This window comes from Gorilla gorilla, chromosome 14 (assembly GCF_029281585.2).
Source record: "Gorilla gorilla gorilla isolate KB3781 chromosome 14, NHGRI_mGorGor1-v2.1_pri, whole genome shotgun sequence".
Lineage (NCBI taxonomy): Eukaryota > Metazoa > Chordata > Mammalia > Primates > Hominidae > Gorilla > Gorilla gorilla.
In genome coordinates this window covers 74037407-74109495 of record NC_073238.2, presented here as the reverse complement: position 1 = coordinate 74109495, position 72089 = coordinate 74037407, and the positions used below count along the sequence as shown (strand labels likewise).

At 40.0% G+C, this 72089-nt stretch overlaps 1 long non-coding RNA gene across 1 annotated transcript; it reads right to left on the bottom strand.

The window, feature by feature from the left end:
- Positions 1-12051: 12051 nt before the first annotated feature.
- LOC129526206 (uncharacterized) lies at positions 12052-71762 on the bottom strand. Its single transcript, XR_008670824.2, has 3 exons — positions 71645-71762; positions 42742-42808; positions 12052-12136 (listed from the first exon to the last, which is right to left on the bottom strand). It is a non-coding gene; the product is annotated as an uncharacterized lncRNA (long non-coding RNA).
- Positions 71763-72089: the final 327 nt, after the last annotated feature.

Below are 72089 nucleotides of genomic sequence, written 5' to 3'. Positions count from 1 at the left end.
AAGAATCACTTGTGCCTGGGAGGCGGAGGTTGCAGTGAGCCGAGATCACACCGCTGCACTCCAGCCTGGGTGACAGAGCAAAACCCTGTCTCAAAAAAACAAAAAAACAAAAACAAAAAAACAGAAAATTAGATTATCAACTGAGTTATTTAACCAGGAAAAGAAAAATGGACACATACAATTACCTGATATTTTTTGGAAATTTTCAAAACCAGTTGTATACATCCTCAAAAAAGAGAAAAGAAATAAGAATTTGCATTGAAGTAGCAGTATTTTATTTAGTATAAAGAAGAGTTTGGAGTCTCTAAAGTCTGAGAATAGTGTATGGGGGAAGGTTACAGACATAACATGTCTAGAAATTTTTATAAAACGAAGCACCTTCTTTGAAGGACTTTAATCAGTCAAGATTTGAGTTACTATTATGTTCAAGGCACTGGGCTGGGTACTGGGGCTGCTGCAGTGACAAGATATGGTAGCTACACATAAGACAGGAAACAGATGTACAAATAGATAACATAATACAATGGAATGAGGACAAGAGTGGAATTGTGATCTCAATGTGGGAGATCAGAGGAATTCACTTTGTCCTGGGCAGTTAGGGGAATCTTCAGAGAAGACTTAATATGAGCATCGAAGGATAAGTAAGAGATGGCCTGAAGAAGTTTGCTAACATTCACTTTAGCGAGTGTTATTTATCGTTACATGATAAGGGTAATGAAAGAACATGCCCTGTGGAATCTAACACTCCTGAGTTCCGTTCCTTGCTCCACCACTTTCTTCTTCTTTTTTTTTTTTTCCCTTGAGAGACGGTCGCCCAGGCTGGAGTGCAGTGGCATGATCTCGGCTCACTGAAACCACCACCTCCAGCGTTCAAGCGATTCTCATGCCTCAGCCTGCAGAGTAGCTGGGATTACAGGCGCGCACCACCATGTCTGGCTAATTTTTGTATTTTTTTGGTAGAGACGGGGTTTCACCAAGTTGGCCAGGCTGGTCTCAAACTCCTGAGCTCATGTGATCCACCTGCCTCAGCTTCCCAGAGTGCTGGGATTACAGGCGTGAGACACCGTGCTCGGCCGACTTTCTGATGGCATAGTTTGGGCATACTATTGAATCCCTCTCTGAGCCTATATTTTCTCTTTTGAATAACAACATGGTATGCTCCATGAGAAAATAAATGAGATAAATGAGAAAACAGTAAACACATGCCTTTGAGTCTTATAGATATTTCTGTACATAATGTCAACAAATTTAGGGTCTAACTGATATCATAACTACACTCCTGAGCACATTATTTGGAACAAAGCCGCTCCTTTTATAAGCGCCCACATTCTTTGCTTGATCCCACTGTTCAATGATTTTTGTTCATTTTCTGTTCTAGATTTTCCCTTTTAACACTTGTACTGGATTGAATTCTGTCCCCTACAAAATTCATGTCCATACAGAACCTCAGAATATGACTTACTTTAGAAATAGCGTCTTTGCAGATATAATTAATTATATTAAGATGAGGTCATGCAGAATTAGTGTGGGCTCTAAATCTAGTATGACTTGTGCCCTTATAAGAGACGGGAAGACACACAGGGTCACAGGGAAGAAGGCCATTTAAAGAGAGTAGCAGAGAAAGGACCCAGGCTGCCACAAGTCACAGAATGCCAAAGATTGCTGACAACCACCAGAAACTTCAAGAGGCAAGGAAGGACTCTTCCCTAGGCTCTGAAGGGCCTTTGGAGGTAGCATGCCCTTGCTGATGCTTTGATTTTGGATTTCTAGCCTCTAATACTATAAGAGAATAAATTTCTTTTTTAGGCTACCCAGTTTTTGTTACTTTGTTATAGCAGCCCTTGGAAACTAATACAACATCTGTACGCCATCTACCTTCCATTTAAAGTCATGACTTAATTCTGAAGGCATGTGGTGGCTTTGTAACATGTTGAACTGACAGGGCTGTGCTGCATTTCCTAGAACCCCCTTCTCTGTCTGTTTCTAATTAAGCTGTGCCACAAGATACATTTTTGTGCAAGCTTTGGGGGCACAAACTCTAACAGCAGCCATATTTTTTTTATGCTTAGAATATTGAGGTAGGGCCACCGGGTGCTTTTGTGGTTCAAATACCTTGCTCCTCATCTGCCTGCTCACCTCATTGGTGTTTAAGGCAGCAGCCTCACCTGCAATTGCTGTGCCTTCCCCTGCATCCTTTTTCAGCTTCTTTGACTCCTGGCCCAGGTGTGTATTTACCTCAGTGAAGAAGAGTCCATCTTCTCCTGCAGGAGACAGTGAGAAACTGACATGGTTTGAGCTTTTCCTTGTTCTCTCTACTTGATTTACATCCACCCATTCCTTCCAGACTGCCTGCCCAGACGACATCAAGCTCCAGCATCAAATGCAAAGACAATGGCCTTGCAGACACTGTTTTACCAGCTCCCTCAATTTTCTGAAGTCAAATCTCTATAATAAATTGCTTCTCTAATTAGACCCTCACAGATGTAGGCACTCAGGGCCCCATAGCTTGGTCCTAAGTTTTCAGACAAGATCATTTCTCCCTGTCTACAGATGAGACAGCTATAATTTAAAAATCCTTGCACCCAAAGTTCTCAAACATACCAGGTGAAATGCCAAGTGGTGTTTTATGTGAACTTACTTTTGTGGTTTTCAGCCTTCAGTGAATTTAGTGGCTCAGCATTAAGATCTCTCACTTCCTCTCCCTCATGTTTGTGACACTTCTTTCCCTTGCTCTGCTGCCACAGACAAAGAAAATTACAGGCAGCTCCTACTGTTCGCTTCTTCGACTCCCACCAGGAGCAGTAGGCTCCAGGGTTCACATTCTGTTTTACAAAGGCTTTTTCAGCCATCGTTCGGGAAGACCTTGGCTCGACTGTCAGCAGGAAGCGTGGCTATCTGCAGCTGGAGCCTCAGAGGAGAGGCCCTGACTCCACAGTGGCAACCCTTCCCTTCAACCTTGTCCTAGTTCTCTTTCCCGAGAGCCAGACAATGTAATCTGAGACATCCTGGTGCTGATGGGAAGAAGATGAATCACAGTGTAATGGGCGTTGGATTTTTTTTTTTTTTAAAGCTCTCATTTCCTTTGTGCGTAAAAGCTGGACATGACATTTGCAACTGGCTCTACCAGGCAGTTCTCCTTGTGCCAGCACCGAGTATACTCTCATAATATGGCCCACAGTGAAAGCTTCATGCAATTGTAATGAAGATCCTGTAGCCAGAATGAATGACTCCATTCACTGCAAACATAGAACTTGCTATGGATGTTCAATTACATTTGATGTCTCCTGGATAGCGTAGAAGAGGAGGTGAACAGTGATGTCAGCTTGGACGAAGACAGGTTAGAATAAGCAAAAAGGGGACTTGCTGTTCTCATTTCTAGTCAGCATGCCAGTAGAATGGTGTCTGTAACCTGGCACTCTGTTCCTAATAGGTTATTGATAATGGTCTTTATTCATTTTTAGAGGACTCTTCCATAGCTCCAGTTGCCCCCCAACCCAGCCCCAACGCAATGTCTCTAAGTTGCCATATTTCTGTGACTTGATTTACCCTATTCTTTCTGCAAGGATATTTCTTGCCTTTTCTGTACTTCAATAACTCCTGCTCATGTTTTGAGAACTAGCTGAAACATTCTATCATTGACATCTTCAGAGAAACGGAATTTTTTCTACTGTGTTCCCAGCATCTTTTAAGAATCTTTATTATAATCCACAGTCCAAATCACATAATTATTTACTTACCTGTCTAGTATCTAAACTTCCTGTGGACTTGACTGATTCTTCAGAACCTAGAACAGTTCCTGGAACTAATGTGGAACTAATAGCTTTTCTTTTTTGAAGAGAATTGGATAATATTGAGAAGAGAGTGATTGGCTTGGCTGAAGAACATTAAATTAGCATTTTGAGTATCTGGATTGTAATCCCCAATTCTGTTACTATCCATATGACCTTAAAGGTTTTAAATGACTGGTCAGGGTTGAGTGACACTGACCAGTGAAGCAAGTCTCAATTTCTTTTGCCTTGATGTCTTCATTTGCTAATTGGTGGATATGATAATCACCCTTGCTAACTCATGGGTTTGTCTTAAGAATCAAATGAAACCCAAAATATAAAAATGTCCCTGTTTCCCCATCAATAGAGCATAGAGCAATGCCAGTTATTTTCGTTAACGCTTTTATAATATCTTCAGAGGTTCAGGGATGGACATGCTCCTTGTAACCTGGGGCTCTTCTCTCTGATGCTGGGCTGTTAGAACAGGCTGACCTGGACTAAGGACTTGTTTCTCTGACCTGTGATTGGTGGAAGGAGTCCCAGTGAAGGCCATTGGCTTCTGAGATTTAGGAGAATGAACTTTGTTATGTGGCTTGTTTGTTGTGGGCTTTCTGCCTGCCTCCGCAGGCTCCTAACAGGTGATATACATGGTAAAAATACTAGTGACCACTTGGAAGACACGAGTTTGAAATCACAAGTTAGTGAATCAGCTGAATTCCCTGGGAACAGTCATTCAATCAATAAATATTTCTTAGGCAGCTATGGAAAGGGCTATTGAGGGACATTATAGATTTTTCAGAGATCTTTACAAGGAAAGAGATTCTCATTGGTCTGGGATGGACCAGGGCTTCTCTTATTTGAGGCTGTTTCTACCTCCTCCTCAGGTATGAGCTGGCCTAACTCTTTTCTTTGGCAGTTAGGTTCGCTATAACCTGGGCAAAACCAAAAGCCAAGTAAAAATGGCCTCTGGTGTCTTCACATCTCCCTTATGTACTCGCTCCGACTTCCTAACCAGCTCTTTTCCTTACCTCTAAGGGTGCAGGGGCCTCATTTTGTCCCTTAGCTGTCCAAAAATCACTGCTTCCTTTTTGCCTTTCCCCAAACGTAGAAAAAGATTTAGTAGCTTATCATTCTAATTATTAAAAAAGAGGTCTTCCTTTATAGATTGATATATCTTTCTTCCCTGTGTCTTCAGATGTTTATTGGGGATAATATAGTACAATTTCAAAACAGAATATAGTGATACAAACTACAGAGGGACATTTTTCTCTGATAAACTCAGCACCTTTGCTAATTAATAGTTGTGGACATCTGCACATTTGATTATGATGTGCATTGTCAGAGTTTTAGTGATTTTCCCCATGTCTATGAAGGAAAGGTGAGTTTCAACAGCTCTCGAAATGGGGATTCTTAAAATCAGCAAACAGTTCACACTGTTTAGAGAAGTCACGATAAGACTAGATTTTGGAGGGGCAAGACAGTGGAAGTAAGAATAAAAGCAGATTTTGTTTCGCTTTTGTATTAATAACACAGATGGTCACACTACTGAAGACAATCACATCTTAATAAATTATAGTTACACCAGCAGCAGCGAAGACACCAGCAATGAATACAAAGTGAAGATACCACACTTCTTAATGAAGTTCAGTGATAAGAATTGTCATTAATGTGATGTGTGTTTACTGGTCAGGTAAAAATAAAATTTGTTAATGAGATACGATGGCCTTAAGGAACAGAGAAAGGATTTACATATTAGTATAGAAAAAAAAGAATTTCCTGGTTGTAAACATAAGATATTTGTATCTCATTAGCAAAAAATAAATCGAATAGGTGATAGCCTTGTTGTATCAGGGACATCAAGAGTGCCTTAATAGTTGTAATTCTGCAGAAGTGCCTTCTATGCATGTTAGCAACGTACACTAAAAATATCCCCTGTGAAAATGAATGATTTATTGCTGTTCCTGAGACAGGAATGGTTTCATTTAGAGCAGTAATAAATACCTGGCATTTGCTCATCTCTGTCTTCTCTTTTTGTCCAGCTTTTCTCTCCATTTCATAGACTCTTAGTTGGGAAGAAACAGGAAAGGTCACCTTGTTCATCCACTCATCTGATGCTTGGATCTTTTCCAAAGAAGAACAAACAGAAGGGCTTGAACTGCTCTAGTGAGTGACCTCCTGAGGTCACCTGTTCTGTCTTTGGATGCCCCTAACTGCTCAGAAGTCTCTCCTCTGTGCGTCTTCTTCGCACTGGCCCTGGCTCTGCTCTCTGGAACTACACAGAATAGTGCCAACTGCTCCCAAAAATGACACAGTCATAGGGTCATGCGAGGGCTTTTCTTTTTTCTCAGGTTAAACATTCCACGTCCTATCATTCCTCACATGGCGAGGTTCAAAATCCCCTTCACTCTTCTGGTCACTTTCTTCTGAGCATATTTCTCATTGTCCACATGCATCTTAAATGTGGCTTCAAAACTGAATGCAACACTCCAGGTGTGGTCTAACCAAACAGGACAGGACTATGATTGTCCTTGCTCTGTGTTAAAGTCAACATATATAAATACTGCTTGAACTCAAATTAACCCTTTCAAGTCATATAAGACTTTAATTGGAGTCAGTGATTGTTGTTTAATCATACAGTTGCTAAGTCTTATCTTCACCCCATCCTGTTTTTGTTCGGTTTATATGAATCCACATGTTGGAGCTTTCATTTATTCCTTTGTTTTAGGTTTGATTCATTATTCCCACCTATCACGATTTTTCAAATAACTTTCAGAATATGAGAGAAACTAGAGATCATCTAGTTCAATCTGAATCAAAGGCATAGAATTGTTGACCCCAGTGAGAAACTGAGTTAGATCTCCTGAGGTTTTATTGCATCTCCTTCATAGAATCTCTTGGTTCTTCTTCCCTTGCAGTAAACTCTGTGCTTTCAGCAATATTGTCTTTCCCCTTTGGGTTGTTGAATTTAAGAGCCTATTTACTTTCGTCCAGGCATGGTGGCTCATGCCTGTAATCCCAGCACTTTGGGAGGATGAGGAGGGCAGATCACTCAAGCTTAGGAATTCTAGACCTGCCCAGGCAACATGATGAAACCCCATCTCTACAAAAAAATACAAAAATTAGCTGGGCATGGTGGTACATGCCTGTAGTCCCAGCTACTTGGGAGGCTGGGGTGGGAGGATTGCTTGAGCCCAGGAGATTGAGACTACAGTGAGCCATAATGATGCCACTGCACTCCAGCCTGGGCAACAGAACCCAACCTTATCTCAGAAAAAAAGAAAAAAAAAAGCCCATTAACTTTAGCTTGGATAACTGCTATAAAGCATTTTGTGGAATATACTTTCTCTTTTCCTTTATGGAAGAAACCTTGAAGTGCTGTCCATCCGCTGTCTGAGATCTGGTCTGCCCTTGCCTCTTTTTGGGAGACAAAGTTAATCATCATGTCGATTGGTCAGCACTTACCTCAAACCACAGCAGCCTTCATAATAATAAGAATAAGAAAGATGAAGCTGCTTGCAATGTTGAGATTTGAGAAATATTAGTTCTAATTCTAGCGGCATCTTCTTGGGCAAGTGAGTTAATCTCTCTGGGCTTCAGTTGCTAAAATGAAAAGAGTGGGATTGTGCTTTGTGGGCTATTTATAGAAATGCCACAGTTCCCTTATTAGGAAAACAAGCTTAAAATTTCATCATTAGAAATTGAGGCTGGGCACAGTGACTCATACCTGTAATCTCAACATTTTAAGAGGCTGAGGGAGTTGGATCACCTGAGGTCAGGAGTTTGAGACCATCCTGGGCAACATGATGAAACCCCATCTCTACTAAAAATACAAAAATTAGCCAGGCATGGTGGCATGCATCTGTAGTCCTAGCTACTTGGGAGGCTGAAGCATGAGAATCACTTGAACCCAGGAAGCAGAGGTTGCAGTGAGCTAAGATCGTGCCATTGCACTCCAGCCTGGGTGACAGAGTGAGACTCCATCTTGAAAGAAAGAAAAAAAGAAACTGAGTCCTCTGTGCTAAGGAAAGACTTTCCCATTCAAATCCAAAAACTCCATGGGAAGGTTAATGCATTTAAATTAGTTGCTAGTACTTTAGGGCACTTCTTTCTGGAAGGTTGCCAAAGGGATGGCTCGCTGAAGCAGGCTCTGAATCTGATGAGATTCATGGTAGAAAACTGCAGGTAGGAGAGAGCTGGGAAGTCCCACCCTGGGGAACTGCCTGAAATCAGAAGGTCTAAAAATATACTTTATGGAGGTACCTTGCTGCTGGACATGGACTTAGAAGCCAAGAGCCCAAGTGTGGAAGGATGATGACAAATTATTGTAGGAACTGGAAGGGAATTAGAAAAGAGTCCAATTCAGTCCCCTCATTTTAGGGATGAGGAGATTGAGGCTTAAGTGCCTTGCCCCAGGTCACATAGCTGGTTAGTCGTGGAGTCAAAGCCCCATTTCCTGTGTGGTACTTTTCCTCTACATCATGAAGACAAATGACACAATTTTGCCTAAAATGGCACTGCTCTCTGGTTCCGGCACCATGCAAAGTGAACAAGATTGATGAAGTGCTTGAAGCAGTCTATTTGGGAGTAGATAATGCCTGTTCCTAAGGCTGCACAGCCATCCTCTCAGTAATGTTTGAGTAAATGGATCAATGTGGTCTGTCTCTGCAGAGATTGGCAGAGACCACAAAATAGAGTCCTCACATACTGTTATTCCATGGAGGCGGACTGGACTGATTAATAGGACTCAAAGTTCTGGTTGAGGACATTCGCAGAATAATCTGATGCTGAACATGTAGTCACAGGTGAAGATAAATATCACAAGTCAAACAGATCCTAAATGGATGGAGAATGTTCCTGGAATGATGTGTGAAAGATGAGTTTATGGAGGAACCCAGCCACATCATCTCTGCTCTCTCCCAGGGCACATGCTGGGTACTTTCAGTATTAACATTTTAGGATTTGTTCCTGAAGGGTTCACTGTTTGGGATTTCTCTTAAAGCATCCAGTTTGCTCATTATGGCTGAGTAACTGGTGGTCATCTTTTGGATACCAGCTTTGCTCTCATTTTCAAGGAGCGCTTGGAAGGGCAGTCCCCACACAGACTTAGCTTACTTAGCATAAGTTGGCACCAAGGGTAGCCTTCTATCTTGAGCAGGCTTGTATTTGAATACAAAGGTACATATGAATCACTTGGGTACCTTATCATGATGCAAATTCTAATTTAGTAGGTCTGGGGTAGGGCCCAAGATTCTGCCTTCCAAACAAACTCCCAGAGGAAGCCCATGCTGCTGGTCCACAGGCCACACTTGGAGTAGCAAGGCAAAGTTCCAGATTAGCCTTCAGCCTGGCATGGGGGAGGCTGGTGAGGTTCGCTTAGGCAGGGCTTTCTCCACTCCAATCCTAGAAAAGTGCTTAACCAGGACCTTCCTGGGCCCAGAGGGAAGATTATTGAGCCTATTAGGCACTAGCAATGAACATGGATCTTTGCACCTAAGTCTTCTTAATCAAATCTGCAATATTTGTGGGTGGGACTGTTTGCTTGCACAAACACCCTACACTTGCCCACAGTAATTAGGTAATTGAATTGCAAACAGTAATTAGCTGCCTAACTGCCTGCTTGTTCATGCAGGTATCCAATTTGCTTTTGAAATGCGGGCTTATACTGGTGAAAATGGAAGCTGCTGTTAAAGACTGCAGACACAATTAAGAAGGCCCATTGAAAACCTGGCCCTGAGTGAGCGGCTGGTATATACTTCTCCCTGATATATTTTCTTTCCTCCTATTTCAGCTACTCTGATTACATTTTCTCTGTGACTGGGAGAATCTCAGTTCTATTACGCTACTTAAGAGAAATGAGAGGTGGTATTGGACTTCTGCTTTCCTGTCTTTGGAATAAAATTAAAAACTAAGTGTTGTGCAATAGAGTGACAGCTGGTCTGCCGCTTCCTTAGTGAACTGACAAGCTTGTTTGCTTCCTGAGAGCTTGTCTGTCTGCGCTGCCCATCATGAAAACAGATGAGGGCTTCTGCTGCCGTCTCTCCCATTACACTGGCATGCACGCTCAAAATTGTGGCCCAACACATGCAGTTCTCTTTTAACCTGTGATCATTTTCATAACAAAGAAAAAAACAGAAATCGTGAACATCTGCTTCTCTGGTGAAGGAAATTTGTGTCCAAGCTTCCCAAGAAGCTTCAGTGAGAATATTAGATTATTTCCCTCACTCTTTAGGAAACTGTTAATTCTTTCAAAACATGTCTCACAGTTTCACAGTTTCCCTTCCTACCTATCTCAGATACGTAACATCTTGACTCTCCTGTATCCCTGGCTTTGGGTCCCAGAGCACCAGGGCACCAAGCTCTGCTGAGGTCAGTACATATATCTAATTCACATCACACCCTGGGCTCTTCTGAAGCAACTTCTAAAGGATGACCTTGAACCTGCTGACCTACAAAACAGTGCTCCACTGAGCTACCTCATCCTTTCTAACAGGTAAAAATCTTTGGAACACACAATTATCTTGAGCACGGATCAATGGAGAGTTTTTGTTAGCACAGTGCAATCTTTGTAAATTATGATGATAGCGTTCATTTGTTAATCCTGCATGCTGCATGGATCCTTTAAGTTCTTGCACATGACAATAGTTTTGACTGGATTTTAACATTAGAGCTACATTTTTAGGGAAAAAATTATCTTGCAAAATCTCCCTCCCCCCCCCCTTTTTTTTTTTTTTCATAACAGGCACAAAGACCATTGTGTAGTCTCCAACTTTAAAGGATGTCTACACAAGAGGACTTGGAAACATATAAACCCAATCATTGAAATCCATTTAGTTTTAATTTCATTATGAAATGTACTAAAGGGCTGGTGGTCAAGTCTGTTACTGGAGCTTTCAGAGGCAGAAATCTGAGTCATGATTAGGGGAAAAAAAAGAAACAAAAATTAGGGCATTTTTATGTTCAGCATATAGGAATACATTAGGATGCAGAAAACTATGGCTTTTTGAAATAATAGGGAAGCAACCTCCATGTAAAGATGAGAAATTATAATATTAAAGCCTGTTGTCCTATAAGATAAAGAAGTCAGGGGTATAATTTTAAGACCTTTTAAAAGAGCAATCTTCAACAAGCACATTTCAAGTCTCCTTAATATTGTTCCTCATATATAAGGGGCTGCAAAAATCCAGAACGGGGTTTCTCAGGGAGTTTACTCTTGCATTGTTTCCTTGAAGTGAAGGGAGTCAGTTTTCCCACTGTATAAATCTAACCACAAAATTGAACTGGGTCCTTGCTCTCCACCCCTCTCGGAGTCTGGCCTTCATTGTCTCTCTGCCAGACCATGGCAATCTCACCAAATTAGTCTCCCTCTCATCCTTTTTTTTTCTTCTTGTGCATACTGTTCATTCTGTCACCAGAATTATTTCTTTAAAACAAAATTCATCACATTATTCTCAAGGCTTCCTGATGCTCAGAAGATAAAATTCATAGCACAGCATGCAAGGCCGTTCACACTCTGCCTCCTGTCTCTTTAGGCAGATCTCTCAGCAGCCCCTGCCTGACCACGCACCCAGCACCCTTGTCACATTAAACTTCTCAATATTCCCTGAATGTCATGTCTTCTCACTACACTGTCACTTGGTCCTGTGGATGGGGAATTAGAATGGGGTAGAAACAGGGATCAGTTGGAGGATATGGTGAAACTCAGAAAGGGAAGAACAGATAATTGGGAGTGATTGTACTTTAATCCTTTCAAAGGTTTATTGAGTAGAAAGAACACTTGTCTAAATAAGCTCAGTGCATAGCAGTTATCCATATCACATTGCTTTATAACCAACATTCAAGGAATTATATTAGCCTCTGGGCTACAGAGCATATGGAAGTCCAGATGGGTGTGTAGATTTTTTTCTCTTTTCATTTTGTTCCACTTGTGCTGACAGTATCAGATTTTCCACCTCCACAGTCATAGCTTGTACTTGTAAACATAGTGGGTTCAGTGGAGGAGTGAGGGGGAAAGACAAAAATGTGTTTTATGAAGACAGAACGGAGTTCACCTTCCTTCTTAATGTCTAGCAATAGACAGATATCCTTGAAGATTAGTTCCTCTCTAGCAGGAAAAATTTCAGGTTTGGTGCTCTTTAGGAAAGAGTCAGTTTATAGCATCTTTAGCTTCATGGAGCTGAACGAATTTTTTGGTTGAGTTAAATTTTCCCTTTAGATAATCTATAATCCAAGAATGAGAACAAAACTTTTGAAAACAGCATCCAATTTTTCATTTTGCTGCTTATTCCACTCTCTCCACCCTGGTGCTCCACAGATCAGGTCAGGGACCCTTAGTCTTCTGACAAAGAGGAATGACCTTCAGTTGCAGGAAGCTGGGGAGGGAAGGAAGAGAAAGAACAATATTAGAGGATGCTGATATGGAGATTCCACTTGTAGTTGGGCGCTATCTCTAATGACTGTTACATGCTTCCTTCCTGGGAATCTTGGCAAATGAGAGGATAGAGGAATCCTTGCAGTAGGAAATTGAACCGTGCAAGTAGACAGATTTTACATTTGCATAGACCACAATAAAGATACGCCTGGACACAATCTCCTTTCAGTCACATGATGGAGATGAGCACATGTTCATTCACCATCTAGGAGGACACTTTGTGTTTGGATCACTCTATTGGGAAATGTAATACAATGAATAATGTCAGATATTTGATTAGAGGAAACAAAAATTACTCCATACTGTGTAAAAATATAAAAAGCAGCAAGATTTCGGTACATGTGCCCTTGCTGACAGATGCCATCTTGTGAAGGCTCTTCCCTGATTGGGACGCACATGAATCAAACCAAAAGTAAATGCTATCAAGGGAAGGTTATTCATATTCAGAGTTATCTCCTCCAGCTAGATAAAAAAGTATTGTAACTAGATTGTATAGAGTGGTAGAAAAAAAGTGAAATACCCATGATTTATGATAACATCAAACTGCCTTTCTCTTAGCTAGAATGGGCAGAAAATCTGAAGCAAATTACTCAGAAAACCCAAAGGCAGTGATTTTTCAAATCATACGACTTATCTCACCTATGACTGTGCTTGCTCTAGAACTTCTCTCTTCTTTTTTTTTTTTTTTTTTTTTTTTTTGAGACAGAGTCTCGCTCTGTCACCCAGATTGGAGTGCAGTGGCGCGATCTTGGCTCACCGCAATCTCTACCTCCCGGTTCAAGCGATTCTTCTGCCTTAGCGTCCGGGTAGCTGGGACTAAAGGTGCCCACCATCATGCCCGGCTAATTTTTTTGTATTTTTAGTAGAGACGGGGTTTCACCATATTAGCCAGGATGGTCTCAATCTCCTGACCTCATGATCTGCCTGCCTCAGCCGCCCAAAGTGCTGGGATTACAGGTGTGAGCCACCATGCCTGGCCACTCTAGAACTTCTCTAAAGGAGAAGGTAAGCTCCTTCGGCAGGTTCTAACTGAGTGATTGCTGTGTGTCTGCTACCGTGCTGGGAATGGGGAAACCATGTGCATGTGGCAAATCCCTGCTCTTATAGGAGTCACTGATGAGAGGTGCAAACAAGAAGGGGTATGATGGCAGCCAATATTCTAAGAGATGTACTACTCAGATAGCTCCTAATTGTTCTAGACCCTGTACTAGGCAGGGCTTTGAAATCTGCTGGTAGATCCCATGTTCTAGCTTGAGATTTCTAAAGTTTTGACACTTATAATCCACACTGCATTGAGGTATGTAGTCATTTCTTCTCTATTCCCAGGGTAGAAGGACGAGACCAGAAACCTTACGAGGGGTTAGGCTACCTTAGCAGTCCACATTGTTTTGCTAATTTTTCCTCCATTCAGGCAAATAACAGAATTCAAGCTTTTACAGCTGAATAAGACAAAGCCTCCATTCATCCTTTGAGCAGGAAGAATGTGAAAAACTTTAGGAATGGAAGAGTCATTACCACTGAACCCAACAGACGATTCCCACATTGCTTGCTGGTATGGGCAGAATTGTCCTCCCCTCGCCTCCAATTCATATGTCAACACCCTAATCCACAGAATGTGACTGTTTTTGGAGATAGGGACTTTAAAGAAGTCATAGAGTTAAAATGAGGGCATTAGGGTAAGCTCTATCCAATCTGACTGGTGTCCTTGTTATAAGAAGAGATCAGGAAACACTGACACACATTAGAAACAGAGATACAAGGGATGCTCATGCACAGAGCAAGACCATGTGAAGACACAGCAAGACGGTGGCCATCTGTAAGCCAAGGGGAGAGGCCTGGAAAAGATCATTTCTTTATGGCCTTCAGAGGAAACCAACTCTGCTAGCACCTTGATATTGAACTTCTGGCCTCCAGGACTGTGAGAAATAAAATTCTGCTGTTTAAGCCATTCAGTCTGTGGTATTTTGTTTTGGCAACACAAGCAAACCAACACATATGCCTTTGCATCTTTCAGATATTCTGTGGCTTAGTAAGTTGATGGACTAACCTCCGAAAGGAGAAGAACCTCACCTTTTCCTAGTTCACATTCAGACAAGGAAAGGTGCTTGGATTATTCTTCTACCATTTTCCATGGCCACCAAATTGGACACCTTATGAATACTTTATTTGCTATTTGGTCATCTCTCAAGTCCACAGAGGCTCTATTAACTTTGTGGATTAAGATTCTTTAAGAGTAGAACCTGAAAAGTCTCCCAATATTTGATATTTTAATATTGACATGCTTGAAGAGAGTGCTCAGAAATAAATGACCACTTCAGATCTGTTCTGGCTCAGTGATCCACAAGCATACCTTGAAAGGACTTTGGTCTTCTCTAAGGCTTTATAGAAATTCAAAGTAGTTAGTGTTTCGAAGATATTATCTGCGATTTAAATTTTTTTCTATTGGATGCAGTTGAAAATCACATAGATAATATTTAATAATCAAGAGATTGACATGTAAATCACCATTGTTTGAAAAAGCTCACTGATGCAAAGATGTAATTTTCTCTCTCCTCCCCAAACCAGTAAGGAAGCAAATAACAACCTTCTTATAGTCCTGTGGTTAATAGATTGAGGATTTGTGTTGGGAGATATCAGAAATGCTTTTTTCTAGAGCTTCCTGGTTGATAAAGTGCTAGATAAAGCAGGCTTTTTACTGAAATTCATTTCCTCTGCTTAATGACTAATTGCAGCAAAATAGACATGGCTTCAAAATCATGTCTTTCCTATTTGCATTTTTTTCTTCTGATTCTTAGATTTAAAATTCCAGTTGTGCTAGAAATCATGATATGTCTAACACTTTTTGAAAATTATATAGATCAAAAGAGAAAGCATGTTCATAAAAAGCTTTGATAGTCTCCTTCTAATAAACTCCCTTTTAGACATTTTTAATTTATACAGAAAAGTAATGTTCAGTTGGGAAACGCTCAGATATTATGCTTTAAAGCCCTAATTTATGTGATCAGCTTGATCCACATGGTGCGCATTATCCCTAACTTGTTGGCAACGGGAAAAATTTAACTCAATAATATTTTCTACCCTTTGTGAAAAGAAAATATGATTATTAAGAAACCAGGGAGCCGAGCCCATTCTGGGCTGCTACTAGCACAGGTACCAGCCCAGTGAATGCAGAGCTGTTCTGGGTGGGCTAAGGACACCTTGGCCTGTCTAATTTTCTTTCACTCTGGTTCCCAAGAGATTACTAATTCCTTTCTTATTTTACAGCCAAAGCCAATGGTAACGGACGACAACATCTGTGTTCAGTAGGTATATTTTTGCCAGCTTGCATTAAATAATTCATTATGGATGTTTATAGGGCCAAAATTAGCCTTTATTAAATATAGAAGCAGGCATCGCCGCCGTTCCCTAATGAGAGCAATCAATCCCTTTAATGATTTCTCTCCCCAAGTGGAATTGTCAGGACTTTAATTTTTTTTTTTTTTGGCGTTTCTTATTTACCAACTGTTAAGGATTGAATTATGTCCCAACCAAAAGATGTTGAAGTCCTAATCTCCAGTACCTGTGAATGTGACTTTATTTGGAAATAGAGTCTTTACGATGATCAAGTTAAGATGAGGTTATGGGTTGGGGGCAGTGTAATTCGGTATGTCTCGTGACCTTATAAAAAGGAGAAATTTGGACGCAGAGACAGACATGCACAGAGGGAAGACAGGAAAGCCTGAGGCCACCAGATGCTAGGAGAAAGGGATGCAACTGATTATCTCCCACAGGTCCTCAGAAGTCCCTACTGACACTTTGACTTCAAACTTCTGGTCTCCGGAGCTGTGAGACAATAAAATAGCTGTTTGAAGGAGCCGCTTGTGGTACTATGTGACAGCAGCCCCAGGAAACTACTGCACCAACTGATTAGGCCTGCTCTACCAGGGTTAGGGTATTTCCACTCATTTGAAGACTTTGGATGGATGACATGGGCTCCCATGTTAAATGATCACCTCATTTAAAATTGCACCCCCAGACACTTTTTATCTCCCTCTTTTGTATTTTTCTCCTTACTTATCATTGTTAGTGCACATTCTGTATTTTATTTATCTTTTTTGTCAGCTTTTCCTCTCACCAAAATGTAAGCTTCACAGAGGCAGATTGTTGACCGTTCTTGCTTATGTTCCCCAGCAGTAAACAACGTTGATACTCAGATATTCATGAAATGAATGAATTGCTTCCTCTTTTTTGTCATCATATTTTATTCCACATAAACCTCAACACCTCTCTTACTTCTGAACACAGCCACTAAAAAAAGGAATGAAAAGGGGTTCTGTAGAAGATCCTGAGAAATTTGCCTAATCTAAGATGTATTTTATTAGAAGTTGCAAGCAGTAGGAGAGTAAGATTATTATTCTTTAGGATAGATCTTTTCATCTTTCCTTTCTATTGATCTCTATACCTTGGTGTCAGCCCATTTCAAGTCCATGCGATTTTAATAATTTTTGAGTAAGTAACATTTATTTCCTAAAGGATAGCACCGTAATTTTGAATGTCCATATTTTACTTGAAATCTCTGATTTTAGATTAATTACTCATAGAGAAAAGCCATGAATTTATAATATGCTTATTATTTCAGATTTTCATCCAGTACACTTTGGTAGGCACTATGCATGAGTGGACGAATTATCAGCCCCCTGTTAAGGTTCTGAGATGGCTTTCATGCCTGTGAAATTACTGTCCCTGGAGAGAATAAATAATACTTCATAATAATGGCCCCTGTGGGCTGGGCATCCTATTGTTTGTATGAGGTTATGATGTCCTAGGCTGGATCCCTTCCTTTGTCTCTTCTAACCTGGAATAGTATGCTCTGGGCTTCCCAAAGGTTTTTCATTTAATTTAGGATTAGCCCAACATATAGTTACTACCTAGTTGATGGTCATGTTTTTATGTTGCTGAAATCAAAATTTACAATTCACTTGTGTGTTCTAGTTCCAATCCCAGAGCAAAGTAGAGCGATGCTTTGGGATCAAAAAACGTCTTGCTATGCCTGTGGCCCTGGGCAGATTATTTAGACTTTTGAGGCCTATGAAAAAGAAATAACAATAGCTAACCCTACATAATTATTATTTAGAGAACAAAATGAATGTAAGGCTCTTGAACATGATAGATGTTCTGCAAATGGCAGAGACTGCTATTTTCCCTTGTAGGCTGGCATGTTTGATTCAGTATTTACTTAAGTTAAGAACTCCAGGCTGCTCAGATTTCAGCAGAAATATTAACAGCGGCGCTTTCCCCACAGGTGTGGGCAGTGCGGGATGCCTCTGATCCACTTTGATTCTTCCACATTGTAGATATGGATGTGATTCTGTGCAGAAAATTCAGGTTGCAGGTGCCAATGGGAAAAGGAGGGGTGTGTGTGAGTGCTCGGAAAGAGCCTTGAGGACTCTCTAACAAAGTCCTCTTTAAAATTCCACTTGGAAAACTTCCCAGTGACCACAACCTCCTTTCTTTGATAGTTGCTATGATTGTCCGAAACCTTCTGGGAGATCTATGAGTCCACTGCTGTATCACTCAAGCAGAAACACTTAGTACGTCCTTCAGCAACAACCTCACCTGTTTTTCACAAATAACTCACTCCCAATTCCACTGAGGAGGTGTAGATGTTCGTTAAAGCATTTCATGAGCATAGAGAGAAAAATAAAATCAACCTGAAAGATAATTTATGAGCAACTTTCTTCAGTTTGAAAATATGCCAACAAACCTAGCAGAAGCCACTCTGGTTTTTATGTTTTTTTGTTGTTGCTGTTATTGCTGTTTGTCATTTTCATATGATAACCACCTGTGGTCGTTAACACTTCCTATTTCTAACACAGGGTCTCAAACATCTGCTGCTGCAGCCAAAATGTCCCTCAACACACTTAAACTTTATGTCTCTGAAATGGGAATTTCATATCCCACTGTTGGAATTATGCACATGCCTTCTTTCGCCTGCAGTCTGGTGATTCTCCACTCTAGCTCTGCGTTCCTAAAGTAGTTTGCACCATCCTGTTCATCCTCACAACTGTGTTTAGGTATTCCCACAATTGTCTTACCTTTCCTGCTGGATTTCAGGCTCATTTGAAGGCAAACATGAAGTCTCCTACGATTTTATGTCTCCCTGTGCACCTAGCAGAGTGGGGGCTCAGTAAATGCTTAGTGTATATATTTTGCATGCAATTCTGTAAACATAATAATACAGAGCCAACAGAGAGAGTGGCGTAAAAGATGAGGGAAAGGAAATGGAAAAACATCACTTTGGTTTTTTTTTTTTTTTTTAACTGAAATGATTTTATAATATATAGTCATGAATTAGGTCCTAAATTCAAGGTCCTAAATTATGCCAACACTTTAAAATAGCCAATGTTATCATAAGGATTGACAACTCCATGTTTGTATATGTTAGAGGTTTTTTTCTTCCACCTTGAACATAGGTTCTGAAAATAAAGTAGCTTAGATTGAATTTTCCCTGCAAATGGTTTATCCTGGAAATCCTTTTCTCCTAAGCGCAACTCTGGGTATTAAACGGTTGCTGCAGCTCATCAGTCTCATCTTCAGTAAATTATCCCGAGAGAACACAATATCGAGTCTTGGAGGTTTTAAAGATATTAACATTCTAGTATGATGCTATTTTTTTTTTTTTTTTACTGGAAAGAAACTGATGTAATTTGACCTTAAAATATGAAATGTGATCTTCCATTCAGACCAAACAGAGGCTCTGTATCTCGTGGACCACATTTCCTGTAAAAGCCCTATGTGTGTTCTAAAGGTTGTATTTTTTTCATGGTCCCTAAGTGAAACTTAAATTATGTGTGCTCAAAAATGTTGTTTTGCTTTCAAGAATTTCATGACACTTTAAAAATAATTTTCAAGTATGAACCATAATGTGAACATAATTTACCATCCAGGTAGCAGTTATTTTCACTAAAGAATAAATGTTCATTTTGTTTAGATACAGGCATATTTTTCTTATAAAAAGAGAATATTATAGTTGTGTATTTATGATACAAAAAAAGTAAAACTAGAAAATTAGACATTTGCATAAAGGCAAATGCAGAATTAAGCCCACATAGAGCTGTGTGATATCCTCTGCTGGGTGGGAGTCACTATCTCGGCCTGGACACTGACATTGTCCAGGCTTAACACATACAATTTCTAAATAGAAAATCAGATGAAACCAGGGAAAGCAAAATGTATTGTTTTTCTTAATTTAAGGCATAAATGACGAGGATAGCATCTGCGGAATTGAGAACAATGCTGCCTAAGGCCCCTTTTTAGGCTTTCAAGATAGCTCCCCTGGCAGGCTTATTGAGCTCAGAAATATCCAAATGAATCTGGAAAAGAAAAAGTCTTTCTAATGTTGGGTCATTAGAAGTGGAAGATGAAGATGTGTAACATTCCTTTCCTGCAGGCTCAAGTTCCTGGATAATGTCTAGTCTGTGTTCAGGGAGGCAGAAAATAAATGATATAAAGAAATCTTAGTGAACATTATGTTTCTGAGTTCATTTACCTCATGATTCAGGCAAGGGAATGCATGTGTATGTGAGTATGTGTATGTATGTATAGTATATGTAGGCAATGTGTGGGTGGTTTATATGTAGTATGTATGCGTGTGTGGCATTGTGTGGCATGTTTGAGTATGCATGCACACGTGTGTGTGGTATATGTGTATGGAGTGTGAGTGCATGTGGTATGTGTATGTGTGGTATATGTGTGTGGTATATGAATGTATGTAGTGCATATTTGATGTGTATGTGTGTAAGTTGTATGTATTCACATGTGTATATTTGGGGTACACGTGGTATATGTTTATGTGTAGTGTATGTGTGTAAGTTTTGTGTGTATGTGGAGGATTACTTGTAAATATATTTTTATTGAAGGAAAAGTGGCTCCAGCTTTCATCCCTTCCAATCCATGCTCCTCTTTGCTCCAGGCTTATCTTTCTAAAACACAAAGCTGAGCTTAGCTTATCCCTGCTACAAAACAAAAACAAACCCCGAAACATGGCTCTTCAAAGCCTGAGAAGACAATTGGCAGCACTTGTCAACCTGACCCCAAGACACCTTTGTCAGGTGTTGGTTGTCTGGCCCTGCCCCACCCATCCCTCCTGAATTTCATATGCAGTCTCTGCAAGAGTGGCGCTTGCAGGGGTCACGAGAAGTTAGGAACACAGGTTCCGGAGCCAGATCACTTGGGTTCGCTCTACCATTTACTAGCTGCTGCTGCTTGCATTTAGGCTGGTTACTTGATCTCTCTGAGCCTCGTTTTCCTGATTTATACAGTGGGAATGATAATAGTGTGTCTGGAATTGGTGGGTTCTTGGTCTCACTGACTTCAAGAATGAAGCCGCAGACCCTCGCGGTGAGTGTTACAGTTCTTAAAGGCAGCGTGTCTGGAGTTTGTTCTTTCTGATGTTCGGATGTGTTCGCAGTTTCTTCCTTCTGGTGGGTTCATGGTCTCGCTGGCTCAGGAGTGAAGCTGCAGACCTTTGCGGTGAGTGTTACAGCTCTTAAGGTGGCGCATCTGGAGTTGTTTGTTCCTCCCGGTGGGTTCGTGGTTTCGATAGCTGCAGATCTTTACGGTGAGTGTTACAGCTCATAAAGGCAGTGTGGATGCAAAGAGTGAGCAGTAGTAAGAGTTATTGCAAAGAGAGAAAAAACTAAGCTTCCACAGCATGCAAAGGGATTCAAGTGGGTTACCACCGCAGGCTCAGGGCAGCCTGCTTTTATTCTCTTATCTGGCCCCACACACATTCTGCTGATTCGTCCATTTTACAAAGAGCCGATTGGTCCGTTTTGACAGGGTGCTGATTGGTGCGTTTACAACCCTTGAGCTAGACACCAAAGTTCTCCATGTCCCCACTAGATTAGTTAGATACAGAGTGCTGATTGGTGTATTTACAAACCCTGAGCTAGACACAGAGTGCTAATTGGTGCATTTACAAACCTTGAGCTAGATACAGAGTGCCAATTGGTGTATTCACAATCCCTTAGCTAGACATAAAGGTTCTCCAAGTCCCCACCAGATCAGCTAGACACAAAGTGCTGATTGGTGCATTTACAAACCTTGAGCTAGACACAGAGTGCTGATTGGTGCATTTACAAACCTTAAGCTAGATGCAGAGTGCCGATTGGTGTATTCACAATCCCTTAGCTAGACATAAAGATTCTCCAAGTCCCCACCAGATTAGCTAGATGCAGAGTGCTGATTGGTTTGCATTCACAAACCTTGAGCTAGACACAGGGTGCCGATTGGTGTATTTACAAACCTTGAGCTAGATACAGAGTGCTGATTGGTGTAATTACAATCCCTTAGCTAGACATAAAGGTTCTCCAAGTCCCCACCAGATCAGCTAGACACAGAGTGCTGATTGGTGCATTTACAAACCTTGAGCTAGATACAGAGTGCCAGTTGGTGCATTCACAATCCCTTAGCTAGACATAAAGGTTCTCCAAGTCCCTACTAGACTCAGGAGCCCAGCTGGCTTCACCCAGTGGATCCCACACAGGCTGCAGGTGGAGCTGCCTGCCAGTCCCGCGCCCTGTGCCCACACTCCTCAGCCCTTGGGTGGTTGATGGGACCGGGAGCCGTGGAGAAGGGGGCGGTGCTCATCGGGGAGGCTTTGGTCATGCAGGAGCCCACGGTGGGTTGAGGGGAGGCTCAGACATGGCGGGCTGCAGGTCCCGAGCCCTGCCCCACAGGGAGGCAGCTAAGGCCGGGCAAGAAATCAAGTGAAGCGCCAGTGGGCCGACACTGCTGGGGTACCCAGCGCACCCTCCACAGCTGCTGGCCAGGGTGCTAAGCCCCTCACTGCCCAGGCCGGCAGGGCTGGCCGGCTACTCCAAGTGCGGGACCCGCCAAGCCCATGCCCATCCGGAACTCTAGCTGGCCTGCAAGTGCCACGCACAACCCCAGTTCCCGCCTGCGCCTCTCCCTCCACAGCTCCCGGCAAGCTGAGGGAGGTGGCTCCGGCCTCAACCAGCCCAGAGAGGGGCCCCCACAGCACAGTGGCAGGTTGAAGGGCTCCTCAAGCACAGCCAGTGTGGGTGCTGAGGCCGAGGAGGCACCAAGAGCGAGCGAGGGCTGCGAGGGCTGCCAGCATGCTGTCACCTCTCAATAGGACTTTTCCTCATTGGAGATGTAAGACTTAGCTGTTATTTTCCCTGTCTCGGACTCATGCCCTAGCCTCCATGTATCCTTTTCTTCTTCTGGAATGCCTGTCTCCCTCTTAAACACTTTAAAATCCTGCCTGGTCCAGCTAAAATGTCATCATTGAAGTAAACTATAATACTTAAACTAGGGAAGTATTACAGGTTAGTAGTTTAGTGTTTAGGTTAGGAATCAGAGACGCCTAGTGTCAAATCCGGGCTCCTTTTTAAAGTGTAGCTTTCTTGTCAGTGAGGTGGAGGTATTGTCAGTGTTAAATGAGCTAATGTATGGGAGGCCTGTAATGAAGCAGTTCCCTCCAATTTGTATTCCCTTGCATTTTGTTGTCTTCTGAACATGTATATCCAATTATGTGCTTTGTGTTATCCTGATGTTGGTGCCTGTCTAGACTGCATCAAGTATTTTTCTTTCCCTCCATTGCCTAGCACAGTGCTATGTTCATAATGCATCTTCAAAAAAACATTATGAAATAAACAAATATAATAAGAATGAAACATGAATCAGAAAGTGAATCGTAAGCTTCTAGGATCAGCCTAAAAGCCATTACTGTAAGAATATACAACAATATTGATAAGCATTCAAAGAGCTGCCTTTAAAAGTTTCATAGCTCAAAGATACCCTTAAATCTTTAGAAGGCAAAAAAGACTTTTAAGAACTTTAATTTGTTTTCATCCTCCATTTCTTTTGTTGTCATGTGGTGAAGAAGGCTGATTCTCAGGGTCATTGCAAATTGATTTTGTGCTGTGCACTTAAAAGAACTGAAGTAGGTTCTTAGAGTTTTGTTCACTATTATTGCTCCTAAGAATTCTCATTCTGATCATTGATTTAATTTTTTTCGTTTGGTAATAGCTTTTTGAACTACAGTAAAAAATTATTTTAGCAAAAATATTAGCCCTGTGGATAAGTGGCATAGGATTTTTTTGGTGTTGTCAAATATATATACAGAAATACCATAACTCATATGATTCTCAAAAATCAAATGCAACAAAAAGGATGTATTTCTGGTAGTTAGGTTTTTAAATGCCACTAAAAGTCTTTAGATAATTTGTTTTGGAAATGTTCATGACCTGTAATGGTAGTCAAAATGTGGAAGGTAGGCGGGAATGTGTGTAAAATATCATATTTATCATTTTGTTATTTGTATATTTGTATATCTCAAAGAGGGTATTCTTAAAGCTGATATTTCTTTCTTAATTTTTCTCATTGTACTTGAGATGGACTTTCAGGTTGCCTGTTCTAACAGTTTATAGCAGAATCCAACAGTCACCTTTGTAAATATCAGAACTGGTACCTAAACTCCAGAGGGACCCAATCTTTAGCAGCCTGAGTTGGTAACTGGGAGATTGATTTTATGAACTGGTATTCAAAGTGTTTCTTGCCTTGATAAAATGTAGCTTCTTCCTCTACCTGAATAGGGTTCTATAATCCACCATTTTTTTTTTCATATTTTTCAGCTGTTTTTTCAGATAGATTCTGCTGAGATGCTGTGTCCAACCATTCTACAAAATAGTAATAAATAGAATGCTTGCCCTTTGCTGTGGTTTTAGTCAGCACCTTGGAGAGCAGAGGTTAAACCATAAAGAAGGAAGTGATGAAAAATAAAAGGGGAAGTTTCACAAGGTGATAAAAAAATCATTCCAATTATAAGTGGGAGATGTATACGAATGTTCCATTGATGAAATGGCTTTCCTCACGATGTGAAAATTAAAGAATCCCTGGACCCAAACCCCTTTAAAACCCCCAAACAAGACTCCTGCCACTGCAGGAAGTCAATTATCTCCATGGCAACCAAAACAAATAGTGAATAGTGAATATTGCCTTAGCAGACAAGATGGATAAAAGGTGCATCTAAAATTAATTTATGTCTTGGGATCAAACACTTGAGATGAGAGAACTGGTCCATAAAGTACCCAAGAGAAGCTATTAAAAGAGAAACAAAATAAGTCCCTTGTTGAGTTCCCAAGGGAGCTGTGGTTGAAGCATATAAATCCTGTTTGTGTCTGCCTTTAAGGGGGAAAGTTGTCAATATGTTCCCATTTACATGGCTGCTTTGATGATGGCCCCCTGTAAATCTCAGGCCTGCCAAAGAATGTTTAAGAAATGTCTTAAAGGGTGATCTCTTAATCCAAACTTTCGTATAGTTGGGGACTTTATTATTATTATTATATGTAACAATTCTGAGATGTGGAGATGCCCCCAGAGTTCAGAAGATTTTGAGTCTATAAAAAACTTGCATTAAAAAATAGGAAGAAAGAAAAAAAAAGATAACACACACAATCACACAGAAGTTTCAGAGCAACCATGGAGCTATAAATTTTTCATTAAGTTTAGAAATTAAAAACACTAATTAAACCACTGTTTGGAAAATAACTCCAAATATTAAAAGGAACTTTTCAGAAGGAAAAAATGCCTCTGCTTTTCTCTGCCTGGAGATGTGGCTTTTGAAGTCAGGGGGATTCCGGTGGGGAGCCTGCTTTGTGGAGGAGTCCATTTCTTACCTTTAAATGGAAAGATGGTGGCACATGAAGGCTGAGCAGGATGGAGACCCCAGCTATTCCGTTTTAGGGCAGAGCTGTTCTCTCTAGACTGGAATTGCATTTACTGCTTTACCTGACTCAGGCTTCCTCTTTGTAGCAGATTTTACCCCATTCCTCCCTACCCCTCTTTTTCCAAGATCACAGTTATTCTCTTTCATGTGCAACCTTCAATCAAGCCATACTCCAGCTGTTTCTTTCTTCCTGGAATCTCTCACCAGTTTCCCTTCCTCTGTATCAACCTTATTATTGGACAACTGGTTGATTATAATTTACTTGGCTATCTTCCACCCACCTCACTCCCATCTTTCCATATACACTCACTGGATTCACTTCCGCGGATCATTTTAATTTTTCACTCTTTCACTCAAAAACCTAATGATTTCCTGTAGCCTGTAGAATAAAACCCAAATTCCTCTATGTGGCATTTATGGTTCTCCACTGGCTGACCTTATCTGCACTCTAACATATCATTCCTCTAATTGTTCCCACAAATTCATCATTCTAATCATCATCACTCATCACAAATGTCTTACACTTTCCTGTGTCTCTACGTGTGTGATTCTTGTTGCTTTTCTTAACAGCTTCTCCCATAGGCTTATACTTCTTCCTCCCCAACACAAGGAGGACCTTGTAATACCTTACGTATCTCTTAAAATCCAACTGAATTTTACCTCCATGAATACTTACTAATCACCCGGCCTATAAAAATGTCCACATCCTAATCCCTCATCCTATGATGTACTCCATTACAGGGTGACAGGGAATTTGCAGGTGTAACCTGCAAACCTTAAGAGAAAGGGTTACAAACTTTAAGAGAAAGAGGTTATCCTGGATTATCTGGGTTTTCCCAATTAATCACATGAGCCCTTAAAAGCAGAGAAACTTCTCTGGCTGCAGTCAGAGAGATGTGGCAGAAAAGGAGGCAGAAGAGGTGCAGCAGAAAAGAAGGTTAGAGATTCTAAGTGTGAGAAGAATTTGAGGCACAGTTACTGGGTTTGAGATATAGATATAGATATAGATATAGATATAGATATAGATATAGATATAGATATATCTCCATATGTAGGCCTCTAGGAGCCAAGGATGGCCTCCAGCTGACAGCCAACAAGAGAATGAATCCTCAGGCCTTTGATTGCAAGGAACTTAATTTTTCCAGCAAACTGGATGAACCTGGCCATATATTATTCCCAAGCCTCTGAGATAATAACTCAGCCTTGATTTAGCCTTTGTGAAACCTGAAATGGAGAAACAAGCCAAGCTACTTCAAACTTCTGACCTACAGTACTGTGAGATAATACATTTGTATTGTTTTAAGTCACTAAGTTTGTGGCAAAGTGTTACGGCAGCAAAAGAAAGCTTGTATGATAACCTTACTGTACATTTTATAAAGTATGGTGATCAAGAGACTGGGATTTGTAGTTTGCTTGGACCTGAATCTGCTTCAGCATCACAGACTGTATGACCTTTGGCAAGTTACTTAATGACCTTTTATGTAGTACAGTTTCCTCATCTCTAATAATGACATTTATATTCATTCATGGTCATTCATAGAATTATAATAAATGCTTAGATGTTACATATAAAGCATTAGCTGGCATATGTTGGCATTCAATAATGCTTTGCTTTATGGTGATTTGTATTTATGATGCAAGCGGTGGATTAAAAATGTTCATGAACTCTTCACAGCTCTTTCCTTGAGGAGATGATGCCTTTTTTCCCAACACTCGCACCTAGGGTGTACTTTGACTTTCAGTGACCCGTAGAACACAGTAGATTGGGAGAGAAGAGGAAAATGGTGGATAAGAGGCAGGACTAACTTGCAGCTCCCACTAGGAGGGAGAGAGCAGTGTGTGGAGACCCATATAGTGAACTTTTTCTCCAAGAATTACTACAGGAACATACCAGGAAAGCTGAGAGAATCTACAGACCTTTGAAGGAGGTGGATTGCCACTGCAGGCTCCATGGGACAGCAGAGGAACTGTGAGTGTGCTTGCTTTCTCAGCTGGGAGGCTTGTAGCCTGGGGCAAGTACTCAGCCCTGCTCAAGGGCTGCCTGGAAATAAACTCGGTGCTGTTGGGGGGACACAGTGGGAGTGAGACTGGCCTTTCTGGCTATGGGCTCTGTAGGAGCTGGGTAAGGCCTATGGTTGCTGGTTTACCCCCTTCCTTGGTGACCTGTGTGACGCAGCAGAGACAGCCATAATCCCCCTGGGAATATAACTCCATTGGCCTGAGAACCACACCCCCTTGTCCCACAATGGCCACAACAAACCCTGCCCAAGGAGAGTCTCAGCTCAGACATGCGTAATCCTGCCCCCACCTGATGGTTTTTCTCTACCTACCCTGGTAACCAAAGACAAAGGATATAATCTCTTGGGAGCTCTATGACCCTGCCCAATGCCTGAGAAACCTGAATACTCATCCAAAGGCAACCCTAGGGCAAGAATGTATCCTCCCTATACAATCACAGCTGATGTGCTCTCGAAAGCACCACCTCTTGGCTGGAGGCCAGTTAATACAAAACCATCACACTTAACAAAAATACAACCAAGAACCATCACAGAGTCCATTTCATTCCCCTGCTACCTCCACCAGAGTAGGTGCTGATATCTACAGCTAAGAGAACTGAAGATAGATCATATTACAGGACTCTTTATAGGCACTCCCCAGTACCAGCCCAGAGCCCAGTAGCTCTGCTGGGTGGCTAGATCCAGAAGAAAAATATCAATCACTATAGTTCGGCTCTCAGGAAGCCCCATCCCTAGAGGAAAAGGGAGAGCACCACATCAAAGTAGCGCTCCCATGGGACAAAAGAATCTGTAAAGCAGCCCTTGAGTGCCAGATTGTCCCTCTGACATCATCCACCCAAATGAGAATAAACCAGAAAAACAATTCTGATAGTATGAGAAAACAAGCTTTCTTAACATCCACAAAAGATCACACTAGCTCACCAGCAATGGATTCAAGCTAAGATGAAATCTCTAAATTGCCAGAAAAAGAATTCGTAAGGTTGATTATTAAGTCAAACAAAAAGGAACCAAGAAAGGTGAAGTCCAGCTTAGAGAAATCAAACAAAAATGATACAGGACATGAAAGGAAAAATATCCAATGAAATAGCATTAAAAAAATCACAACTTCTGGAAATCAAGGACACATTTAGATAAATGAAAACTGCACTGGAAGGTCTTAGCAATAAAATTGAACAAGCAGAAGAAAGAACTTCAGAGCTCAAAAACAAGGCTTTCAAATTAATCCAACAAAGCCAAAGAAAAAAATTTTTAAAAAACGAACAAAGCCTCTAAGAAGCTTGGGATCATGTTAAGTGACCAAATCTAAGAATAATTGGTGTTACCAAGGAAAAAGGGAAATCCAAAATTTGGAACACATATTTGAAGGAATAATCAAGGAAAACTTCCCTGGCTTTGCTAGAGATCTAGATGTTCAAATACAAGAAGCTCAAAGAACATTTGGGTACTTCACTGCAAAAAGACCATCATCTAGGCATATAGTCATCAGATTATCTAAAGTCAAGACAAAGGAAAGAATCTTGAGAACTGTGAGGCAAAAGCATCAGATAACCTATAAAGGAAAACCTATCAGAATAACAGCAGATTTATCAGCAGAAACCCTACAAGCTAGAAGGGATTGGGGTCCTATCTTTAGCCCCCTTAAACAAAACAATTATCAACCAAGAATTCTGTATCCAGCAAAACTAAGCTTCATAAATGAAGGAAAGATAACAATCTTCAAACAAACAAATGCCGAGAGAATTTGCACTACCAAGCCAGCACTACTAGAACTGCTAAAAGAGGCTCTAAATCTTGCAACAAATCCTTGAAATATGCAAAAATAGAATCTCCTTAAAGCATAAATCTCACAGGACATATGAAACAATAACACAATGAAGAAATATGCAAAAATAGAATCTCCTTAAAGCATAAATCTCACAGGACCTATAAAACAATAACACAATGAAGAAAAAACAAAAAACAAAAAATCAGGCAACAAGTGGCATGATGAATAGAATAGTACCTAACATCTCAATACTAATGTTGAATGTAAATAGCCTAAATGCTCTAGTTAAAAGATACAGAATGTCAGAATGGATAAAAATTCACCAACCAAGTATCTGCTGTCTTCAAGAGAGTCACCTAACACATAAGGACTTGCATAAACTTAAGGTAAAGAGGTGGAAAATGATATTCCATGCAAATGGACACCAAATGCAAGCAGGAATAGCTATTCTTATATCAGATAAAACACACTTTAAAGTAACAGCAGTTAAAAAAGACAAAGAGGGACATTATATAATGATAAAAGGAGTAGTCCAACAGGAAAATATCACAATCCCAAATATATATGCACCTAATGCTGGAGCTCCCCAATATAAAACAATTGCTACTAGATATAAGAAATGAGATTGCAATGCAATAATAGTGGGGGACTTCAATACTCCACTGATAGCATGACACAGGTCATCAAGATAGAAAGTCAACAAAGAAACAATGGACTTACAGTATATTCTACAACAAATGGACTTAACAGACATTTACAAAACATTCTGCCCCAAAACTGCAGAATATACATTTTATTCATCAGCACATGGAACATTCTCCAAGATAGGCCACAAAGCAAGTCTCAACAAATTTACAAAAATCAAAACTATACCCTGTAGTCTCAGACCACAATGGAATAAAATGAGGAATCAACTGCAAAAGGAACCCTCAAAACCATGAAAATACATGAAAATTAAATAACCTGCTCCTGAATAATTGTTGGGTTAACAATGAAATAAAACATTCTTTGAACTGAACAATAATAGTGACACAACTTATCAAAACTTTTGCTGGATACAGCAAAAGTGGTGCTAAGAGGAAAGTTCATAGCATTAAATGCTTACATCAAAAAGCCTGAAAGAGCACAAATAGACAATTTGTGCTTTTGAATTAACCCAATCCAACAAAGCCAAGGAAAAAAGAGTCACCTAGGATCATGCCTCAAGGAATTAGATAAACAAGAACAAACCAAACCCAAATCCAGAAGAAGAAAAGAAATAACCAAGATCAGAGCAGAACTAAATGAAATTGAAACAAAAAATACAAAAGATAAATGAATTAAAAAGCTGGTACATTTAAACGATAAATAAAATTGATAGAACATTAGCGAATTTAACCAAGAAAAGAAGAGAGAGTATCCAAATAAGCTCAGTTAGAAATGACACAGGAGATATTACAACTGATACCATAAAAATCCAAATGATTATTCAAGGATACTATGAACACCTTTACACACATAAATGAGAAAATCTAGAGGAGATGGATAACTTCCTGGAAAAATATAACCCTCCTAGATTAAAACAGGAAGAAATAAGAACTCTGAACAGAGCAATAACAAGCAGCAATTTAAATGGTAATTCAAAAGTTACCAACAACAACAAAAAAATGTCCAGGACCAGATGAATTCACAGCTGATTCTATAAGATATTCAAAGAAAAATTGGTACCAATCCTATTGACACTCTTCCAAAATAGAGAAAGAGGTAATCATCCCTAAATCATTCTATGAAGCCAGTATCACCCTAATACCAAAACAGGGAATACTAGCTAACAGAATACTAGCTAAGTACTAGCTAACAGAATCCCACAGCATATCAAAAAGATAATCCACCATGATCAAGTGAGTTTCAAATCAAGGATGCAGGGATGGTTTAACATATGTAAGTCAATAAATGTAATACACAACATAAACAGATTTAAAAATAAAAGTCACATATTCATCTTAATAGACACAGAAAAAGCATTTGACAAAATTCAGGATCCTTTATGATTAAAACCCTCAGCAAAATTGGCATAGAAGGGACATATCTTAAGGCAATAAAAGCCATCTATGACAAACCCACAGCCAACATTATATTGAACAGGGAAACTTGAAAGCATTCCCCCTGAGAACCAGAGCAGGACAAGGATGCCCACTTTCATCACTTCTATTCAACATAGTACTCTGGGAGTCCTAGCCAGAGCAATCAGACAAGAGAAAGAAAGAAAAGGCATCCAAAGTGGTAATGAGGAAGTCAAAGTGTCGCTATTTGCTGATGACATGATTGTATACCTAGAAAACCCTAAAGCCTCATCCAAAAAGCTCCTAGAACTGGTAAATCAATTCAGCAAAGTTACACAGTACAAAATTAATATAAACCAATCAGTAGCTCTGCTATACACCAATAGCGACCAAGCCAAGAATCAAATCAAGAACTCAACCCCTTTCACAATACCAAACCAAACAAAGACAACAACAACAACAAAAAAACCTTAGGATTATATGTAACCAAGGATGTGAAAGGCCTCTACAAGGAAAACCACAAAACACTGCTGAAAGAAATCATAGACGACCAAACAAATGTAAACACATCCCATGCTCATGGATGGGTAGAATCAGTATTGTGAAAATGACCAGATTGCCAAAAGCAATCTATAAATTCAATGCAATTCGCATCAAAATACCACCATCATTCTTCACAAAACCAGAAAAAACTCCCTACAATTCATATGGAACCAAAAAGAGCCCGCATAGCCAAATCAAGACTAAACAAAGGCCAGGCGCAGTGGCTCACGCCTGTAATCCCAGCACTTTGGGAGGCTGAGGCAGGTGGATCATGAGGTCAAGAGATCGAGACCATCCTGGCTAACATGGTGAAACCTGTCTTTACTAAAAGTACAAAAAATTAGCTGGGCGTGGTGGTGGGGACCTGTAGTCCCAGCTACTCTGGAGGCTGAGGCAGGAGAATGGTGTGAACCTGGGAGGCAGAGCTTAGAATGAGCTGAGATAATGCCACTGCACTCCAGCCTGGGCTACAGAGTGAGACTCTGTCTCAAAAAAAAAAAAAAAAAAGACTAAACAAAAAAAAAAATTCATAGGCATCACATTACCTGACTTCAAACTATACTATAAGGCCATAGTCACCAAAACAGCATGATACTGGTATAAAAATCAGAATATAGAGCAATGAAAGAGAATGGAGAACTCAGAGATAAAGCCAATACTTACAGCCAACTGGTCTTTGACAAAGCAAACAAAAACATAAAGTGCAAAACGGACACCCTGTTCAACAAACGGTGCTGAGATAACTGGCAAGCCACATGTAGAAGAATGAAACTGTATCTTCATCTCTCACCCTATACAAAATTCAACTCAAGGTGAATCAAAGACTTACAGACTTGAAACTATGAAGATTCTAGAAGATAACATTGGAAGGAACCTTCTAGACATTGGCTTAGGCAAAGATTTTATGACCAAGAATCCAAAAGCAAACACAACAAAAACAGATGAATAGATGGGATTTAATTAAACTGAAAAGCTGCATAGCAAAAGAAATATTCAGCAGAATAAACAGACAACCCACAGAGTGGGAGAAAATGTTCACAATCTATACATCCAACAAAGGACTACTATCTAGAATCTCCAAGGAACTCAAATCAGCAAGAACAAAACAATCCCTTCAAAAAGTGGGCTAAGGATATGAATAGACAACTCTCAAAAGAAGACATACAAAAGGCCAATAAACATATAAAAAAAGCTCAACATTACTAATTGTCAGTGAAATACAAATCAAAACCACAATGCAATACCACCTCACTCTTGCAAGAATGGGCCTAATCAAAAAATCAAAAAATAATAGATGTTAGTGTGGATGTGGTGAAAAGGGCACACTTTTACATTATTGATGGGAATATAAACTAGTACAACCATTATGGAAAACAGTGTGGAGATTCCTTAAAGAACTAAAAGATCTACCAGTTGATCCAGCAATCCCACTCTCAGGTATCTACCCAGAGCAAAAGACGTCATTAAAGAAAAAGATACTTGCACATGCCCATTTATAGAAGCACAATTTGCAATTGCAAAAATATGGGACTAGTCCAAATGCCCATCAATCAAGGAGTGGATAAAGAAAATATAATATTAGCCAGGCGCAGTGGCTCACGCCTGTATCCCCGCACTTTGGGAGACCGAGGCTGGCACATCACCTGAGGTCAGGAGTTTGAGAACAGCCTGGCCAACATGGCAAAACCCCATCTCTACTAAAAATACAAAAATTAGTTGGGTGTGCTGGCGGCTGCCTGTAATCCCAGCTACTCAGGAGGCTGAGGCAGAAGAATTGCTTGAACCCAGGAGGTGGAGGCTGCAGCGAGATGAGATCGCACCACTGCACTCCAGCCTGGGTGACAGAGCGAAATTACATCTCAAAAAAAGAAAATATAGTATCTCTCTTCCTCTCTTTCTCTCTCTCTCTCATATAAAACTACTCAGCCATAAAAAGGAACAAAATAATGGTATGTACAGACATCCTGGATGGAATTGGAAACCCTTATTCTTTTATTTTTTATTTTTCCATAGTTATTGGAGTACAGGTGTTGCTTGATTACATGAATAAGTTCTTTAGTGGTGATTTGTGAGATTTTGGTGTACCCATCACCCAAGCAGTATACACTGCACCCTATTTGTAGTCTTTTATCCCTAGCCTCCCTCCCACCCTTCCTCTCAAGTCCCCAAAGTCCATTGTATTATTCCTATGCCTTTGAGTCCTCGTAGCTTAGCTCCCGCATATCAATGAGAATATATGATGTTTGATTTTTCGTTCCTGAGTTACTTCACTTAGAATAATAGTCTCCAATCTCATCAAGGTTGCTGCAAATGCTGGAAATTCATTCCTTTTTATGGCTGAGTAGTATTCCATTTTGTGTGTGTGTGTGTGTGTGGGTGGGTGGGTGTGTGTGTGTGTGTGTGTCACAGTGTCTTTATCCACTAGTTGATTGATGTGCATTTGGATTGGTTCCAGAATTTTGCAATTGCGAATTGTGCTGCTATAAACATGCATGTGCAAGTATCTTTTTCGTATAATGACTTCTTGTCCTCTGGGTAGATACCCTGTAGGATTGCTCTATCAAATGGTAGATTTACTTTTAATTTTTTAAGGAATCTTCACACTGTTTTCCATAGTGGCTGTACTAGTTTACACTCTGACCAGCAGTATAGAAGTGTTCCCTGATCACTGCATCCATGCCAACATCCACTGTTTTTTGATTTTTTTGATTATGGCCATTCATGCAGGAGTAAAGTGGTATTGCATGGTGGTTTTGATTTGCATTTCCCTGATCATTAGTGATGTTGAGCATTTTTTCATATGTTTTTTGGCCATTTGTATATCTTCTTTTGAGAATTGTCTATTCATGTCCTTAGCCCATTTTTTGATGGGATTGTTTGCTTTTTTTTTTTCTTGCTAATTTGTTTGAGTTTGTTGTAGATTCTGGATATTAGTCCTTTGTCAGATGTACAGATTGTGAAGATTTTCTCCCACTCTGTGGATTGTTTGCTTACTCTGCTGATTGTTCCTTTTGCATGCAAAAGCTCTTTAGTTTAATTAAGTCCCAGCTATTTATCTTTGTTTTTATTGCATTTGCTTTTGGGTTCTTGGTCATGAAATCCTTGCCTAAGCCAATGTCTAGAAGGGTTTTCCAGTGTTATCTTCCAGAATTTTTATACCTTCAGGTCTGAGATTTAAGTCTCATTCCATCTTGAGTTGATTTTTGCATAATGTGAGAGATGAGGATCCAGTTTCATTCTCCCACATGTGGCTAGCCAATTATCACAGCACCACTTGTTGAAAAGGGTGTCCTTTTTCTACTTTGTTTTTGTTTGCTTTGTTGAAGTTCAGCTGGCTGTAAGTATTTGGGTTTATTTCTGGGTTCTCTATTCTGTTCTACTGGTCTATGTACCTATATTTATACCAGTACCACGCTGTTTTGGTGATTATGGCCTTATAGTATAGTTTGAAATCAGGTCGTGTGAAGCCTCCAGATTTATTCTTTTTGCTTAGCCTTGCTTTGGCTATGCAGGCTATTTTTTGGCTCTACATGTATTTTAGGGTTGTTTTTTTCAAATTCTATGAAGAATGATGGTGATATTTAGATGGGAATTGCATTGAATTTGTAGATTGCTTTAGGCAGTTTGGTACAGACCATTATTTCAAGTGAAGTTACTCAGGAATGGAAAACATTGTATGTTCACATTTATAAGTGGGAGCTAAGCTATGAGGATGCAAAGGCATAAGAATTATATCATGGACTTGGGGGACTCGAGGAAAGGTTGGGAGGGGAGTGAGGGATAAAAAGACTACACATTGGATATGGTGTACGTTGCTTGGGTGACGGGTGCACCAAAATCTCAGAAATCACCACTAAAGAACTAATTCATGTTACTAAACACCACCTGTTCCCCCAAAATTTACTGAAACAATTTTAAAAAGATCAAAGTAAATTGGATGCTGTGGGTTCTCAAGGGGGACTCGTGGCTTTGCTCTTGCTTTTTTGGAATGCTTCTGCCATAACATTAAGAAACTTGGGATAAAAGACCAAATGGCCAGAGGCTTGGCCATCTCTGTCACTTTAGACACCCCATCTTAGACCCGAGATATGTGATAGCCCCAGCATTAGAGCATTCAGCACCAACCAAGCTGCTTACTGAAGCCACAGAGTCCAGGTGAGACCAACAGAACAACTGCCCAGTCAGCCCACAAAATTTTGACATCAAATCACTTATTGTTTCTCCTGCTGAGTTTCATTTTCGTTTTATTTTGCTCCTGCAGTAATACATGGCTGAAACCTGAGGCTCTCCTAAATTGGTTTTGTATCCTCCTTAAAACATAGATTAAAGCCTTGTGCATTATAAACATTCAAATATTTTAATAGAATTATTCCCCACTCTTTTCTTGATTTTTTTTTTTTTTTTTTTTTTTTGAGACAGAGTCTTGCTCTGTCTCTCAGGCTGGAGTGCAGTGGCTCAATCTCAGCTCACTGCAAGCTCCGCCTCCTGGGTTTACGCCATTCTCCTGTCTCAGCCTCCCAAGTAGCTGGGACTACAGGTGCCCGCCACCACACCGGACTAATTTTTGTGTATTTTTAGTAGAGACAGGGTTTCACCATGTTTGCCAGGATGGTTTCAATCTCCTGACCTCATGATCTGCCCGCCTCAGCCTCCCAAAGTGCTGGGATTACAGGCATGAGCCACCGCGCCTGTCCTCTTTTCTTGATTGTTAATACCTTAATCTGGTTATAAAGAAACCCAAGCACATGTTTGCAAACTAGTTTCATAATTTGGGTAAAAATATGTTTTCTGTAATATTGTATAGTCTGGGTAAGGCAAGTAAAAAAAGTTCTCACTGACTAAAATAACTAGAAAAATTTGGGAGTAATAGAGCTTTAACTCATTATAGTGATTTTGTGCAAGTCATTTATACTTGATGGATGTTGGTGAGCTCTTCCGTAAATTAGGAAGTTTGTATCAGATGAGCTCTACCCTTTCTTCTAAATTCACATTCTATCATGGAATCCATTGTAAAGACCAAGCTTAAACAGCTGTGGCCAAGGGTGCAGGAGTTGAGTTCCTTCCAAGTTTAAATCAGTCATCAAAAAGGAAAAAGACTGTTGCTTCTAGGGTAGAAGCCAAGACCCAGTGGCCACTGGTTTAAGTGATTCTGTTTCATGATATGTTTTGTCATTTGTTGGGAAGGAAATTAACTGGTGATCTTTGTCTAGCTCCCTGTGTCCATGTCATAAAGTACATCACAATTGGCAGGTGGCTGGCAGCTTCAGCAGGCAGAAGAGAACAGAATCATTTTAAGAATGAGTGGACCTCTTTATACCTCATCTAATGGCAGTTTCTTTCGCATAAACACATGTTGCAGCAGTGCTAGTGGATGCTTAACATAGTTCTATGTTTGGTCAGTAAGGGGAAGTAAGAAGATAATTTTCTTAATCTAAACCAATCTAAATAATGTCTTAAGTCTCCAGGGACACAGTATGAATACAAATAATTTTTTATGATGCAATTATTGCTCTCTCTTAGTAAATGCATGCTGCTGATCACAACAGAATGAAAACAATCTCTTCCCCTGGATGGAGTATCCAAGTACCCACTAAGGGAGAGAAGTAGGTGTTGGGTTACACTTTTACTGTGGCTGATTTCTTTGGTCTCCACTCCATAGTTAAACGCACTTGAACCTGCATTCATCCTCCCCATTTTTACCCCCTCTCCTGATCCTAGGTAAGTGACCTGCAGTCTGAGGGCAACTGTCCCCCCACCTCTGAGCCAAGTTAAGCTCTTTGACCTTACACTTTTTTCCCGGCTTGAGAAGTACAGATAAAATATCTTTCAAGGTTTCTGTAGCAACAGAAAAAAGTAAACTGAATCTCTCAAAAGTTCTCTAGTCTCCTTCATGCAAAGAAAATATACCTCCCTCCACAAATCAATGGAATGGAAATAATTTCTTTATCATTCAAGGAACCTAGCAATTTCCAGTGTGTTTAATCATGAATCATGTTCTAGATAGTCATGTGTCACACGCTTGCACATTTTATAACTTCATTCCAATGTGTTTCACATAGCAATCTTACAAGTCATTGCCAAATATTTTGGATCTTTTTTTTAAAAAGAGCAGCATAATGAAAGAAATGGTCACTAGGCCACCTGCAAAAGTTTAATATAGATTAAAGAGGATAATATTGTTAGAATAATTTTGATAGTCATGTATTTTAAACCAGTATAAATTGACTACATGGCAAAGTGTGCCATAGTCACTGAGCTTTAAAGATATAAATATTAGAGTTAAAAATACATTTCAAAACTCTTGCAAGTACTTCTGCTTCCAGCTACAGTAAAGTTCAGTGACCAGAAGTACCCTCCTTCCTTAAACAACTGGAAAACTGGACAACACCTATGAAATAATGGTGTTTAGCTACTGTGCCAGAGGTAGAATGTAACAGTGATTCCTGAGAAAAGGAACACAAATAAGGGAGCCCTATGATTGCCCCAGTTTACTGATTGGAGAACATTTTCAGACTACAGCGTAGGAAGAAAGAACAGAGCCAGAAGGTCTCACTGACTCTAGGATAGAGATAGATATAGATAATATTTTAATGCAATATTTAAAAAATCAAATTTAATGTAAAAAGTTACAATGGAAAAAATACCAAATGTTAAAGACAAAAACTGACTCTGCACTTGCACAAATTTGGCTTTGTTTGCCTTCTCCTAATCCTAGCCTTGTCTGAGAATTTTCCTTTGGATAAAGTCCAATTTCTCATTTTTTTCTTTTGTGATTAGTGTCTCTTCAATCCTGTTTAAGAAATCTTTGGCTATATCAAGTTTACGAAGGTTTTCACCTATATTTTCTCCTGGGAATTTTATTGTTTTCATTTCTAAATTTAGATATGATGAATATAAAATTAATTTTTGTGTATGATGTGAGAAAGAGATCAAAGTTCATTTTCTTCCACACCAGATATCTAGTGGTTTCAGCACCATTTGACGAAATGAATGTGTTTCTTTATCACATTACCTTGGGGCTTTTGTCAAAAATCAATTGACTATATATGTGTGGAGGTATTTTGGACTCTATTTTGTCTGTCGTTACATCATTATCACATTGTCTCAGTGTGACACAGTATCAGAAAGTGATTACTGTCACTTTGTAGTAAGTCTTGAAATCAGATGGTGTAATTATTCTAGCTTGTTTTTTGGTTTCAAAATTGCTTTGGCTGCATGTTATCGGCAGCGGTCCCCAAGCTTTTTGGCACCAGGGGTTGGTTTCATGGAAGACAATTTTTCCATGGACGAGGGGTGGTGGGGGATGGTTTGGGGATGAAACTGTGTACTACAAGCAGTGCAAGAATGTAAGCCCTGAAAAAGGAACTTGGAATGTGAGCCCAGCTATCTGACTGGGGACAAATTCCTGACTAGAGTGCAGTGAGCTGTTGTCCAAGCTGATCCTGGTACCCGTCTGTGGCCTGGGGATTGGGGACTCCTTAAATCTGAAGAAGGTTTCTTTTGTTTTAAACTGCTAGTCTACAGTTCAATTATTGTGTGATCATCTTGCATTGTGTAACTGTAACCTTAGTGATATACTTTGTTAGGGCAGATATTTGGAAAAGCCAAGGTGTTTTCCAGATCTCTCTAACCTGATGGGACTAAGCCTCTGAACTCTGTCTTCCTACAGATCTTGCTGGGGTTTTGTTTTTGGCTTTGTTGGGTGGGTATGGAATAGGGCACAGCGCTTACTTCTAAGATGCGGCCTTTTGGCGTCTCTGGAGGATATCCAAGGTGTTAACAACATTTTTACAAGCAGAACTTGACCACTAATCTCTTTCCAATGTTGTACCCTGAAGCAGCTTCTTAATCTCACGCTGACCCTGCATAGCACAACCATTAGCAAAAGACCTGCTCCAAACTTTTGGAGTCCCCTCTCTGTGCAGCTTCCTCCTCTGCAGTCCTGCCCTGTAGATTCCAGCTGCTTCATCTGCTCCTGCTGTGATCTCTGCCTCCTCAGTTGGGATGGACTAACACGATCTGCTTGCAAAGCAACTCATTGCCCTCTAGTCAGGAATTTGTCCTGAGTCAGACAGCTGGGCAGTTGTGAGGCTCACATCCCGAGTTCCTCTTCTCGGGGATCACACTCTTGTACTGCTTGTGGTCCACTGTCTCAACACAGCTGCCTCATATATTTGACCTACTGCTTGTTTATGACAGGAGCACCACTTTGATACCAGTTACTCCACTATTATCAGAAATCATTGCAGTCTTTATATAATATTAATGAAAGGGCTCTTTTCTGTTTATTTGGATTAGTATTTTTTAATCATGCATAATTCCTGTGCATAAATGAAAACTAAAAATATAAGTGAAATAAATTGGGTAAGGTATTCCTAAAATGTCAAATTCTCCTGAATTACTTCAACTCAGCGTTGTCGGTGCTTGTATTTTTCCCTACAATAGTGCTCTCTGTGCTATTGAGATCATTGGTGATGCAGTACTCCTCTAAAGAGTGATACACTATTGATTCTGTGTTTTTTTTCCAAGTTGCTGTCACTTCTGAATTTTGATGTTGGTACTTTTTAGAAGTGTAAATGTGCAGACAGTGTCACTGTGTTATGATTGCCACCCAGTCCACTGCAATTATAAGATGTCTTAGACAGTAAGAAGGCATTCAGATTTCAAAGATACTAACATGTGAAAAAATGTGCATCTTACAATCGGTGTAATATGGTATTTTACTTTTAAACATATGCATTTTAATTTAGAGAAAAAAGAAATCAACTATTTAAAACATGAAAATTTTTTTCTCATATCATGGAGACCAGCAAGATTCTAGAATTGATTCCCAGTCTTTACTGTTGCAGCAAACACAGGGCATATAATGTAATCACTGATAATTTTTTATTAATGTAGTTAATAGGAGGTAAAAGTTAATTGTGAATATCAATGCACAAAAAGAACATGGAACAAAGAACAGTATCAATCTACAAGTGTCTATTTATTTCCTGACAAGAAGTCAGGAGAAATGAGTTCTAAACTTGTATATTAATAGCTAACATTTGTTCAGTGCTTTATATATGTTGGCATTGTTCTATAAGCTTTCAGTAGAAACTTCCTTAACCACTTGAATTTAAAAGATTACTTGGCTTTCTCCATTCTGTCTGTAAAGCACACTGACATACTTACAGTACCCTGACAGCTCCAGAGAGTGGGCCCACCTCCAGGAAGCTGATCAGTTTTGCTCCTGCAAGTTGAGATGGATGTTGTCAAGAGAGTTGGGGGTGTTTGGACCCAATTTGATTATATCAGTTGCACTTATGAATGCAATTGCATATTTTCATTAAATATAACAAAATTCAATGAAATAAGAATTTTAATAGCATAAAGATTGTTTTTGTAAGAATTAACTATATTGGAAGGATTCAATTGATATAATTTATGTTTTTAATGCTGTTGAATTAGGTAGAGGTGTGCTTTGGTCCAAATGTTTGTGTCCCTTCAAAATTCATATGTTGAAACCTAATCACCAATGTGCTGGTGTTAGGATATGGGACATTTGGAATGTGTTTATGTCATGGAAGGGAATCCTCATGAATGGGATTAGCACCCTTATAAAAGAGGCCCCAGAGAGCAGCCCAGCTCCTCACGCTACATGAGGACAAAGCTAGAAGGCAGCATCTATGAACCAGGGAATGGCCCTCATTAGGCATAGAATCTGATAGTGCCTTCTTGGTCTCAGATTTCTCAGCTTCTAGAACTATGAGAAATAAATCTCTGTCATTTATAAGCTGCCTTGTTTATGATATTTTATTATAGTAGCCTCAATAGACAATGTGAAACAACAAACTACAAAATTGGAAATTATAAAACTCTAAAAGAATGCTGTATTTTGACTGACTCATCATTGTATTTATTTCTCAAAATTAAAGGGATGGAAGCTTATGGGTATGGTTTATATGAAGAAAGACGAATGGAGGCTGGGCATGGTGGCTCATGCCTATAATCCCAGCACTTTGGGAGGCCGAGGCAGGTAGATCACCTGAGGTCGGGAGTTCGAGACCAGCCTGACCGACATGGAGAAACCCCATCTCTATTTTAAAAAATACAAAATTAGCTGGGCATGGTGGCACATGCCTGTAATCCCAGCTACTTGGGAGGCTGAGGCAGGAGAATTGCTTGAACCTGGGAGGTGGAGGTTGCGGTGAGCTGAGATCATGCCATTGCACTCCAGCCTGGGCAACAAGAGTGAAACTCCGTCTCAAAAAAAAAAAAAAAAAAAAGGAAAGATGAATGGAAACAAAATAAGAGGACCCATACTCAAAGAAAAGGCCTTGACTCTACATGAAAATGGGTACATTATGTGCACACACACACACACAAAACAACAACACACAGCTAACCCTTGAACAACATGTGTTTGAACTGCACAGGGTTCACTTATACATGGGCTGTACACCAAGTATGCCTGCTTCTCTTGCTTCCCCTTCTACCTCTGTCAACTCTGCCTCTGCCACCCCTGAGACAGCAAGACCAAACCTTCCTCTTACTCCTCCTTCTCATTTCTATTCAATGTGAAGACGATGATGAAGTCCTTTATGATGATCCATTTCCACTTAATAAATAGTAAATATATTTCTCTTCCTTATGATTTTCTTAATAATATTTGATTTTCTCTAGCTTACTTAATTTTAAGAACACAGTATATAATACATATACACAGTACTTGTTAATTGTTTATGTTATCAGCAAAACTTCTAGTCAACAGTAGGCTATTAATAGTTATGTTTTGGGGAGTCAGAAGTTATATGAAGATTTTCAACTGAGTGGGGGAATCAGTGCCCCTAACCTCACATTGTTCAAGGGTCAACTGTATATGTCTTAGGTTAAAAATAAATAATTTAGTGTTAGGCTTTGTGTCCCCACCCAAATCTCATGTTGAATTGTAATCCCCAGGTGTTTAGGGAGTGACCTGGTGGTAAGTGATTGGATATGAGGGCAGTTCCCCCTTGCTGTTCTCATGATAGTGAATGAATTCTCGTGAGATCTGAAGCTTTATAAGAGGCTTTTCCCCCTTTGCATCTTTCACATGCTGTCTTGCCTGCTGCCATGTAAGATGTGTCTGCTTCCCCTTCCACCATGAATGTAAGTTTCCTGAGGCCTCCCCAGCCATGTGGAACTTTGAGTCAATTAAATCTCTTTTCTTTATAAATTACCCATTCTTGGGTATGTCTTTATAGAAGTGTGAAAATGGACTAATATTGTGTTTTTATGTTTTAATGAGTCTCTTCTTACACTAATGTTTTACTACATTTGTTTCTATTATCACACCTATTTTTCAGGTAAAGAAATTGAAACCCAGATAAAGTAAGGAACATGCTTATGGTAACACAGTGACCCAGTAGTGAAGATGGGACACATATTTAGATAACACAATTTCAGAGCTCCCCACCTCAAACTTACCAGCCTCCCACTAACTTGCTGTGTGTCCTTAGAGAAAACATTCAGCTTCTCCAAATTTATTTTTTATCTGTAAAACAAGGAAGTTGTATCAGATACCTTAGGTCTCTTTTTAATTCTAAAAAAATAACTTCTATGATTTAATTCTCTGCCACAAAAGTATGGCTCTGGTACCTATGTTCTTCATGGGTATTTTTACTGGAAAAGTCCCTACAAACAGCAGGTGAAGAAAAATACCTTCAATCTTTACTTGAATTATCACTACCTCATACTGATTACAGCATGGTGAAACTGGGGCAATCCTGGTAACAAATAGAGTTTCTCTTTGATGATTTTATACTTATTCTAAGTTCAAAATCTTATTTATTTATTTATTAGAGACAGGGTCTGGCTATGTTGTCTAGGCTGGTCTCAAACTCCTAGCCTCAAATGATCCTCCTGCCTCAGCCTCCCTAGTAGCTGGGATTACAGGCATGTGCTACCATGCTTGGCCTTCAAAATCTTTCTCTTTTTTTTTTTTTTTTTTTTAGAGTTCAAACATCAAGATGGTGGTGGAGTAAACCAGCTGGAGTCTTACCAGTGGTTGATTGGAGGTATATTGCTGAGTTTCTGGGAGCAAATGGCTCCTGTCCAGGATAACCAGTGCTCATCTTTGGCCTCTCCTGAGGACCCTTTTCATACTAAAGCTTGTTTTAAAATTCCTCTTGTCAAGATGTCTTACAACTAATGCCATTCACGTTTTTGATACCTAGATTCAAACATCTTTTTTGAATAAGGTCATACCCTACTCCTTTTGTGGCCTCATTAATCTTTCCTGGCCTTGAATAATGAATGGCCTCTGGTGGACAACTAATATCACAGTCTGATAGCACAGCACTGGTCCTGGAACCCTTCGACAATCTGTCCATGTTGGTCAAAATGTGGTAGGCATTATTATTCATTTTAATCATAACCTTAAAATCCACCCTTTATTTGGTTAACTCCACAAAGCATTTGGTTTTGTTAGTTACTATTGGGCAGTATATCAAAGACTGTATGTGTCTTTATAAGTAGACTTGAACTAAAAATGTGTATAAAATAAATGATGTTGATTAAGGGTGTTAATCCATTCAGTGGGGGCAGAGCCCTGACGACCTAATCACCTCTTACAAGTTGTACCACTCAACACTGTTTCACTGCAAATTAAGTTTCCACCTCTCAAACTTTGGGGGGGGCACATGCAAACCATAGCAACACTATATAATAAAACAGATATTACCAGGGAAGTACAATCTTGCAAGGTATGGAAAAAAATTATTTTCTCATAATTTATCATTTGATTCAGGTCATGGAATTTTCTAATTAATTCCCAATCAATTTTTGGCAATGTGTGTTGCTTCTACTTCCAGAAGATAAAGCACATAGCAAAAGTAAGCTATTTCTGAATTTTTTCATGGTCTTAAATCCTGTTACCTCAGCCCTGCATTTATCTCTGGGTGTTCATGTACAATGATCTAAATGAAATTTTTGAGATGAATATTAGTTTTTCACAACATACCAACATCTGTTCCCAATCGAGGTAATAGCGTTACAGTCAACGGGATATAAACAACTTATAGAAACATTCATGTTGAGAAAGAACCTTCTGGGACAATTGAAAGATGGATTTTCTGTTTCCCACATGAGTGACTTCCATTCAAGGGCTGGCAAAGCATTGTGACTGGAAGACAACACAGATTAGGGCAGATACAAAGATGAACCTTGGGCACAATCTAAGATCAGCCACCCACAGAGTTTTGTTTATTTTTAAAATGGATTGTTCAGATATGGCATTCCTCATATAGAAAAATGTAGTAAATGGAAAGACAGGGGTAGAGGGGTGACTTTTCTCAGATAAGACTGACAATTTATTAAACATTGTTTGACCTTAAACATTTCAGCAGGAGACTCTAAGTGTAACATAGACTTCATTTCAGGGTGGAAACTGGGGAAACTAAATAAGCATATCTCAGAATATTTATCTTTAAATGGATTCTTATTTTTTTAAATTTTACTTTAAGTTCCGGGATACATGTGCAGAACATGCAGGTTTATTACATAGGTATACATGTGCCATGGTGGTTTGCTGCACCTATCAACCTGTCATCTGGATTTTAATATCCACATGCATTAGGGATTTGTTCTAATGCTCTCCCTCCCCTTGCCCCCCTACCCCCCTAAACAGATTATTTAGTTAACAAAAAAAAGAAAAAGAAAAAGAAAAAACCCCACAACACTGTGTTCTGATCCATATGAAAATTTTAGGTTTCAGAAACAAACGGAACTATGTAGAATAAGATACTAGTAAAGAGAACAGAAGTAATTATACACCTCCTTGCCTTTTTTATGTTTATTAGCCTTAATTCAATTTTAAAGAGTTTTTGTGTCAAATGGCATATTGGCAATAAGTTTCAACAAAACCCAAGCAAGAGTGAGGCAATGTATTCTGAGCTGCCTTTGTCTTAGAGACATTGTTTCCTTTCCATCCTGAGACAAACACTGTGGAGATGTGTGCATTTGTCTTCCCAAACTCCTCACTTTCTAACAGATAGCACGCACATTGCCTGAGGATCTTCTAAGTGCTTGCCCAGGTCTTGGTGAGCTTCCTTGGTCACAGCTGCTCTGACAGTGTGACTGGCTCAATTTCCTCATTATGTGAAAGAAAAAATGTTTAGTCTATACTTCTTGAAGCATGCATAGCCCCTGGGAATATTTCTGAATAAATAGTTGCCAGTCAGATGACTTTTTCCCCTTTAGTCCTTTGTTATTCTAGAGGATTGATATCCTGGAAAGCTTTGAGGCTCTTCTAGGCCAAGCATGCAAGCAATGCCACCCAATTTAGGTGACCCAATTTTGGCTACTTAGTTTGGCCATTTACTTAACATTCTCTAATCCAGGCAACTACTGAAAGAACTGTCCTCCATATTAAACATATACAAGTCTTTAGAAAATAAATATTCCTTCCTTCTGCCTTTAGCCACTCCTGTCTAAACTTACAGATCACATCCTAAATACAAATGATCTACAGGTTTTGAGATGGCACCTCCTGTGTTGCTCTCCTCTCTTTTTCTCTCACTGTCTCAAACCCCTTTCAAGCTCTTTTTGAAGCTGGGATCGTCCTTAACCAGAAACCTTTAAAGTGAACTCTACAAAGTGTGTATGTGTGCATGCATTTTCAGAGATGGAAGGAGAATAATACCTTTTAAGGACTTCTTACAAAAAAACCTGTTAATTAAAAAATTTCAGAGTTCACTTAGGGTCCTAGGGGGAAGGACTTTGACAAAAGCAGGCCTGAAATAGTTGGGTTTGCCTAGAACTTAAATTACTCCTAGGAGTTTATCAAATGGTTTTATCCTTTAATTAGAAGAACAATTTTTGAACATTGGGTAAATCCTGTGAGGTGCCACTTAGTTCATTGTAGTAGTAATTTCAAAAATGGCACCCTGGTGACTTGACAGATTTCATGCCATTTTCAAAAGTGCCAAACTTATACTCAGACACAGAAAAAATCTGGAATGTTATCTGCATAAACCTTAATCAGTGATTTCTTCACAAAGAGACTACAATTACCAGTGCACTACAAAACCAGGGTTTCTGTAGGTGTTATCAGTGCCACCTCGCCGAGCTCTCAGGAGCGGTGACCTCTGTTCACCTTAAAACTATTATGCCTCAGCTCTGTGTTTTACAAGGGTTTCACCTCCACTGAGCTATTTCACTGCCAGGCTCTTATCTCAGTGGAGAGAGTCAGTGCCAGTGCCCCCACTAACATTTCAAGAGGGTAAAGGAAAGAACTCTCAGCTCGGGTCACAGATGTCAGGATTCACAGACCTTAACACCAGGCTCAAGGCTGGAAATCTGATACGAACATGACAAATCAAGACAAAATGGTGAAGCATTGGAATATAATCACCTACTAAGTCACTGCTATTCAAAAGTCCCTTTAGAGAACAAATTGGCGTAACACTGAATAGGAAAACATCATGTTTAAGGAGAAAGTATAGAAAGGGCAACTGTTGCATTGTCAGAATTTTTGGCACAAATTTCAACGATTTAAAGGTTGTGAACTCTAATCCTACCTTCAAAGTTTTCTTATTCCTCGTGATTTTGTTCCCTCATTTATTGTAACGTCCTCTTCATGGGATTATGGTGATAAATAATGTATGTTTTAAGGGGTTTTCTCCACTTTCCATTTGTTTTAAAAAAAGGCAATAATTCTTTATTTCAGAAATTATTTTTCTCCATCTGAGGTGTTGAACAAGTTGGAAACTGAAACTATCAACCCACTAAAGATCTAACCAAATAACACTCACCCTTCCACGTGGGTTTTCTATTCAGAGCTAATGCCGAACTGATAGCCAAATAGAAATACTCAGGTTTCAAATTGTGTAACACTCAGCTAGTGATCAAATATTTTTAAAAGCAGTAACTAAAAGGAATTTCTACTACAGGCCAGGTGTGTGGCTCATATCTGTAATTCCAACATTTTGAGAGGCCAAGGTAGCAGGATCACTTGAGCCCAGGAGTTTGAAACCAGCCTGGGAAATATAGCAAGATCCTGTCCCTACAAAAAAATTCAAACAAAAAATCGAGTGTGATGGCACATGCCTGTATTCTCAGCTACTTGGGAGGCTGAGGTGGGAGGATCACTTGAGCCCAGGAGTTCAAGGCTGCAGTAAGCCATGATGGTGCACTGCCCTTCAGCCTGGGTGACAGGGCAAGACTCTGTCTCTAAAAAACAAACAGACAAACAAAACCCAGAAAAGCAAAAACTAAAGGACATATAGCAACATAGCAGACATTTTAACCCCTTACATTGGGAACTAGCTGACCTTTGGGTCTCTTTCTGTAGCCCAGGCTACAGTGTAGTGGTCCAGTTGCAACCCCAAACTCCTGGGCTCAAGCGATCCTCCTGACTCAGCCTCCCAAGTGGCTAGGACTACAGGGTTCACTACCATGCCCAACTAATTTTTGTTATTTTTTGTAGAGACAGGACCTCACTATGTTGCCCAGGCTGGTCTCAAACTCCTGGCCTCAAGCCATCCTCCTGCCTCAGCCTCCCAAAGCATTGGGTTGTAGGAGTGAGTCACCATGCCTAGTCCAACTAGCAGACCTTTAGATTACTAGATTTCCAGAAAGAATGATTTCTGTAACTACATGCCTTCTGTGTGCTTGAGAATGGAATACATACAGAATCAATGAGTTCAACCCCACAGTATGCTTATTTTTTTTTTTTGTCTTTTTTTTTTTTTCCTTTTTCTGGAGAACGGGGTCTCACTATATTGCCCAGGCAGGTCTCGAACTCCTGGGCTCAAGCTATCCTCCCGCCTCTTAGCCTCCCTGAGAGCTGGGATTACAGGCGTGAGCCACCGCGCCTGGCCAACCCCACAGTATGAATGATGCATCATGTTATTCATACACTATAACTCCCATTGCCTAATTATACACAATGAATGTTTCAGTGATTTGGATTTCCTCCCCCAGTCCTAACAAAAAAAAAAGCACAAATTTTCTAGTGTTACTAGCATGCTCCGTGATCTTCACATCCATTTATGGAAATTTTTGGTCACAGGACAGCCTCCATCCAAATCCCTGTAGCCAAGAGCCTGGTGGTAAAATCTCTGAAGGAAATGTTTTCAGCTGGAGCTTTGTCAGAGGGCCATAGGACTTTTTTTGGGAGTCTAGTTATTCATGGAGTCTTAGTGTTGGTGGTCCATACTGTCTGGAACTGTCTTTTTCCCCAGGAAAACAGATAGCCGTGACATAGGATGGTTTTGCGGTATTAGGTTTACTATTGAGTAGGATAATTCTTTGTCGTGAGGAGCTGTCCTGTGCCTTGTAGGACATTTAGCAGCATCCGTGGCTGTTTTCCAGTAGATGCCAGTAGTACCTCTCCCCTTCCCTCAGTTGTGGCAATTAAAAATGTTCCCAGACAGGCCGGGCACGGTGGCTCACGCCTGTAATCCCAGCACTTTGGGAGGCCGAGGTGGGCGGATCACGAGGTCAGGAGATCGAGACCACGGTGAAACCCCATCTCTACTAAAAATACAAAAAATTAGCCGGGCGCAGTGGCGGGCGCCTGTAGTCCCAGCTACTCGGGAGGCTGAGGCAGGAGAATGGCGTGAACCCGGGAGGCGGAGCTTGCAGTGAGCCGAGATTGCACCACTGCACTCCAGCCTGGGCGACAGAGCGAGACTCCGTCTCAAAAAAAAAAAAAAAAAAAAAAAAAAAATGTTCCCAGACATTGCCAAATAACTCCTGGTGGCAAAATCTCCCACCTCCACAGTGAAAACCAATAGATTAAAGGAATGTTCCAGTGTCCTGCTGTTAGTACTTGGAATTTCAATCTCATCTGAGTTAACACATAAGTAACAGTGTGTTGCATTTATAATTTGCAAAGAGCTTTTCACATAGAGCACTATATTTAACTCTCACAACAGCCCTGAGATACATTTGTTGATATCCTTCTTCTAAAGACTTAGAAACTGGCTCTCTAAGTGACAAACTCTTAAAGTGACAAGTGACTAAGCACATAAAGTGGGGTTTCTGGGACATTCACCTTGGCCTTCAGCTTCCTCATTCCTGTGGTTCAGTTTGTCTGATATTACTGTGCACTAGACTACCCTATTAATTTCTCTTACATTAGGGCTGGAAGAAATCTTAGAGGTTTTCTCTTCCTTCTTAGAACAAACTGGATTGCAGAGGAATTAAATGATTTGCCCAGATAACCAAGTCTACATTGGTTTAGAAAAATTATTCATAACATTTGTTAAAGAATGCTAAGGCAGACTTTATTCAGGACCACCATGATAGGTATAGAGACCACTGAAATAAGATTTTCCAGTAGGGAGAGAGACTGGGCTCAACTTTAAACACAAGGAAAAATGGGAATTTATTGCCAAGAAGGAGCAAGGTGGGGGTCAATGGATGGAAAATTACTAACAGGAAACACCAGATGTAAGGGACAGGGAATTCTACCAAAATTGACCTGATAGGATTGTTGCTGAAGGCAGGCCAGGGTGATCATCCATCATCTGAGGGATGGTGGAGGAGGAAGAACCTGATCAGACGTCAAAGGTGATCAGATACTAAGGATGGGAGATTCTGGCTAAAGTGACTTAGCAAGATTCTTGTTAAAGTTGAACAATGCAGAGACTAACACCAAAGGCTGAAAGTCAGGTCCTATTGAAGAGAAAGTTAAGAGGAGCCTGATTAGTTTGGTCAAGGAGAGACTCTGTTTGACTTGAATCCAGCTCTCCAAGCTTCCTAACCAGTGCTGTTACATAAGTATTACATGAATGAATGATAAAATGGATACAAATTAAATACATTTTGGGGTGTGTGTGTGTGTGTGTGTGTGTGTGTATGTATGTATGTATGTATGTAGGTATGTTGCAGAGAGTAGATTTAGGGGAAAGTGGATTGAGACGAACAGGTGCTCTCAGAATAGTCAGTAATATCAGTGGGGCCAAATAATCAGGAGAAAAACAGGATGTGTTTGAGAGCCACTGTGTTCCTTGAAAAGCCTTTACCTGGTCAATTATAACTGAACTGAAGTAGCTAAGTGTTGTGGGGAGCAGTAGGGATGAAGGAGGAAATGATAAGTGTCTGCAAAGAGTCAAAACCACTGTGTAAGAGTTGGTTAAGGTGGCCCTATCCTGTCCTATTTAGCACAAGGATGTTCAACTTCATTTTTTTCCCTATAGATCCTTTGGTCCTGGCTTAGGCATCTCCTCCCCTGAGATGCTGTCCCTCCCTCTCCATTCAGCTGGTTGCTGGCTTAGTGCTCCTTCTTTATTCTCCCAGCACACTGTTTGTATTAGTCTGTTCTCATGCTGCTAATAAAGACATACCTGAGATTGGGTAATTTATAAAGGAAAGAGGTTTATGGGCTCGCAGTTCAACATGGCTGAGGAGGCCTCACAGTCATGGCAAAAGACAAGAGAAGAAAGGAAGAGCAAAGCGACATCTTACATGGCAGCAGGCAAGAGAGCTTGTGCAGAGAAACTCCCATTTATAAAACCATCAGATCTTGTGAGACTTATTCATTGCCATGAGAACTATTGGTATGGTGGAAACCAGCCCCATGATTCAATTATCTCCACCTGGTCCCACCCTTGACACATGGGGATTATTACAATTGAAGGTGAGATTTGGGTGGGGACACAGCCAAACCATATCACCATTGTAGCACTAAACACACTACATTACATTTTTGTTTCCCCCGCTAGCCTGGAAGCTCCTTGATGGCAAGAACATTGTTTCATTCATTTTTATAACCATAAACCCTCAGCGATCATAGGCATTTGAGGAATCAAGGGAGTTAACGATGGTGGAAGAGCAACTCATCCCAGTGCCCTTGATTTGTAAACAGGGGCCTCAGTTTTAAAACCATATTTTAATCACCCACTATTTGTCTTTCCTCCCTCCACTTTCATCCCTTCATTTCTTCTCTCTCTAGATACTTCCCTCTGGCAATGCAGGCTTATCTTACCGTGTTCTTGCTTAAGAAATTCCAGAGGCTAATCTTGAAACAAAGCAGGCACAGAGTCCAGATTGCAGAATCCTCCCGCTTAGCGGGACTCATGAACAGTTAGTCCATGACCATTGGGCCAAAGTCAACATAATGCCAACTAGGTCTATCTCTTACCCAAGATAGCCATTGGAACAAGGCATACAGACCCCACACCCTGCACCACTCCCACATGTCTCCCATATCAAGTTTTCCTTTAAAACCCCTGTGGTAAATTGAGAAATTCAAGATGGTACTTGAGAACAGTTGTTCACCATCTTCTCTGTTTGCTGGCTCTCTGATCAAACCTGCTTTTTCTCTCACCAACCACCTCTCAGGTTTTCAAGCTGCAAGTACAGACTAATAGGCCCCCGAGGACACCATTTGCTCTGACCCTGTGTTCATCCAGTAACCTCCCTTCTCTAGCCTGGACACCTGAGGGACTTCCCACACTAGGAAGCAAGACCTGCAACATCATCAGCTCTTTGTGGCTCATGTTAGGTTCATCTCCCACTGTAAGTTAATCAAGAGGAGTGAGAGAAATGGCCAGAAGAACCATTCAGAAAGCTGGAAGGGCTCAGCTAATTTTTTGTTGTTGTTGTTTTGTTTTTTATTTTTATTTTTTTGAGATGGAGTCTTGCTCTGTTGCCCAGGCTGGAGTGTAGTGGTGTGATCTCGGTTCACCACAAGCTCCGCCTCCCAGGTTCACACCATTCTCTTGCCTCAGCCTCCCAAGTAGCTGGGACTACAGGTGCCCACCACCATGCCCGGCTATTTTTTTTTTTTTTTTTGTATTTTTAGTAGAGATGGGGTTTCACCGTGTTAGCCAGGATGGTCTCGATCTCATGACCTTGTGATCCACCCGCCTCGGCTTCCCAAAGTGCTGGGATTACAGGTGTGAGCCACCGCGCCTGGCCGGGTTCAAGTAATTTTGTAATTTTGCCAGAGGCCAGCCCAATAGTTTGAGCCCAAAGTGTTCTAGTTGGGAGATCTTAATGAGTCCCAGGAGGTTTTAGTAAGGTTACAGTGGTGTGTGTGTGCATCTGTGTGTGTGGTTAGACAGAGGGTGGGCTGACAATGATGGAGCTACTGCCTGAGTTTCCAGCATTCAGAGATGGCTGTGGCTGGGCTCTTCCAGAATTATCAGGTAGAATATTTCTGCCTTGAAATGAATATAAGAAGAAGTAAAAGAAAAGTGATGGGAGGAGGGAAGTCTTTTAAGGAAAGATTATTGTACTTAAGAAGACAGCCTTTCTAGTAAACCTCATTCCATACGCCAACTCCCTAACCTCTTTCCTGATTGTGGATGAGAAATTGTCAAATCCTATAAACTCTACGCTTGTGGCGAAGGTGCAGGATTGTTTGCCTAGCCAGGCTGTCTGAAAATCTGAACGCACTATGCTAATAGTACTCTCATCATGCACACTGATGCTTTGTTTCCATGCCCCCAAAGTCTTTGCTATGCAAATCAAACCACAGGGGCACTTTAACATGTAAATCACATAATCTCCCTCACGTGGGATGAATTGACGGATCTTAAACTCCTTGACTGTTGGGAGGTAATGAACTGTACTTATTTAGCCAGCGTTATTGCACTGGGCGTATCCCCTACACTGGGCTTTACTAGGTGGTACAGCTATACCAGGGGAGAGCTGGGGCAATTATTAATATTGCTTGTCAAAAGAATAGGAGAGGCTCAAATCTGAGAAATTCTGACTCCCTTTGGGGAGGAAAATAAAGCCCTCCTCAAAAACTGTGTTGAGTTCTGCGTCCCCCTTGAGAGGTGATGGGTTTTTCTTCTTTGATTAGTGAATGAACACTGAATCTTCCGGGGAAAGGCTGTTTTCAGCTTGTTTCACAGGTGAAAGGAGCCAAGGAGACTTAAAGAGACATTTCAGGCCCTGCAGCTGGGAGGAAATCCAGGCTGGGGCAAGAAGCCAGGAACCTGTGTGAAGGCTGTGGAAGGCTGTGCTTTCACCAGCTGCTGCAGTCCTGATCCCTAGTTTGTGGCTAAAGTCACTTAAGCACCTCGTGCCAGCTTCCTTTTCAGTAAAACAGGGATAATGCTAGGGATAGAGGGAGCAGTGACTAGATCCTGTTTGTAATGACAGCTGAGCTGCTTGGGCAAGATGTGCTTGTTCCAGAAATGAAGTGTGATTCCATTAAAATGTGTGATCTTTTGAAACAGCCTACCTTGTTTTGGGGTATGTGGTACTGGATTTATTTGTTGGGAACAAATTGATGAGAACAATATTTTGGCCTCAAGACATCAGTTTAAGCAAGGCACAGTTAAAAAGCAACTTCAGCTCTTAATGGGCTTTTACTCTCTCTCTATGCGTTCGAAGAGTTTGACAATTGTAACGTGCTCGTTTTAGCCATTACCTGTGTGGCAGTCCTCACCCGGGCACTGTTCCAGAACTTCTTTTGAGCTTAGTGTTTGGAACTCAATATACATTTTCTCATAGAAACAATGGCTGTAAGCCTTTTTGGGTGGTGGACAAAAATTGATCTCACCCAAATGTAGCTGAAATACTGTGCATTTGCAATGAAAAGTTAGCAAGAGAAATTAGAAATGATTATTAAAAATTCCCTTCAAAAATATTACAAAATGTATTTAAGTCTATCAAAACACACAAAATTTAAAACCACCAGACCCTAGGCCTAAGCTGCTTGCCTTAGCATGACACTTTTGGAGGAGTGGAAGCAGGAGTCCCCTTGGGGTATGACCCTAACGCATTGCTGGAATTTGCCAGCAAGGAGGAATGACAGAAGGATGTTGAACCAAATGGAGAGGGGAGAAAAAGTGGTTACATCACCCTAAACTCCTCCTGACATTATTGGGGTGAGAGGGTATGAAAGGTTCTCTGTGGCACTGCTCACTTTCACCTTCCGGTCCAAGACCCCTATTCCCCAGATTCTGGGAGCATTGCTGCTGAGGGCTCACAGCCTCTCTCCAGAAATTGCCCTCTGCCTGCTGGAGCTGCTTTGTCCTCAAGGTTATAACCCTTTCCTAGAGCAGCCTTTGCCTAATAATCTGTGGATTTGGGAATATAAAGCCCTGGCCACATTGCCTTAATTTGGAAACACTGAATAAATATGTTAGCTTCAGAAGGCCCTGTACAATTGGCCTCTGTTGTGACTACATCTCAGTTCAATTTCTTCTTCTACTCCAAACGTGTTTTCTTCAGTCCCTTGGATGTGTGGGTCCTAACTACATTCCCCCAGTAATTCTGCATGCAAATCTGTCTCAGAATCGGTTTCCCCAGGAACCTGACCCAAGACAAACAAGCAGACAATTAAGGGTAGGAATGGAGAGGCGATTAGTAAAGACTTTGTTATTATTAGTTGGTAGCAGAGGGCTGAAAGCTGATCTAGAGGAAAGGGGAGTACCCATAAGGATACTAGTGGAGAGAATAATAGAAATGATAAGAGCTATTCTGACAGGGTAGGCATTCAAGATTACTTCTATATGAAGTAGATCCAATGACTTAGTCAAAGCAACTAAAGCAGTCCAATCCTTATGCAAATAGAGGTCTGAAAACAGACAACCTACAGAATGGGAGAAAATATTTGCAAGCTATACATTTGACAAAGGTCTAATATCCAGCACCTATAAATAACTTAAGTTTACAAGAAATAAACAACCCCATTAAAAAGCGGACAAAGGACATAAATGAACATTGTTCAAAAAAAGACATACATGTGGCCAACAAGCATATGAAATAAGTTCAACATCACTGATCATTAGAGAAATGCAAATGAAAACCACGAGATACCATCTCACACCACTCAGAATGGCTATTGTTAAAAAGGCAGAAAATGTGGATGTTGGCAAGATTGCAAAGAAAAGGGAATGCTTACACACTGTTGATGGGAATGTAAATTAGTTCAACCATTGTGGAAAGCAGTGTGGCAATTCCTGAAAGAGTTGTAAACAGAACTACCATTCAACCCAGCAATCCCATTACTGGGTATATACCCAGAGGACTGTAAATCATTCTACCATAAAGACAGATGCATGTGAATGTTCATTGCCGCACTATTCACAATAGCACAGACATGGAAACAACCCAAAAGCCCATCAATGATAGACTGGATAAAGAAAACGTGGTACATATACACCATGGAATACTATGCAACCATAGAAAAGAATGAGATTATGTCTTTTGTGGGAACATGGATGGAGCTGGAGGTCATTGCAAACTAATACAGAAACAGAAAACCAAATACTTCATGTTCTCACTTAAAAATGGGAGCTAAATTATGAGAACTCATGGACACAAAGAAGGGAGCAACAAACACTGGGGCCTACTTGAGGGCAGAGGGTAGAAGGAGGGAGAGGAGCAGAAAAAATAACTATTGGGTATAAGTACCTGGGTGATGAAATAATCTGCACAACAAACCACTGTGGCACAAGTTAACCTATATAACAAACCTGCACATGTACCCCTGAACCTAAAATAAAAGTTGGAAAAAGAATTCAATTGAGTTGGTCCTTTAGGACTATGCTCTCTTTGAAGAAAAAAAAAAAAACAACCCCAAAACTCTGCCAAGTCTCAGGAAGACTTAAACTCTTGATCTTCCTCCAGAGTTTTAGCTTGAATAACATTGTCTTCATTTATTTTGCATTGCTATAATAGAATACCACAGACTGCATAATTTATAAAGAAAATAAATTTCTCTCTCACAGTTTTGGAGTCTGGGAAGTCCAATATTAAGGTGCCAACATCTGGTAAGGGTTTTGTTTTGTTTTGTTTTGTTTTTTTGCTGTGTCATTCCATGGCAGAAGGTAAGAGGATGAGAGAGAGAGAAAGCTCAAACTCACAGCCACAAGCTATTTTTATAATTGGAATTAAATTATTCATGAAGTTGGAGCCCTCATGATCTAAACACCCCCTTCTAGGCTCCATGTAAAACTGGCCCAATTGTCCCTTAGAACTCCCATAGAACTGATATTTATGGTTTTGTTTGAATAAACATAGGAACTGACCCTCCTAGTCTTAAAACTTGAGAAAGTTATATTTGTCTTATCTGAGTTCCTTTCTCAGGAAACCAACCATCAGTCCTCCCAGAGAGTATCAAAGAACTGAAACTTACCAAATTATGCATCTAAACAATGAGACACCAGACCTCTCACCCATCATGATTGCCTAACCAACCACTTGCTTCCTGTTGACAAACTCTTCTTCCTTACCCCTCCTTAATTCCTGTTTTCCTGCATGTAATTACATTTATTTCCTGCTATATAAACCCTTGATTTTAGTTGGTAAGGAGATGAATTTAAGACTCCTCTCCCATCTCCCTGGGTGCAGCACCCAATTAAAGCCTTCTTCCCTGGTAATACTCCTTCTCTCAGTGATTGGCTTTCTGTGCAGCAAGCAGTAGGATGTAGACTGAACCCCTGGTGTTTTGGTAACACACCTTCCAACACCGCTGCTTTGGGGAGGACACATTCAAACTATAGCAAACACAGTTCTATGGCTGAAGCAATTTGGAAGGGTTGCTTTCTCAGAAAGCCTCTTATTTAGTTCCAAGCCTGGTATTTCTGTATAAGATGTTCAAAGGTTATTGATCACAAAAGCATCTCTCCTCCAAATGACTTCTTGCTGCCAGCTGCAATCAGTAATGGTGCCAGATTGGGGTTGGGGAATTGCTTACCTTGCCAGTCTTAGGCTTGGGTTGTGGTATTACTCATTCTATAGCTGCAGTTCTTAATTTTATTACACTGAGCTTTTTCCTGTGCACTAGATACACACAAAATAAATGAATAGTATACAAAAGTGTTTCTAAGAGATCTAAAAGATTTCTAAGAGCTAGCCATCTACCTCCAAAGCTGAGACTAAAGTATGTCCAGCAAGCAGTGGGCTCTAAACAGATGTGAATGTATAGTGCTGTGGGAGAACTTGGGAGGCAGGGCAAAGATTTTGAGGTCAAAGTGTAATGATCTCCCATGACTGGCTGGCTGGAAGGACAAACCTCAGAAACTGGCTGTCAGGGTCCATCAACTCATGTTTTCCAAGTCTGTTTTCCTAAGGACCAAATGTGGTGCAATGCTATTATGGGATCTCACAAAACAATTTGAAGGCCAAACAGATTTTGACCTGACATGCTTGACAGACCCCTGAACAAAACATTATTTCATGCTCTGATGTTTAGCTATTGTTTTCCAGAAGGATGAAAAATGTAAAACTGCAGTGGTGATACCCATGCAAGGATCAGCAGTTTGTAGGAACTACCAGAATATGCAGAATTGTTCTTAAATCAGAGTGGGTGATTTAAACTCAATCTTCGCAAGTCCAGCACTGTGTTAGCTAATCAGAGGATAACAGATGCAAGGACTGAGTCTTAGGCAACTGAAATGGAAACCTAGGTTCTAGGGTAGAATTACTACTGGGATTGTTACAGAGAAAGTCTCTCTTAACATGTCAATAAGAGATCATTAAAAAACCCTCCGATTTGGAGCCACTGTGATGGTAAGATGTGAATCAAAATATCCTCAGAAAAGGCCTAAACCAGTCATTTATTAAACAAATGTCACTGAGTGCCAACCATGTGGTGCTCAGCAAATGTTTGAAAAGCTGCAAAAGTGAAAATTTCCTCCCAGACTGTTTGCAAATTATTTTACAGGGAACAAATAATTTCAGTTACTAATTTTAATATTTTAGGAATATTTTAACACTTTTATTGATCTCAGGGTAAAGTACAAACTCTCTACCAAGGTTTATAAAAGACTCTTTGTGACCCTGCCTCTGCTAATATTTTCATAGACTGTGTCCCTCAACTTTATGACCCATTCAGTATGGACTGTAAATGTGTCTTGCTCTCTTTCACACAAGCTCTTCTCTTTGTCTGGGAAACCATTTTCATTCAACAACTTTCCCTACCCCCTTCACCAATTCTCCCTTTGACCTGATAACACTTACTCATTTTTGTAGCTAATATTACATTTCATTTTTCTCTTAGGACACCTTCTATGAACCCCTAAAATTGGGTTAGGTGCTCCTACAACACTGCAATTTTCCCATTGTGTTAGTCTGCCTGGGCTGCCATTAAAAAATACCATAGACCGGCTGGCTTACAGAACAGAAATTTATTTTCTCACAGTTCTGAAGGCTAGAAATGCCAGATCAGGGTCCAGCAGGGATGGTTTCTGATGAAGATTTTCTCCCTGGCTTATAGATGGCCACTTTCTTGCTGTGTTCTTACATGGTGGAAACAGAGTAAGTTCTCTAGTGCCTCTTCTTATAAAGATACTAATCCTGTAAGATCAGGGCTCACACTTATGATCTCATTTAACCTTAATTACCTCCATAATGGCTCTATCTTTAAGTGCAATTACATTAAGGGCTGGGTTCCAAACATGAATTTTGAGAGCAGACAAACATTCAGTTCATAACACCCATTATATATTTCTTTAAATTTTTAAATTTTTAATTTTTTGGGGTACATAGTAGGTGTATAAATGTATGGGGTACCTGATATGTTTGATACAGGCATGGAATGTGAAATAAGCACATCATGGAGGATGGAGTATCCATCCCTTTGTACATTTATCCTTTGTGTTATAAATAACTCAATTATACTCTTTTAGTTTATTTTAAATGTACAATTAAGTTATTATTGACTATAGTCACCCTGTTGTGCTATCAAATAGTAGGTCTTATTCTTTGTAACTTTTTTTTATTCATTAATCATCCTTACCTCCCACCCCAGTCCCCCACTATTTTTCCCAGCCTCTGGTAACCATTCTGTGTCTGAGTTCAATTATTTTTATTTTTGGATCCCACAAATAAGCGAGATCATGTGATGTTTGTCTTTCTGTGTGCGGCTTATTCCACTCAACATCATGATCTCCAGTTTCATCCATGTTGTTGCAAATAGCAGGATCTCATTCTTTTTTATGGCTGAATAGTACTCCATTGTGTATATGTACCACATTTTCTTGATCCATTCATCTGTTGATGGACACTTAAGTTGCTTCCAAATCTTAGCTATTGTGAACAGTGCTGCAGCAATCATGGAAGGGCAAATATCTCTTCAAAATTCTGATTTCCTTTCTTTTGGGTATATACCCAGCAGTGGGATTGCTGGATCATATGGTAGCTCTATTTTTAGTTTTTTGAGGAACCTCCAAACTGTTCTCCATAGTTGTTGTGCTAATTTGCATTCCCACCAACAATGTATGAGGGTTTTCTCCATTATATTTCTTATCCAGGGCACCATTCACATTGTAGATTGTGAAAATGTACTTCAGGGGTGTCAATTACATAGACTACTTATCTTTATTTTTCATTAGAGCTTAAGCTTCATGAGGGCAGGAAACATGCTTATCTTGTTTATTATTGTCTTCTTAGTACTGACCACAGTGCTTCAGAAATACAAACAGTGCATATTTATTGAGTAAACTCAATACATATTTTGATAAGTATAATTCAGCAAGATCAAACCAGTTTGTGGCACTTATTCTCTTCACTTGAGGACAGTTTACTTGATTAAATCATGGGTTTCTGGTGGTAAAGCCATATTAACTGTGTCACCCTCTTGCTTTTCTTAAATGGATGTCTTCATCAAATGCACTTCTTCTAGAATGTTACTTTGACTATCTTCCTTCTGACACACTATTTCCTCCCTGATGTTATCTTCCTGTTCCAGCCTGCTTTTTTCTTTTGTGCCTCACAGGTTCTGACTATCTTGACTTTTAATCTTGACCCCTTCAATGATAGAAACAGACCCAGAGAGACAGAGACTTTCCCGGAGAAGTAGAGACATTCCCAAGGCCATTTGGTGATGCAGAAGCAGAGCTAAAACTGGAACCCGAGAGAGTGGAGCCCCGTATGACAAAAGCACTCTTAATTCCTCAAGTTAGGGGCGGACAGGGTAGGGGAAGTGGGGAATGGGGGAAAGTATCATTTACTGAAAAAAATGATCAACTAACAAGGGGATATTTGAATAATTACTATGTATAACATAACAAACTGGGTGCGGTGGGACTACAAAAAAAGAATAAATGGGTACTCCTGGAGCCTACAACCAGTTGGTAATACACAGAATCATGGAAAGTTAACCTTCAGTACAGTGGGAAGAAGAAATGCTTATCCAGAGAGTGAGGAGGAGTTCAAGGAGGGAGGGTCATTCTGGGGAAGGGTAGTCTAGAAAAGAGTCATGATGAGGTGGGTTAAAACCTTACCTAAAAGAATGACTTCAGATAGGTCGACTTTCAAACACCTTTCAAACTCATTCTTTCCACTCGAGGCCACAGAGTTAGATATTGTGGTCATTATTTCTTAAATTGTATTTAAAACAATTACACAACAAATATAATTCTCATTTTAAAAAATTCAGACAGAATACATATATAGTAAAAAGTAAAATGCATACACATAAATTATGAGGATTTTAAAAAATAAAAATGGGATCATGTGTTATAAATTATTTTGTGATTTGGTTTTACCCATTAAAATTATGTCTTGAGGCTGAGTGCAGTGGCTCAGGCCTGCAATCCCAGCACTTCAGGAGGGGATTGCAGGAGGCTGAGGCAGATGGATCGCTTGAGCTCAGGAGTTCAAGACCAGCCTGGAAAACATGGTGAAACCTCTTCTAGATCTTAGAAAACATGGTGAAACCTCTTCTCCAAAGAATACAAAAAAAAAAAAAAAATTAGCTAGGTGTGGTGGTGTGTACCTGTAGTCCCTACTCGGGAGGCTGAGGTGGGAGAATCAGCTGAGCCTGGGAGGTTGAGGCTGCAGTGAGCTATGATTGTGCCACTGCACTCCAGCCTGGGCAACAGAATGAGACCCTGTATGTATGTATGTTTGTATATATATGTACACACACACACACACACACACATATATATACACGTGTGTGTGTGTGTGTGTGTGTGTGTATAGAGAGAGAGAGAGAGAGACTGAGAGAGAGAGGAGAGATCTTTTGTTTTGTTTCAGGACACATAGCTCATTCTATTGTCTTCCCTTCTTGCCTGAACTTTGGCAATAAGACTACTCTGCTGATTTCTGGCCTCTTCCAGCATGTTCTTTTCCCATTCATTGTCAGTAATATTTTTCTAAATTGTACATACAATTATGTCATTCCTTTGCTTAGAGTCTTTTATTGAAACCTGCATCAGCTAAAAATATTTTGATAGAAAGTAACAAAAAATAAATCCCAAACTGGCTTAAATAATAAATAGAATTTTACTGGCTTACTTACTAGTTTGTTAGGGCTGCCATAACAAAATACCATAGATTAGGTGGTTTAAACAACAGAAATTTGTTTTCTCACCGTCCTGGAGGCTGCAAGTCAAGGAGTCAGCGGGTTTGTTTTTTTCTGAGGTCTCTCTCTTTGGCTTGTGGATGGTGGTACCCTCACATGGTCACCAGTTGGAATGGACTAGGGCCGTCTCTAACAGCCTCATTGTAGCTTAATCACTTATTTAAGAATCCTGTCTCCAAATATAGTCACATTCTGAGCTATTAGGGGCTAAGGATTCAACATATGAGTTTTTTGAGATACAATTCAGCTCATAAATTCACATAATTGATGATCTCAATATAGGTGGACTTAAGGTAAGGCTTGATTTTGGGGTGTTTGGGTTTATACTGTTTCTGAATTCCTAGAACCATGTAAATCTCCCAGTGAAAAATGGAGGCTGGTGGGAAGTAGAGGAGATGTGCTGAGGGAGCAACCACATATTTGCCCCGAAGCACGTTATTGTTTTGAGAATCAAGTGTAAATTATTTAGCATGATTTATAAGGCCCTTTACCATGTGGTCTCTTTTTATCTTCTCTTTTCTTTTTCTTTTCTTTCTTTTTTTTTTTTTTTCTTTTTTTGAGACAGGGACTCATCGTGTTACCTGGGCTGGAGTGTAGTGGCACAATCTTGGTTCACCACAACCTCGACCTCCTGGGCTCAAGTGATCCTCCACCTCAGCCTCCTGAGTAGCTGGGACCACAAGCTCATGGCACCATGCCTGGCTAATTCTTGTTTTTTTGTTTTTTTGTTTTTTTTTGGTAGAGACAGCGTTTTGCCATGTTGCCTAGGTTGCTCTTGAATTCCTGAGCTGAAGTAATCTGCCCACCTCAGCCTCCCATCATTTTATCTTTTGAATATAATTTTTCTATCATATATACATTCCATCCAATATGGCAATGGTCATCTTGCAATTCCATATTTATCTCATTCATTCTTATGGACTTATCCCCTTTTCTGGAATCACCTAAACTAAATGTCACCTCTGTGAAACCTTTATTCACCTTTCTCTGTTACCAGAAGGGCTGGTGTCCATGGCTTCTAAGGTCATGCATTATACAACTCCAAGCATGTTTTCACATATACTGTAACATAAATATTGCCTCCTGGGTTGTACAGTGTAAAATCTTCATAATTGTACGTGATTGCCTTGGCCTGCTTTCCTTAATATAAAATTACATTGTAATAGTTTACTTAAATGTCTGCCATCCTTCTAGTCTGTAAGGCCAGCAAACTATAACTTAAATAGTACAGTTATATTGCTTGCTGTTTTAAGATATTTATCATTCTTCTCAACTACTAAAACACTAAAATATTTGTTAAATGAGTGATTCAATCAATATATATCATTTTTAGTGCCAAGTTAAAAAATTATTTAACCACGACATCATTCTTATGAGGTAGGTATTATTTTCTTTATTTTTCAGCTAAGGCAACTGAAGCTCAGAGAAGTTTAGTCATTTGCCCAGGACCACACAGCTAGTAAGTGACAGAATTGAATAGTGCTCTCTCACTCTCTCTCTTTCTCAAGTCAGGGTTTTCAGTTCTGATCAATAGTGGACATAAATTTCAGCATCGAGAATGATTATGTCTTGTTTAGTTGCTTTACTACATAATGGAAAGACTGAACACACAGTCTACCTCCTAGAGTTCCCAGGAGTAAATGGTATTATGCATACGACTGTGCTCTGAGCACAGAGGTACCTATACTAGGCAAATATAAGGTATTATTTTATAATAATAGTTTTGTATTAATAGCTTCCAATTCCATAACTAGCCTAGGATGCATGTTTTAAGAGATGCATGTTTTAATATTTTTATTGATGCAATAATGGAATCTTGAAATAAATTTGCAGATCAGTGCTGTGGCCCCAAAGGGAAGAAAAGCAACCTAGTTTTAGGGCTTATCTAAGGACCAAGATGAAGCAGCTTTGCAAGAAGTCCTCCTTTTGCCATTAGCTCTCATTAGCTGAATTCAAATTCCAGTAGTGATAATACACAATTCTTCAACTGCATATAGATTCTGCCTCTATAAAAGGAAAAAAAATCTGTAAATGTAACCATTTCTCCCTTGTCAGCTAATGTAACATAGTAGTAACTATAAAACAGTTTTCTTTAGGTGCTTTTGTGTGATTTATTCCTCCTGGCATGGATGGGGATATGAGCAGCATTTTGTTTCAATAGAGCTTTTCTGTAGCTTTTAACCAGTTACAAAGGGCGTCTGTCTATACCTGGACACAATCCTGCAATAGAAATGAAACAGGCTTTTAAGGCTTGAAAAAAAGGAAAATAGAAGGCCAGGGGCAAATTGTCGTTTCATCGTTTTGTGAAGCAAATATTATATATCTGGGAAAAATATTTTTTAAAAGTATATAATTTAGGAGTGTCTAAAGGTGTTTTGTTAGGTCAATTGTGTATCAGAAGTGTGAAAGGAAGGGCTTATAGATCTTTAAATGTCCCCCAGATAAGTGAGCTTAATCTATTTCAAATTATACTTCCCACTCCCTGATCTGAGAGAAGGGCTTTCTGTCTTGCTTTCAGTACTTAAAATCTGAAATAATATAGACTCGACTACCCAGGGATCTGCCTCTTGGTCTGGTGCTTTGTCACCACAATTGAGATAGGCAGGTTGGAAGCAGCGGCGTGCTCCCCAGCATCACTCACAAAAGTGGAAGGTAGTGTTGTCTGCCTTTTTTCCAGAGGCTGGCTGGCACAGTACTCCCCTTGAGTTTCTGCCAAGGCACATCACTAAATAAGAACGAGGTAAAATAAGGATAAGATTTAACTGCTTCTTTCCAGGGAAGCTTGGAGACAGTATCACTTCCTTTTTTTAAAGTTGGAGGCAGTTTTATTGGTTTAGGTAAATCCCATGGGAAATGAATAAGTAAAGTTATCAACTGACATGCTTCAGAGGCTGAAAATAGATCCCAGAACATGATTTCCTTTTTGTTTATCAACCATATGTATTTATTCCTGGTTTTCTTCTCATAGGCTTCCGGATTGGGGGAGTCAGAGATAGTAATAGCTGAAAAGAACTGATCTTTTTTAGTTTGCTTGTTTTTGGGAATTATCTCCCCAACATTTTATTTAAAAAATTTTCAAACGTACAGTATAATAAGCATTTTTCACATTTGCTTTCTCTCTCGCTTTTTCTCTTTTTTTTTTTGGCTGAAAGTTTGAAAGTAAGTTTCATGCAGAATCATGATACTTTCTCTCAAAATATTTTAACATACATCTCCTAAGAACAAAGATATTACCCTATCATTATCATATCCAAGGTATTTAACATGCATACAATAGTATATTGTAACATGCAGTTCAATTTCAAATTTCCCCTAGTTGTCCCAATAATGTTTTTTATAGTCATTCTTCTGTTAAATCCAAGATCCAAGGAAGGATAACACATTGTGTTTGCTTCTCTTGTCTCTTTAGTCTGTGTCCATCTAGAACGGCTCTCCCTTGCCATTTTGTAGTTTGCAACATGAATATTTTCGAAGACTCCAGGACAGATGTCCTAGAGAAGGTTCCACAATTTGAATTTGTCTGATACAATTCTACCAAGGCAACTGTGTTCAAAACCTACTTAATTATTTCTCTTTTTTTGTGTGTGGTTATATTATCAAGTTGATATATAGTTAGATTCATTTGTTTCTGTTTGATTTCACTTTTAAGAGTTTGCTTTTGGTAAGTCCTTTTTAATATAAATTTAAATTTAGAATTATGAAACATTTACATGATTCAAAAGGCAAAACTTCATTTAAAATGTCTGTTCAGAAGTTTTATTCCTGTTTCTTTCTCCAAATTTCCATCCACCCCTTATGATAAACCATTTTCATTAGTTTCTGATTTGTTCTTCCTATATTTTATTTTTTAAAAATAAGCAAAAAAGTTATACATGAATTATATATACACATAGGTATATATGGATGTATATACATATGCATAGGTATATATGTGTGTGTATATATATGTGTGTGTCTATATATACATATATATTTTCTGCCCTATGGGAAACATATATAAATATTATCTATCAATCTATATATCTTCTGTGGCTGTGCATTTAGGTTTTTCCCAATATTTGCTATTACAAATAAAGCCTTAGCAAATAATCTTGTGCCTATGCTGTACTTGTGGAGGTGCAACTGTGAGTATGGGTGCCATGCTATACCAAAGGTAAGTGCATATATCATTTTAGTACATATTGCAAATTGCCCTCCATAGGGTTGTATCATTCTTCAACTCCACAAGCAATGTGTGAATGGATCTGGCATGAATCTGAACACTTTACATTATCTCACTGAATCCTCACAACAACTTTTCCTTATTATGACATTATTTCTTTGTTTTATGACCCTTATGTATACGTAGGAGATTAAGGCTCAGAGATCTTCAGTAATGTCTCCAGGGTTGTATGGTAAGTAACCGGCATAGCTAGGATTTGAACCAAGATGTTGACTCCAGACTCATGCAACTAACCACCTCACTGTACCATATACTCCTTACATTAACTTTCTTGAATCATATTTTTGGTGTATGGATAGGATTAATAGGAAATTTCCTATTCCCAGAGTTGATGTTCCTGAAAACCTCAAGGACTTCTGGAGAATCAAAAGAACTTACTAACTTAAGGAATGCCAGAGAAGTAAGAGAACAGCTTTCATGTTCATCCTGTTTCTTAAGGAGATGAGTGTTCAATCCAAGTCCCTAGGTCTCATCCAAAGATTCTAACCTAGTAGGTTTAGCTATGACAGCAAGAGCCTTTGAAAGAGGAGAAGTTGGCCGGGTGTGGTGGCTTACGCCTGTAATCCCAGCACTTTGGGAGGCTGAGGCGGGCGGATCACGAGGTCAGGATATTGAGACCATCCGGGCTAACATGGTGAAACCCGTCTCTACTGAAAATACAAAAAATTAGCTAGGCGTGGTGGTGGGAGCCTGTAGTCCCAGCTACTCGGGAGGCTGAGGCAGGAGAATGGTGTGAACCCAGGAGGCAGAGCTTGCAGTGAGCCAAGATCGCGCCACTGCACCCCCGCCTGGGTGACAGAACGAGACTTCGTCACAGTAAAAAAAAAAAAAAAAAAAAATGTTTTAGGAAGGCTCCTCTCTCGGAACAAGGCATGAGACTACAGAGAGTTGGATCCAGTTCTAAGGCAGAGTGGGCTGCTGGGAGGAAAACAGGGAATCAAAACCAAGGTAAACAGTTTAGGATTTGGGGCAGGCTCCAGTCCCAGCAGAGAACTGGAAAACAAACCAGGAACCTGGAGAGGCTCTTAGGACCATACTTAGGGGGTCAGCTTTTCCCATGACAGAGATAAGAAGTAAATAAACATTTCAGATACAGATAAATGCTATGGTCCAGCACAGTAGAACAGAGAGGAGTTAGGATGTTTAGGGAAGACCTCTCTGAGAAGGTGGCCTTTGAGGTAAGATATGAACAATGAGTTGGCCAAAGACCTGGGGGCAAGAAACTTCTAGGCAAAGAGAACAGCAAATACCAAGTCCTGAAGGGAAAATGAGGCTGGAAAAATACGTTACATAAAGTCTGGTAAAGCTGGAATAGGTAAAGCTGGAATAGATAAGAGGAGGTCAAAGGCACAGATCAGGCGGGGCCTTGTTGTTTAAGGTAAAAGAATTTGGGCCAGGTGCGGTGTCTCACGCCTGTAATCCCAGCACTTCGGGAGGCCAAGGCGGGTGAATCCCGAGGTAGGAGTTTGAGACCAGCCTGGCTAGCATAGTGAAACCCCCTCTCTACTAAAATTACGAAAAATTGCCGGGCATGGTGGTGGGTGCCTGTAATCCCAGCTACTCAGGAGGCTGAGGCAGGAGAATTGCTTGAACCTGGGAGGCAGAGGTTGCAGTGAGCAGAGATCGCGCCATTGCACTCCAGCCTGGGCAACAAGAGTGAGACTCCCGTCTCAGAACAAAAAAAGAGTTTGGACTTTATTCTAAGTGCATCTGAGCATGCTTGGGGGAGGCAAGTTTTGATGGATTTCTGGAATGTGTTGCAATTTAGTCATCAGGAAATGTATTTAAATTCAGTTCTATGAGATATGATAAGTTCTAAGGAGACAGGAATAGAAATAACTGCTATTGATTGTAAATACTCATTTAAGTAAGAGTTATGCTATGGATTGAATGTTTCTGTCCTCACCTAAAATTCATGTTAGAACTTTAATCTTCAGCAAAAAGGTACTTGGAGATGGGGCCTTTGAGAGGTAATTAGGTTATGAGGATGAAGATCTCAGGATGGAATTAGCGCATAAGAGACCTAAGGGAGCTTGCTTTCTCTCTTTACTCTCTGCTGTGTAAAATGAGAAGACAGCCATCTCCAAACCAGGAAACAAGCCCTCACCAGGCACCGGAAATGACAGCACCTTGATCTTGGAATTCCCAGACTCCAAAACTGTGAGAAATAAATTTCTGTTGTTTAAGCTGCTCAGTCTATGATATTGTTTTTTAATATGTATAGCAGCTGAACTGACTAAGACAAGTTTTTTTTTTTAAGGCAGGGTATAATAAGAGGCTGAATGTAAGGTTTGGCCAGTGGTGTGAGTTAAAGGACATTTACACAAAAATAAGTACCTTGCTACTCATGCTTATTGCCCCCAGATGATTTATCAAGCCAAGTATATTCTTCACATTCTAGTAAGGATACAGTACTTGTTACAGTACTATATGCATAGTAAACATATTTCATTTCATGGAAAGAAATAAGAATTTTAAAATATCTTGCTATGTGCCACATGTGAAACTCAGAATGTATGCCACTGATGAATTCAAATAGAGAGTACAATTTCCCCACACCCGGTTCATCAAATTTTCATTTTTTGTGTGTGTGACATCAGGTAACATAAGCTTTCTTTTGATTATGTCTCTCATTTTGCCCTCAGTATTTTTTGTAGATTCCTGAAATCAGAGAAGTTTACCATTAAGTGAGAAATCTAGCTATATTGGCATAAATCCTGAAGAAAGAATGAAAAAAAAATGGCATCATGCCATATCCTAATCATGATAGAGCTAAAATAGAGTAAATGGCAAGAGTGTAACTTAGAAGAAACATTGAAATGAAATGAATGACAGTAAATATATTTAAAAGTCATGACAGGCACATCAAAATAAGGATAATTTAGTACTAAGTCATCTTTATAAGGAAAAAACTCAAACATAAAATTTAACATTTAAGCAAAATCATTATTAGCCAAGTAAAAATTCAGTAAGAACACTAAAAACATATGCTTTACACATTTTAATTTTTCTTCTTAGGCTGATCTATAAGGTATGTCAATGATCCAGGTATTTTTAAATATCTAGGTGTTTGATACCATGTAGACAAAGACTGCAGACATTTGGCTCAATTTTCTATTTTTATCTGGCTATTTAGAATCATATAAATCATATAGAATCATATAAAATCATATATCATATAAAATCATATAAATCATATACAAAATCACACAGCATGAACCATCTTTTCAAATCATATAAATTAGGCACAGACCATTTTCCTTGTAGGCAACATATAATAAAATCAGAGGAACGACCATAGAATCAACTAAAGATGATAGCTGTTTAATTATGAAAGATAATCATTTATTAGTTGATAGCTGTTTATACAATAAACATTTTTAAAGAAGTCCTTCTGTGGAAATCTACCTGGCAGATACTTGTGGCTGTCAAAGGGTGATAATATTTGGCTGATGGAAATAGACAAAGTACACAAGTAGCTTTAATGCAGGTAAAAGATACTATTTATTGTACACAGATGGCCTCTTATTATGGAGGTACAGCAACCCTCAGGGTTGAAGAATGATGATTTCCTGGACTTCAGATCCCCCTGAGGATGCCTGGTGGACCCTGACAGCATGTAACTGGGATAAGGAGTGTTTCAAGCCTGCCCAAGAAGCTTTTTCATTTCTAAAGGGATTCCTTCTTGGTTTTTGCCAAGTTTTATGGAGTTTCTGGCTCCCTATTCACCTATCCCTAGTGTACTGTACTCCTGCATGTTAGCTGTGAGCCTGGCCAAACTGTAGACCAGCTTCCCAGGCATCTTATCCTCCTACTAGGTCTATTCCTATAGGCTGTTACTAGTTCCACTAGTTCCTTCTACACACAGATGCGCGCACACACACACACATACACACACACACACAGAGAAAGCTGGAAGAATTTGAGTTTGTTACTAAAGTAAGAAGTACAAAATGGAAAAATCAGTCTAAGACTATAGAATGTTGTCAGTTTAATTGATTGAAGCCATCCTAATGATACCCAGGGTCTGTCAGTGGTTAGACTTCATCTGATGGGCAATAGGGAATCATTGTACATTCTTGAGGAAGGGAGAGCTAAGATGAAAATGATGTTTGAGAAAAATACTGATGGATTCTTTATAGTGGCCTGGAGATGGGATAAATGGAAGAGAGGTAAAATAAGTGATATAGGCATGAGAAGCACAGGTTTGTCTACCTTTCTCTACAACCTTCAACAGTTTCAACAATTGGCTATGTTCCTAACTTGAGTCAGGAGCCTTTTATAGGTGATCTCACTGGGAGGTAAGATTTAAAGGGAAATGACTGGAGGCAATCAGGTAGAGCAAACCTGTCTGTTCTCTAAGGGGCCAGCAGACATGAATGTGGTGGCTAGATGTGGTGACAAGAGTTTCTTAGAGAGCTAAGTTAGCCTTAACAATCACAGAGGCTGAAAATATTTGAGAAATGCCTATATACAATGGGATGGTGAAGAACTGACTTAGGATATAAGATTATCCCCAGGGGATCTTGGCATAGAGTCTAAAGAAGAGTCTAAGGAGGATATACAGCTCATCTGTGTCCGTCAGAGTACAGCCAGGACAAAAAATACACAACTGTTATTTTAATAGAAGGAGTTTAAAATAAAGAATTTTTAACTAGGAATTAAAGAAATGAAAAGGCAAAAAGAGAACACTAAGTATAACCCTAGGCCTGGAGGATGAGGGAAGAGGTTGAAATTATTAACACTTAGTGACTTGGAAGAGAGGCTCTTCAGAGCTGGTGAACCAGAGAGGTGAGATGAGGCTGGTCTTTAAGCGTTGGAAAAATTGCAAACTGGAATCAGCTATTCTACTGGAACAAACCGGTGTAAGGGTTGCTAGAGTGACATAGGAACAGGAAACTAAAATAAGAACCAAAAACCAAGACAGGAGCAAGACGCAAACAGGAAGTGTTTGTGGTCCCTGCCTTTAGCCTAGCTGTCTCCCTCTGGTGCCCTCTAGTGACAATGCCTAACAGAACCTCTGGCAAAAGAAAAATAGGAGTCTCAGCCCTAGCATTACCAAAGGGAATATAGAAAAATGAGTTTGATGCTGAGACAATAGTCTAATAACGGGGCAGACATGCATATTCACTAGTTGGTAGGATGAGTGTCATGACTAGAGTGAAGTGACGAGAAGACACTCAGTCATGGACATTCTGGGACAGAACATAATTGAGACAAACAATGAGGTCAGAGTCTCTTCCCAAAGGAAGACTTATATCTTGAGAAAATCTAGAAGCTAGTGATAAATAATAATAATGCTATCAACAGCATTATTTCATGAGTTCTTTCTATGAGCTAGACAAAGTTATGGCCCATCTTATTTAATCTTCACAACAGTACTAAAACGGTAGGTAGATATTATTCTACCCATTTTGCAGATGCGGAAACAGGAGTCAGGCAGAAGAATATCTAGTATGGTTGATAGATCATGATTGAAACCCAAGTTTTTCTGATTCTATGGCCTAGGAACAAAAGTGTTACTTGGGTTTGACTCATGATTTTCAGCTTCATCAAATTGCTTAAAAATCACTATCAGGGATTGCTTTAGTAAATTTCAACTATCAGCATGGGAGAGTATGTATAGAAGAACATGGGGAAAATTAAAACTTGTGTTGAGAATAGAAGTGCCCATACAAAAAACATCTACAATTACATGTGAGGACTTTGTAGCAACCCTGTGCATGCTCCACAAATATTGTGTAATAAATATACCAGTGCTGGATACAGGTTAAGATGGCAGATAGGAGGCAGGACTAGCTTGCAGCTCCTGCTCGGATGGACAGAGCAGCATGTAGAGACTCACGTCATGAACTTTTGCTCCAATAACTACCATAGGAACATACCAGTAAAGCAGAGAGAATCCAAAGACCCTTTGAGGGAACTAGATCACTGCTTCAGACTCCTTGAGATGCTGAAAAACTGTGAGTCTGCTTGCTTTCTCAGCAAGAAGGCTGGTGGTCTGGAGCAAGTTTTCAGACATGGTCACCTGCTGCCAGGAAGTAGACTCGGTGCTGTTGTGGGGGCACAGTGGGAGTGAGACCGGCCTTTAGGCTTTTGGGCTGTGTGGGGAGGAGGTGAGGCCTGTGACTGCTGGCTTTCCCTGGTGACCTGTATGACTCAGCAGAGGCAGCCATAATAGCCCTGAGAATATAACTCCATTGGCCTGAGAACCACACCTCCATCACCCATAGCAGCCGCAGCAAGCCTTGCCCGAGAAGAGACTGAGCTCAGACATGGCTAAACCTGCCCCCACCTGATGGTCTTTCTGTACCCACCTTGGCAGCTGAA